Below are 72,089 nucleotides of genomic sequence, written 5' to 3' on the forward strand. Positions count from 1 at the left end.
TCGTTAACTCATGTGATAAATCAATATTGCTATTGAATTATTTAATATTATAACATTTTGTTTAAATTTTTTTTCTTTTTTGACTTTTTATCGATTGTTGTAATCACTTTGTAACAAGGAGCATTATATAAGTCCTTAAAGTCGTATTCTGTATATTTTTTATAAAATATATTTTTTTATTTCAGACATGACATAAACAAATCGAAAGAAGAATAATTAGAAATTTAAGAAACATGGCTGCTGTCGACGGTGTCATCGGGAGTGAGAGCTTTGTAACAAAATCGGACCGAAACTTTAGTGACGGGTCTAAAAATATCGATAATAATAAAAACTATTGCGACGAATGCAATAATAGTGACAATAGTGTTGATCTTAACATGAATAAAACGCATAAAATGTCCGATGTCCAGGAGTTTTATAATGGAAAAAATATTTTAATTACCGGAGCTACAGGTAAGATTTACCTAATTATTATTATAATATAACATATAATCTTTATTTACTTCAAACACTTACAGTCCACTTGCTAGTTACGTTGTAACTTAACAAGTACATTGATATTACTTGTACTAAAATTAAATTATATTGACACTATTAACTGTTACTTTTATTAAAAACGACCATTATTTTTTATTCTCCTGACTGTTATGCTATTTCTCGCAAATGCCAGTTGCAAAACATCAGTCCATAGAGAGACATCCCAAATATGTTGCCAACCCCACTTCTAACCTGACTGGAGCTCCGACTACGTAACTTAACGTAGAAACACAGTACTACTTCCTTCCTGAGCCCTCTTAAAGGCTTCCTATTCTTCTTTCGCAGCTGGTGTCTTCAGCACTCGGCTTATTGGTCACGTTTTAAAGGCCAGTAGTGCTAACAGTAACATACTTTTCGAAAAACTAAAACACAGAATTACTTGTAAACAATATTACTTAGCTGAAATTTTCTGTAAGGTTAAGGTGCTTCTTCAGTCGTACTTCTCCAGACTTTGGGCAGGATATATCCTGCTGTGCCCTACTTTTATGGAAAAAAAAACCTTTTGTGTGAAAAGTTTTGTGGGCACGAGCCTATGGAAGTCTTTTATCTTATTTTGAAGATAAAACAATAGTTTATTTACTGATACTTTTCCGAACCTGCTTCTATAAGTCGTCTTTTAAAAGTCTCACTCACTTGATGTACTGTTTATTTTTATCACATTATCATCATCACTTCCGCCTATCGCATTCCACTACTGGACATAGGCCTCCCCAAGTTCACGCCAGACGTCCCGGTTTTCCGCAATCCTCATCCAGCCCACACCGGCAATCTTACGTAGATCGTCGGTCCAACGGGCCGCAGGACGTCCCACGCTGCGTTGCCAAGACGCGTTTTCCACTCCAGGACTTTAAAATTGTGTTTGCTACTATGATTGCTAATTGCGAGTTAAAAGTTGTGTGTTACCTCATAACTTTTCACTGGATGCACAGATATTGATGATTTATTTTTGCATTCAAAAGCTCAGGATCTGAGATCTGTAGTTTTTGAGTTATCCTTAGTTAGACGTATTGTTTGTATTATTTTTTTTTTATTAGAGAACAAGCAATAATTTGTGCTCTGTTATGATCTTTGTTTTATTAGTTTTCTGTTGGCCATTCAACTGTATGTTACTGTCTTCACCACCACTTTTGTGAGTCATCATTACAGCCTATACAGTCCACTGCTGGACATAGGCCTCCACAAGTTTACGCTAAAAATAACGTGAACTCATGTGTTTTGCCCATAGTCACCACGCTGGGCAGGCGGGTTGGTGACCGCAGGGCTGGCTTTGTCGCACCGAAGACGCTGTTGCCCGTCTTCGGCCTGTGTATTTCAAAGCCAGCAGTTGGATGGTTATCCCGCCACCGGTCGGCTTTTTAAGTTCCAAGGTGGTAGCGGAACTGTGTTATCCCTTAGTCGCCTCTTACGACACCCACGGGAAGAGAGGGGGTGGCTATATTCTTCAGTACCGTAGCCACACAGTATAGTTTGTGAGTCACTATAGTATATATTAGTCTTACCATTTTACGATATAGCCTATCATTCTTCGAGAATTTTAAACATATTTTTTTAACAACAATAACATTACATAATATATTTTATAACATTTTAATACATACACCTATAGTGTATGTATATGTATAATTAAAAGAGTAACTGCGGGGTTTCTTGTCTTTTCTTCTTTACATCATTTTTATGAAATGTATGTTTGTGCCCTAACTTCCGCACTTTTCTGTTTGTTATTGTCAGGATGAGGTTTGAATACAAGAAAAATATATATATATTGAAGAAAATATATGGCGGTACGTATTTCGTTAATTTATTAAAAACAAATATAAATATTATTTGTAAAATGACGATCCAAAAATGCTTTTGAAGCCTACACGAATAAAGTTGTTCTTGATTTCGTAGATTATGTGCTTATTATATAAATTAATAATTATCATTGAATTTATTCCCATGGATGATATTTTTGTTTTTATTAATTTAAGACAATTCGACCGTGAGAAAAATATTTTAAAAGTAAACTGTTTTACTATGTGAACATTGTAATTTATATTTTCTATATATATATATATATATATATATATATATATTAATAAGTCAAGTAAAACCTTCGTACCTCTTTTAACAATATTGCGCGGAGAGTGGAGTTTGTAATTTCGTACACTTATAGTTTATATAGTGAAGGAGTGCAAAATGCTAATATTTGATTAAAAGCATAAAAAATATTAAAGCATATTATACTCTTTTGTTAATTGTCAAAGTCTGTAGTCGATTTGAAAAATTTAAAAAAAGGTTCTTTATTTTCATAATTTTTTGGTTTTCTTTCATTTAAATTTATCATCATTATGGTCGAATTTCGACCACTGGGCGCCTACTAGTTATTGTTATTCTTTAATAAAGTGTCGGTGGAGATATCGAAGATCTTATCATTATTTCAACCGTTAGGCATATTTGCTAAATAGGTATGCATCATTGGCTAGCTAACTTAACGTTGTCGGTTTTATGTATCGGTGTGCGCGCGCATCGTAAACATTTACTCTCATCATTATTCCCTAACGCGCCTAAAGAATTATAACTTTAAAAATGATCTGAATTTTTCTTGGTTTTATTTTAGTATCATAAATATTTATTATACACACACCGGCATATTTAGCGGAACATAAAATAAAGGTTTGATATCAGTATCATATAAGGTTGCTGGCTGGTTTATACGTCATTTAATTTAAAAAGAAATATTTTCAAATTAAGAAAACATCCGAACATCACAATTTATGCAATTGTTTTAATTTTATTCAAATTCACCTTATCTGGAGTGAACTTCGAGTATTTCATCCTTCTGAGTTTGATTTAAAATTTCATTGAAATACTGTTTTTTGTTAGTTTTTTTTAAACGCGTATCTCTTTGAAGTTGAGGACTGAATTATGCCTGACTTAGCCCCAACGGAGATTGCCAGGGCACTCGAAATGCGAAGAAATGGTCAAACCTACAGATTGATTATCCAAAGATCTTCGTCGACCAGTTTCAACGATCCATCGCAGTATCCAACGGTTCAGGGAGACCGGTACTTATGTGAGAGCAGGACAAGGCAGAAAAAGACGCACTTCGAGTAGGGATGATCGTTTCATTCGAATTCGTGTACGTAGGACCCCCCGTTTGACAGCCATCCAAGCCCGACATGAGTTAGAAGCAGTGCTGGGTGTAACCGTAAGTGAGCGTACGGTACCAAGAAGGTTCGAAGAAGCTGGTTTGGGTTCGTTTGTGCCCAAGGCTCTAAGGCCCGAGGTAAATCATCGTAAAAACAGGTTAACTTTTGCTCAGGAACATCGACTTTGGAAGGCGGACCAATGGAGTAAGGTATTGTTGAGTGATGAGTGCAGAATTCTCTTAAACCAAATTGACGGCAGGCAAAGAATATACAGACGCAAAGGAGAACGATACATTCAGACAAATTTTGAAACTACAGTTGCATACGGTGGTGGATCAATAATGGTTTGGGCGGGTATTTGTTTGGGAGCTCGCACAGACTTGGTAGTGACAGACTTGGTATTGACAGAGGGAGTCTGACTGCAGACCGCTATATCAGAGAAGTTTTGGAAGAAAATGTCGTACCGTTTGCCCCATATATCGGCGACGATTTCGTTTCTATGCAGGATAATGCTCGGCCGCATACCGCTCGGGTAACTCAAGCTTATCTTAATGATATGAATATCATTGTTATGGAGTAACCGGCGAGATCTACAGATGTGAACCCAATATAGCACGTTTGGGACTTGCTGAAAAGAAAAGTTAAGTCCAGAATTCCAGCTCCTGCCAACGTAGGTGAACTACGAATCGCCGTAGTTGAGGAATGGCGGAGAATATCCCAGGAGACCATCGATAACATCATTCTCAGTGTGCCTAGACGGGTAGAAACTTTAATAAGAGCACGTGGAGGAAATATGCGACATTGATCACCATTTTTCTAATTTAATTAATTGTTATTTTAATATTAATTTTAACTTTTCCCGGTTACATGAAAAGTTCAAAAATGTACCATTTTTCACAAATAGCCTTTACTCGCAAAATCTGTTCTTAATGTGATCTCATTTTAAGAAAAACAAATGAAACTTTAAATAACAAAAGAAGTGTAGTAAGTAGATTTTAAAATAAAACCATATTTTTTTAATTATGGACCCTTTTTTGTGTTCCGCTAAATATGCCGGTGTGTCTACTTTAAATTTAATATTATAAACTCAATGAGGACTAAAGCTACTACTACTTAGATTTAGAATAGAAACAAAAAATATAAATAAAAACGATGTATATTGAAACTATATATAATGTGGTATGTTCAACGCACACAAAAATAGATGTATATAGTATATGTACTACTAAAATTCTAAAAATAGAAAATAATGATGGAGGTTATTGGTATAACAATAAATTATATTTTTTTTAAGTTATTCTTATTCAATGCCATTGTTGGTAAAATTTTTTATTGTTCTACGATTATTATGTGAATTGGTATACTCTTGTCTAAGTACCGCATTAAAATGTACGTGATTCTCTTAAAATTAACTGTTCCATCTATAAAAAAATCATCTAAAAAAATCCTTAATGTATTACTAAGCCAAATACGCTAGTCGCCAACTTTTTAAAAAGATTTTTCATGCTTTGTAGAAGGTTCTACGGAATGATTATTTGAAAAAATTGGGCATAGTCTTCTTTCTCATCTTAGGAAGAAGGATCGGAGCTTACATCCACCACGTTGTTCCACTGGGGTTTGGCGAATATATTCCTTACTTTGAGTAACGATCAGGATCTCTTCCTCCAGGAGTTACTCTATCACGCCTAAACAACTCAACCTCTGAGACTTAGGGAAAGGACATAGGCTACCTTTTATCGCTGCGAAAAGTCTTAATGGGGGGCATTCTAACAATCAGATGGTCAAAAGTAATTCATCTAAACCAGAAATCATGCCTAGACATAAAATATATCAGCCTAATAGATAAGACTGGTAGAAACAAAAAGTACACTACTATCATCGGTGTTATGTCAATTTTTGAGAGAACCTCCGGTCGACGTCATGCTAGTGCAAGAGACATTGCTCAAACCTTGAGCGCCTAACGTGCCGAATTACAATTATGTTAAATTGTTATTATTATAGACTTCGGTGACTCTACCGTTTCTAAAAACGGTAGAGTCACCGAAGTCTATAGGTTTATAACATTTTAGTATTTCTTTTTTTTTGAAGTAACTTGGATGAAACCGGATGTACATCGAGTTATTTTATAATCAAAGTTATTTTGTTATCGAACACGTAAATTTTTATAAAAAATCGTTTTTGCAACACTTATACTAGCAATTAGCTTCGTATTTTATGGAGATATTGCAATAACTTCTTAGATGAGGGCAAAATTTATATGTAATTAACTTGAAAGACTTAATTGATATCTATGTAGCCAGTATGTATTCACTTTATGTAACAAAGTATCCGTAATAAAACCTTACAAATTGTATAAAATCTTTCTCTTCAGAAGTTAGAATCACACATTAAAAATTATATCTATTCTATACACTAACTTATATCTCCCATTTAACTTCCGTTCGCCTCACCCGATCACACTTTTCGTAACGGTCTCGTCACGCATTCAACAGCTTACTCTTCAAGTTAAGCGTCGGTAAAGAAGTTTTACTTCAACAATAATTGTGTTTGCTCGCAAACGAAGAAAAACCAACTCCAATTACAACTATAGTCAAGCTAAATGGGATCACAATACAAGCTTTCGATTAAAACAAGAATCATCAAAATCGGTATACCCATTGAAAACTTATGCGGTGTAATACAACGTAGATCGACGAAAAAATATTCAAACATACACGCATTATTAGATATAATTTGAAAAGTTCTTGTTCGATATCAATTAAATTAAAATGGGACCACATGACGCGCACCACAGTTCGATTAAAAAAATGACATCGAAATCAGACCACCCAGTAAAAAGTTCTGAGTTAGCAAACATAAAAAATACAGTCGAATTGTGAACCTCGTTCTTTTTTGGAAGTCGGTTAACAACATAAAATATACAAGAGTGATTTGTCGTTGAACTAACGTGACATCTGTAAAACGATTATTACTTTTGCTGCGTCTCGCGATAGTCATCCGCGAGAATTCCAATTTCGTGAGAATGTCGGGACAAAAAGTATCCTTGCATGTTTTGACGTGAGTAACTTAACTGAGGTAGGGCACAGCAGGAATTTCTTGCTCAAAATCTGGAGCAGCCCGACTGGGGTACCTCGTAAGTACCTCGATATTACAGAAGATCACAGCTAAATAATATTGTTTTCAAGCAGTATTGTGTTCTTGTTGGTGAGTAAGGTGACCAGAGCTCCTAGGGGGGATTGGGGATTGGGTCGGCAACGCGCTTGCGATGCTTCTGGTGTTGCTGGCGTCTATAAGCTACGGTGATCTCTTACCATCAGGTGGGTCGTACGCTTGTTTGCCGACCTAGTGATATATAAAAAAAAAGAACGCCTAATAAATCGATGAACACAATTTACTATATTTTCATAACTTTTCACTATGTTTTTATAACTCTCTTTAACTCTTGTTACGTTTAATCAAGCACCCCACACTTTTTACTCTGAATTGAATTATTCTCTTACTAACTTAAATTTTATTTAATTTTTTTATTCGCTTGGACCGAATATAAAATCATCATATCGAAAATTTCGATCTAGCGAGTACATCGTTCCATAGCTTAATTGGTTAAAGCACCGACACGGTAAGTCGGAGATGCAGGTTCGATCCCCGCTGGGACGGTCGTTTTTCTATATGATATTAAAAAATTGTTTAGAATTTCCTAATGTGTGAGTAACACAAAAATAAATCGTAAGAATTAAATTTTATTTTATGTATTTTCCATTATTAATATAAACAATAAAAGAATAACTATTCCGCGTGGAGGGAAGCCACGAACATACGCCACGCGAAGCGGGCGAGACACTGCTAGTAAGGAATAAACAAGGTAAAAATGCGACTGATCTGAAAATGTATCTGCCCCCGTTGTTCTCTGCCAAGTGCCCGAGCGAAAGAGTGAGTCCGAAACTGCAAGCATGCGCAGATCGTGCACCAGCTTTATCTCTCTTACCTACAGAGGATCCACGAAAGAATTTATTAAACCTGGCAGTCCTAATAAGGATAATATTGGGAAACTGTTATTGTATTATTGCATTGTCATCGGTCCTTAATCATCATTATTACAGCCTATACAGTCCACTTCTGGACATAGGCCTCCACAAGTTTACGCTAAAAATAACGTGAACTCATGTGTTTTGCCCATAGTCACCACGCTGGGCAGGCGGGTTGGTGACCGCAGTACTGGCTTTGTCACACCGAAGACGCTGCTGCCCGTCTTCGGCCTGTGTATTTTAAAGCCAGCAGTTAGATAGTTATCCCGCCACCGGTCGGCTTTTTAAGTTCCAAGGTAGTAGTGGAACTGTGTTATCCCTTAGTCGCCTCTTACGACACCCACGGGAAGAGAGGGGGTGGCTATATTCTTTAGTACCGTAGCCACACAGTACACGGTCCTTAATACGTGTGAAAATTTTTAAACTAATCAAACTTCTGGAAGTTTGTGAATATAATGCTCAACGATTCAATTACATACATACATACATACATACATACGTACATACGTACGTACATACACACATCCACACATACACTCATACATACAACTCAAGCTAATAAAAACGTGGTAAAAATAGTAATAATACACCGCGGAACAAGAACAAAGCCAGAGCTGCCGTCCTAGTCCTAATAAAAAAATCTATTTAGAATTTAAGTGGCTACAAAATTCTACAATGAATATAACTATTTTATTTGTTTTGAAACTGTTTGTATTTAAAACCTGTTCATACACATTTTTGTATGTAAAATGCCTTTTTTTACTTTTCTTTTTTTCTCTTGCAGTGTTGATTATCTTGGTTAATAATGAGATGTTATTATTGTCATGGATATACTAGATGTTGTCGCGATTTCATTCGCATTTTTTAATTATTATATTAATAACATCATATGCATATGATGGCATATGCAACAATGACGCTCCGGTATATGCAAGACTAGTCCCATGTGAAGTTTGTTGTCAAGTAATGTCTGCATTACCTTATTCGAAGGGATTTTCTCTGTTGATATATATTAACTGCTGACATCTCCGATGAGTATAACTTCGTTCGCACTCGACAGCCTTGCCGCCATTACTACGCCATAAGGGCTTCATCCACTGTTAAACGGTTGCAATTTGTACCCTCAATGAATCTATTTACCAGAATGTTACAAATAATACGCACCCTAGACCTAGTCATTTCGCCAAAGCCATGAGCTAGTTTTTCTTTTAAGTAATTGGCAGTGTCGACAGTGGTTGTGGCTATTATTTCAACATCCTCATCGAAAGTCTCAACGATGAAGATTATCTTCCCGCAACCCCGAACCCCATTACTCCATGTAAATTTTTGTAGTTGCAAGCCCACCAAGGCAGCATTAATGACGCTTGAGATGAATTTGGCTTTCTCAAGTATCCGGTCATCCAGAATTACCCTTGTGCACTTGCAACCAAAGAATAATTGACATTTTAGTAGGTTAAACGTATTTTTATTTGTTTTAGGGTTTCTCGGTAAGATTCTCGTGGATAAACTCCTTAGATGCTGTCCTGGCGTGGAGAATATATATATCCTGATCAGGCAGAAGCGAGGAAAGGACATCTATACGAGAATTGAAGAAATGTTTGAAGATCCGGTAAGTTTCTCGTATTAACTAACCTGATTCATACATATAGGTACCTCATAACTTTTTACTTAGTGTACTTAGTGATGATGATTTTTTTGTTTATTCGAAACCTGGCTCTTGCCGTTAGGCCTTGTCGTAGGTCTTGTCGTTGAGCGAGATCTGACGAGTGCTTTTTGGTTTATTTTTAATCACGCGTATTTAATTGACTGCGCCTATGTTGCTGATGTTCTTGTTTTACTAGTCGATGTAAAAAAAAAAAATCTTTTTGAGAATTAACACAATTATTTGAATATAGAGGGGTATATTTGAATATAGTGACAACCGCTTTAGCTATTCTACTCAGTATTAGAATATAAAAATGACAAAGAACTGGAATTTACAATAACTAAAACGAATATTGATAATTTTAAAAGTGTAACTATTATGTTTCTTCCGATTATTCTAAAAAAAAAAAAACTTCATTTTGCTAGCATAACGTAAAAATAACAATTATTTATTCATTTATTTACTCTTTATTGTACACCACAATATGCGAATACAAAATAATAATAATACAGACAATATAACAATGTGTAGTACAAGAGACATAAGACCGCCTTATGGCAAGTTAGCCGAAATAATAGGATTGAGTATTATTTATTTGAAGATCGGGTAGGTATAGTTATATTATAATAAACTTACATACAAATATCTACACTTTAATACTTACAAGCTTAGTTATGTTATTGTATAATAACAATTCACATGTACTAAATAACTTATTTAGTACGTTTGAATTTAACTTCATAGACGAGTATGATTTTTTTATAAAATAATTATCTATCATTAAAATAAATAAAAAATAAAATAAACAATTTTTTAGATTTTGAAACGTAAATAAGTTTAATAATTGTTTTTTTATTTATTTATTAAAAGACTAGTTGCCCGGGAAGACTTAGTTTTGTCAATAGTTAATAGTAAAAATTGTTTTTTTTTTTTGGTATTAAAACCTTCCGTAGATCTTAAGGGACATACAAATAAATAAACTACCCGAATTTGTCGAGCCATTCTCGAGTTATGCGCTTACCAACATTCATTTTTATTTATATAGATCAACTAGCGACCCACCCCGGCTTCGACGGTTGCTAAAACTATCAGTGTTCCTCTACTATATTATTCATGTATGATACATATAAACCTTCCTCTGGAATCACTCTATTTACTAAAGAAAACCGCATCAAAATCCGTTGCATAGATTTAAAGTTCTAAGCATACATATGGACAGACAGACAGCGGGAAGCGACTTTGTTTTATACAATGTAATGATACGTAATATTTAATGGTTTGCATCAAGCATCTTAAAGTTTAGCTTGTTCATTATTTGAATGATATTAGGTTGTCAATCGATTCATTCGAATAAGTACGGTAAATTGTGACATGAAGTGAACACTTGAATTAAAATTATGACATTAAATTATCGTTTATTGTGACTACAAACGATCTCAAGAACTGCTTTGTATTATTACATTTAATATTATTCATAATAGAAATAGTTTTTATAAATAACATAATTATTGTGTGAAGTGTTCAAATCAAATCAAATCAAAAATAGCTTTATTCAAATAGGCTCCAAGAGCACTTTCGAATCGTCATTTTACAAATTAAAACTTTAGAAATTAATTATTATTTTTGTAAAAGTGAAGCTACCACCAATTCGGAATGTAGATTCTACAAAGAAGAATCGGCAAGAAACTCCGCAGTTACTCTTTTGAAAATAATATATAAACTGTGTTTTAGAACAAAATTAGAAACATGTTGCATGAAATACAGCGTCACTAAGTCCACACATCTTTATCAACTATGTAATCCTGTACCGAGTAATAAGCTTTATCCATTAATTTTTTTTTAATAAAAACTTTAAATTTATGTTGAGACAATTCCAAAATCGTTTGTGGTATTTTATTATAATACATGCGAATACCATGACCCAGAAAGGAAACGTTTACTTTGCGCAGTCGAAAACTTGGAGTTACAATTTTGTTATTCCGTCTCGTGTTTACAATGCGATTATTACTATTTATTTCAAAACAATGAATATTTTAGTGGATATACATAATATTGTTATAAATATACTGCGACGCAATCGTTAATATGTCCACCTTTTGAAAAACATCCCGTAGGGAGACTCGAGCTCCAAGATCGTAAATGCCGCGAATAGCCCTTTTTTAACCGACTTCCAAAAAAGGAGGAGGTTCTCAATTCGACTGTATTTTTTTTTTATGTATGTTACATTAGAACTTTTGACTGGGTGGAGCGATTTCGACAAATTTTCTTTTAATCGAAAGGTGGTGTGTGCCAATTGGTCCCATTTAAATTTATTTGAGATCTAACAACTACTTTTCGAGCTATATCTAATAATGCGTTCTTACTTGACGCTTTTTTCGTCGACCTACGTTGTATTATACCACATAACTTTCTACTGGATGTACCGATTTTGATAATTCTTTTTTTGTTGGAAAGGAGATATCCCAAGTTTAGTACCATGGGACTAGCCCGTCGGCGCAGTTTGTAGTGACCCTGCTTTCTGCTCCGAGGGTTGTGGGTTCGATTCCCACCACGAGTCTGGGTGTAATATAAATATTTATTTATATATTTATATATGTATTATTTATAAGTATGTTTATCGAAAAAAAAAAATATGTAGCTATATACCAGTCGGCTGTTACCTATAACACAAGCATTAAGTTGCTTACTTTAGCAACAGACGACCGTGTGTGTATTGTGTAGATATTTATTTATTTATTATTATTTATGATAAGGAAACCAGGATCTGATGATGGGATCTCAGAGAAATCGAGGGAAACTCTTGAAAATCCGCAATAACTTTTTACTGGGTGTACCGATTTTAATAATTTTTAATTTAATCGAAAGCTGATGTTTGTCATGTGGTCACATATAAATTTTATTGAGATCTGATAACTACTTTTTGAGTAATCTTTGATAACACGTAGTTACTTGAATTTTTTTTTGTCGATCTACGTTGTATTACTCGTCGATGTAATGGAAGTCGGTTTCTTTTCCTTTGCGAGCAAACACAATTATTGCAAGATAAATATAGTCTCAATATCTGCAACATTACCCCAACAGTAATAGGCCGTAAGACATAACACTATGCAAATAGCTAAAATATATTAGGCGTGCAGTTGCAACGTCGGTTAACTAACCGACGAACCGAACTATGACAACTGTCATACTTTTCTAACTGCGAATGCCGCGGAGCTGACTCTACCATTCAAGGATGACAAAGATGACAAATAATAAAATATAAATAAATAAATGTTGTATAGGGAATACACAAAGTCCTCTTTAAATTGACCCCCCTTGAGCTATCCCTAATAATACGCATTTCATTGACCATTTTTTCGACTACCTGTATATTACTTGTATATATTACTAATCTATGTTAATTGAGATCGGTTTTTTTTTCGTTTGCGAGCAAACAATTTTGTAGTGTTAATCTTTCTCAATAACGGTCTAAGTTACTGACGCAAGTAATTTTTTGTCATCACATACATATATATTGTATTCAGATATATAGAGTGTTTGTTTGTAATATTACGAAGAACCACTTTTACCAAATGCATATGGATGTGTACACGGTACATATACTATAATTGTGTTTGCTCGCAAACGAAAAAAAAATCAACTTCAATTACATAGACAAGTAACACAACGTAGGTAGACGAAAAAAAAAGTCAAGTAAATAAGCGTTATCAAAGATTACTCAAAAAGTTGTAATCAGATTTCGATGGAATTTAAATGTGACTACGTGATAAGCATCGGCTTTCGATTAAATTAAAAATCATCAAAATCGGTACACCCAGTAAAAAGTTATGCGTTATAATACAACGTAGGTCGACGAAAAAATAGTCAAGTAAAAACGCATTATTAGATATAACTCAAAAAGTAAATAATAAATTTAAATGGGACCAAATGACACGCACCACTTTTCGATAGATTTTTTTTTATCCAAATCGGTCCACCCAGTCAATAGTTCTGAAATAACATACATAAAAAAATAAATCGAATTGAGAAAGTCCTCCTTTTTTGGACGTCGGTTAAAAATAACATTTTTTATAATTATTGTCTGTCTGTCTGTTGTTTGTTTGACCGATTTTGACGAAACTTTCACTGGCAGATATCTGATGTACCTAATAAAGAGTAACTTAGGCTACTTTTATCTTAGAAATATAGTCATTTGTAGCTCTGCGAACTAAACAATATATTTTTTTTTTAATTCAACGTGGAAGATGTCGCGGGCACAGCTAGTATATAATAATAATTTGTTCTGAGAAGGAAAATCCATTATGATAACTATTAGCCTCTCAAATGAAAAGAAATTCTAGGAAAATGATATATTTAAATAACTTATGTTATTTTATCAAAAGAAATACAGAACATAGTACAATAATATTGTTTTATATTTTATAAACAAATGAGTGTACTTCTATTTATTCTAAATATTATTTACTTTGATATTATATTGCGCCGAGTTACCGTCAATATGTGCACTTATATTTTTCATAAGTAAATATGTATATTATTACATTGTAACTTCCTCATTTATCAATAGAATTTGTTTAAAACTTTATTCTATATATTATCCGACAACTACCTTGACGCATTTGCATTGACCCTGCTTTCTGCTTAAAGAATTGTGGGTACAATTTCCGCCACGAATATAACTCAATATAGATTTATCAAAAGATATTTATCTATATGAGTCGGTTGCTCATCTAAAACACAACTACTAGGCTACCTACCTCAGGAGTCAATTCCTGAGGTAGGTAAGTTCGTGTGTGATGTGATAATTTTTTTTTTCGAAATTATAATATTTATTTATTTATTTATTTATTTCAATCATAACTTCCAACAATCATTACAGGTACTACCCAATTCGATAGTGAAGCACACATAAATTAATTTATATAATAAATAACATATAACGCTATCCTTGTTAATTCATTCAGTCATCATCATCATCATTACAGCCTATACAGTCCACTGCTGGACATAGGCCTCCACAAGTTCACGCCAAAAATAACGTGAACTCATGTGTTTTGCCCATAGTCACCACGCTGGGCAGGCGGGTTGGTGACCGCAGTACGGGCTTTGTCGCACCGAAGACGCTGCTGCCCGTCTTCGGCCTGTGTATTTCAAAGCCAGCAGTTGGATGGTTATCCCGCCATCGGTCGGCTTCTTAAGTTCCAAGGTGGTTGTGGAACCTTGTTATCCCTTAGTCGCCTCTTACGACACCCACGGGAAGAGAGAGGGTGGCTAAATTCTTTAGTGCCGTAGCCACACAGCAATTCATTCAGTGTACACGTAAAAATATCCGTCTCCTCTGCTACAAGGCTGAGAGTGCGAAGCGCCCGCGTCAGAGGCGCCTCGTTCAATAAATTAGTGCGACCACGAGGTACAGCCAGCAGGTGAGGCCGACGTCGTCGCCGCACATACCTGTCCGGCACACACAAACACAGTAAACGTAATATGTCGGCGTGATGTACCTTACCCCTAATTAACCTAAATAAATATAACACAAGTGCGAGCTCCCGCCTGACTCGTAGCTCGTTGTATCCCACCATGCCCAACACAAACAAAGTTGGATACATAAGAGGATAAAAAGGATATACCCCATATAGTCTAAAATATAAAAACCTAATAAATTTGTTTTGTATCCGCTCCAACATGAGACTACATTTGGTCTCATGCGGGGCCCAGATGACTGCGCTGCATTCCAATTAGCTTCTCACTAAAGCGTTATATAAAGCGATAATCGCTGCTATATTTGTAAAATTACGAACAGTTTGTAAAAGGAACCCTAAGTTTCTGTAAGCCTTTTTTCGCGCCAAAAATGGAGTGAACTCATGTGTTTTGCACATAGTCACCACGCTGGGCAGGCGGGTTGGTGACCGCAGGGCTGTCTTTGTCGCACCGAAGACGCTGCTGCCCGTCTTCGGCCTGTGTATTTCAATCCCAGCAGTTAGATGGTTATCCCGCCATCGGTCGGCTTTTTAAGTTCCAAGGCGGTAGTGGAACTGTGTTATCCCTTAGTCGCCTCTTACGAAACCCACGGGAAGAGAGCGAGTGACTATATTCTTTAATGCCGTAACCACGCAGCAAAAGAAGAAGAAGAGGTAGACGTCCATTAATTAAATCGTTAAAATAAAATAATAATTAAAAAAAGGATATATATAACATAGTATCACGATTCAGCCTGTAAGATCCCACGGTTGTGCAAAGGCCTGTCTCCATGTAGGAGAAGGATCGGATTATAAAGTTTATTGTTGTTGTCACTATTTAATGAAATAAATAATATTCAAATCTTTAATATTAAAATATTATTCTATTCTTAATATTAAAATTATTAATTACTCTTTCCTCTGCCTCGAGGTCACAAAAGAAATAGCTTTTCAGTGATGTGACTGCCCTTTGTGCTTTATCTTGCAATGTCAAGTTGTTGTTCTAATTATTTTTATTTGATGACCAAATACCTGTAATTATTGCTTATTGTGATTTTTCTCTGAGATGTTTTTCTTATACTACAACGGCTGCATAGCTATTTCATATATCTATTAAATAATGTACATAAACAAAATATACAAAGTAGATACATTTTAATGAATTATTATACATTTCCTAGCTGACCCAACGGAAATTGTCCTTTCCTATAAACTGTCACACGTGATGTTTGAACAATAGTTAAATTTTCTGAAATTTTCATTTTTTTTGAGTTTAAAAACTGTAAGATCTTTCGAGAAAACATTTAAATACTGACAAAAATGGCCGGTTAAGTTGTTTGCAAGTTTATTAGCAAAACATTTAGCGATTAATTTTTATTTATATAAAAGATGAAGATTCTGGTCTGATCGGGAGTCCCCGAAACCAGCCGAGGCTGTCCGCTGACAGCTTGGGCTGATGGTTGGACATGGCATAGTGGCTAGCCAACTGTACCGCCTTTTCAATTTGTGCTGGCGAAATGGGCAAGTACCGGGAGACTGGTGCAAAGCCGTAATCGTCCCATTGTACTGCGGAATTACCGCAGTATAAGCCTCCTCAGCGTCGTCGGTAAATTGTATGCAAAAGTGAGAAGTTGAGAGGTTTGTGAATGAAACAGACGATAAAGTATGGGATGTACAAGTGGGATTTAGGAAGGGAATGGGATGTGCGGATCAGGTCTTTTCTTTGCGGTGCATAGCCGAAAAGTGTTTGGCCAAAAACAAAAAAGTCTATTGTGCGTTCGTGGATTTAGAAAAGGCCTATGATAGAGTGATGAGAAATGAATTGTGGTCAGCATTGTCCGTGAATGGTGTGAGCAGTGTCCGAATACGAGCACTGCAATTTCTTTATAGGGATTCTTGTGCTTGTGTGAGGATAAATGGGGCATACACAGAATGGTTTAATATCGAAAAAGGTGTTAGACAGGGATGTGTAGCGTCACCGTGGCTGTTTAATCTATTCATGGACAATTGTTTGACAGATTTAAAAGAGAATGAAAATGGGTTGAGAATGAATGAGTTACTCGTCAAATATCTTCTCTATGCTGATGATCAATTATTACTTGCGTCTTTGCCCGAGGAGTTGCAGGAGATGGTAACTGATATGAGTGGAGCTTTTGTAAGAAAGGGAATGAAGATGAATGTAAAGAAAACGAAATTAATGGTGTTTGAAAGAGATGAGGCAGTGACAGACTGCAATATCGTGATTGGAGATGAACAAATTGAACAGGTGAATGAGTTTGTGTATCTGGGTTCAAAGTTGTAGTCTGAAAGAAGATGTAGTGACAAAAATTGAGAAAGGCATGCTTAGATGGTTTGGTCATGTCGAGAGAATGAGTGAAAAACGATTGACGAAAAAAGTGTATAAGGCGAGTGTGGATGGAAGGGTTGGAAGGGGTAGACCTAGGGAGACGTTCCGAGACCAAATAAGGGATGTCTTGAAAAAAGGCCAGGTCAAGAGTACCCTAAACCGAAGAGCATGTATGAAGGGAATAATGAAAGTGGACGAAGCGAAAGAAGTATGTAAGGAACGTAGCAAGTGGAAAGAAGTGGTATCTGTCTACCCCTACGGGAAAAAGGCGTGATTATATATGTATGTATGTATGTATGAAGATTCCTTTTCATACACGGGGTGCAATATAGCTGGGTTTGAAAACATTCGGACGGCCCTTTGATTTTGCAGTTATTTATCTTTATTTCATTCCGTGTCCTGGAACGATACACAGATTAAATAAATATACATTCAAGACTAACTAATTCTTCGTTTAGATAATATATTGTATAAGATTTAATACTTTTTAAATAATAATTATCAAATTTTTTTTACATTTTAAAAATTTGTGTAAGAAAAAAACGTTACAAAAACCTGCATAGGTGAATGAATTGACATTTGGTTGGTTTACGTATGGTACCTCCTTTCGTTGAAAGCAATATTAATTTGACTGGTTAAGTACGTCCCTGCTTATCAACAATATTAAACTATCGTTTTTCTCCTGCTTTACAGATTTATATACTAACTTGTTCTTCTTTAAAATAGATTTAATGTGTCACATTTCGCTTCAGTAAAATGACTATTTTAAGTCGTTAAAATGACGCAACTGACGTTGTGTAATCATTGTGTAATTATATTGTGGGATTGTAATAAATTCTTGTATTTTTATTTGATATAATAAAAGATTATTAATATTTTATACTAACTTTTTATTTATGTTGGTAGTTAAATGACAAAAATACAGTTATAAAATGAATTTGTGTAAATTATTATTTTTTAGACGTGACATGTCAATTTATTTTTGTAATAATTGTGTTTGCTTGCAAACGGAAAAAAACCGATTTCAGTTACATACCAAACGAGTATAGTAGGAAAAATACCATTAGGCGGAGGCTTTGTAAAGCTGCACTGAGCTAGTGGTGATAGAAAATGAAACTTTAAGTGCAGAAAAATACGTCGCGAATCGTGAATTTGTGACATATTGTCTATTTTGTGACGCCGCGTTAGCGCAACGGTTACAGCCATGGATTGTACCTGTTGCGCTGGCAGTTGCGGGTTCGATCCCCGCTTATGACAAACGTTTATATTAGCCATACAGGTGTTTGCCGTGGTCTGGGCGTTTGTGCAGTCCTTGTACGTCAGCGATATCCGCCTCAATCATGCTACGTGAAATATTCCGCAGCATCGAATCAAAAACTTAGTAGAAAGTATACCAAACCGCATAATGGCTGTATTACGAGCTCGTGGAGGCAACACAAAGTACTATAATTGTGTTTGCTGTAGGTAGACGAAAAAAATGTCAAGTAAATACGCATTATCAAAGATTACTCCAAAATTTGTAATCCGATCTTGATAAAATTTAAATGTGACCACATGATAGCATCGGGTTTCGATTAAATTATAAATCATCAAAATCGGTACACCCAGTAAAAAGGTATGTAGATTTTCGAAGGTTTCCCTCGATTTCTCTAGAATCCCATCATCAGATCCGGTTTTCTTATCATGGTACCGCACCGGGGATATTTTCTTTCCAACAAAAAAAGAACTATCAAAATCGGTTCATAAACGACGAAGTTATCCCCGAACATACATGTATATACGGCCGAATTGAATAACCTCGTCCTTTTTTGAAGTCGGTTAAAAATATACAAATACAAATGAGATCAAATTTAAATTGGACCACATCACAATCTCCAGCTTTCAAATAGGAAAAGAAAAATTATCAGGTGTCATGGGACACCAGGTAGGAACGAAGCTCCTTCGGATAGTATAGAAGCAACACAATTTGAAAAAAAATGTTGAAGATTATACATATTTTCTAGTTGATTTTTTTTAATTTTGTTGATTGGTTTTTCATTAAGTACATAAAAGTATTTAGGAAATTTAGTATTTTAGAGAATAACAAATACCGTAAAATAAAATATATCAAACAAAATAATAATAATAATAATAATAATTCAAACTATTAAGTGAAATAAAAAACATAATTATGGCTTTATTTATTTTTGCCGACAGTATAAAATTACATAAATAATTTAAAAAAAGTTTATTAGTAATATTTTAGTTTTACAAACGTCATATTATACAGTCGTGTGACTGATATTACGTCGCTTCCGTTATATATTTTTCTTACGGTTTTAGTATCAATTTTTTTCAGTTCGCTCGCCCAGCCAAATGTCAAGCCTGCCGTAAGGAACTTCGTTCCAATAATCGAAATGGTACAATAAGTAAAAAGTTATGAAGTAACACACGAAAAATATAGTCGAATTAAGAACCTTCCCCGTTTTTTATTCTGTTAATTATATTCCGTGCTTCTTCTTGAGTCTAAGATAATAGTGGTAAATAATCCTTTCCAGGTTTTTGACCGCCTAAAAGAAGAAGTACCAAAGTTTAGACACAAAATCGTCGCTATACCGGGGGACTGTGGAGCGGCCGGTCTGGGGCTTACGATCACTGATAGACAGACAATCATCGAAAAGGTATTTTTTATTAAACTAACTGTAGCCTGTGGTTTCATTCGCGTTAATTTGAGAATATAAACGTACTATAATTGTGTTGCTAGCAAACGAAAAAACCAACTTCAATTAAATCGACAAGTAATACGACGTAAGTAGACGAAAAAAATTAATAAACGTATTAGTCGTCACTACGATTTTCGAGGGTTCCTCTCGATTTCTCTGGGATTCCATCATCGGATACTGGTTTCCTTATCATGGTACCACCCTTGGGACATCTCCTTTCCAAACAAAAAAAAAAAAAGAATTTTATCAAAATTGGTTCATAAACGACGAAGTTATCTCCGAACATAGATGGAAATATACATATATATGGTCGAATTGAGTAACCTGCTCCTTTTTTGAAATCGGTTAAAAATATTCTATAGCCTATAGCCATTCTCGTTAAATGGACTATCAAACACATAAATAAATTATCAATTCGAACCAGTTGTTACTGAGATCACCACGTTAAAATAAATAATCAAATTTATTCGCCTTATAATATATTAGTACAGTCGACACTCAGTGATGAAGTTGCATTTTATTATTGAAATAATTTTAAAATCGGTTCAATGGTTTTTTAAGTTTATCCATTACAAACAAACAAAAAATTTTTTTTTTTTCTTTATAACTAGTCTGGCCATAAATACTGTTACATAAAAACTTTTCTTTTTTTTCAACTTTTTAATTAATTTGAAATTGGAACAGGTATATTATTTTAAACACTTATTTTGATTTTGCGCCATTTCACTTATTTTAATAATATTACATTACTTCATTTAAAAAAAATGCATTTTCATTTGTAACAGAACTTATGGCTGGACTAGGTATTTATTAGATTAATTCGACGCATATTTTGCAGAGGTAACAAAGTTGATGGGCGTGCTAGAAACTAGTAAATTACTTTTTAAAATAAAAACTTATCATTAAAAATTCTCTTGAAAGAAAATTCTTTACTTTGTTATTATTGATTGTACATAATCAATATTTTTATATCTCTTGACGTGTTTTATATACCTTATGTAATGAATCAATTAAACTAATTTTAATGCACTTACAAAGAATGGTAAGAAAACTAATATGTTACTATCATAAGGCATTAATTAATATGAAAATAATAAATGTATTATATGTGACTTAATTGTACCAAAGAGTTTGGATATTTATAAATAGATTACCCAGTTCCTATATTAAGATAATTGTGTTTGCAGGCAAACGAAGAAAAACCGACTTCAATTATATCGACAAGTAATACAACGTAGGTAGACGAAAAAATAGTCAAGTAAATACGCACTATCAAAGATTACTCCAAAGGTTTTAATCAGATCTCAGATCTAACCCAGCACTACTTCTAACTCATGTCGGGCTTGGACGGTTCCTACGTACACGAAACTGAATGAAACGATCATCCCTACTCGAAGTGCGTCTTTTTCTGCTATCCCTAGTTTGGTACTATGATAAGAAAACCAGGATCTGATGATGGGATCCCAGAGAAATCGAGGGAAACTCTCAAAAATCTGCATTTTTACTGGGTGTACCGATTTTGATGATTTTTAATTTAATCGAAAGCCGATGTTTATCATGTGGTCACATTTAAATTTCATCGAGATCTGATTAAAACCTTTGGAGTAATCTTTGATAGTGCATATTTACTTGACTATTTTTTCGTCTACCTACGTTGTATTACTTGTCGATATAATTGAAGTCGGTTTTTCTTCGTTTGCCTGCAAACACAATTATATATAAGTTGGGGTCCAACTTATAATAATATCCAGCCGTTGATTTTCAATTAGACCTATTTTATTTAAAAACCCCAATAAAGAGACCTGTATAAGTGAAATATTTATCTCAATAGATTATAATTTGTATAAATGACGACCTAATTTATTGGTTTAAAGAAGTTTATTTCTCATAAGAACAATACACACACACACATCAACATATCGCAGTCCACGGCTGGACATAGGCTTCCACAAGTTCGCTCCAAAAATGGCGTGAACTCATGTGTTTTGCCGTTGGTTGGTGACCGCAGGGCTAGCTTTGTCGCACCGAAGACGCTGCTGCCCGTCTTCAGCCTGTGTATTTCAAAAGCAGCAGTTGGATGGCTATCCCGCCATCGGGCGGCTTTTTAAGTTCCAAGGTGGTAGTGGAACTGTGTTATTCCTTAGTCGCCTCTTACGACACCCACGGGAAGAGAAGGGGTGGCTATATTCTTACTGCCGTAACCACACAGCACACAACTACACTGTTATAAAATTATACTTTTTGCTCCGATGATTGGCTATTATTATTTTATCAACGATTTTATGACGTATTACGTAAAACATGAATTTTGAGCTTTTTTTTTGAAAATTGGTGCACTATCGCACTATTTTATTACTATAGATAATTTATAATTGATCTATTTTTTGTTGTTTGAGAAATGTTTTTACCCGACTGCCAAGGAAGGGTTATGTTTTTCGCGCGTATCTTGTATGTATGTATGTTTGTATGTAATATTCTTTACTACCTCATATTTCCAGAACCACTGAACGGATTTACATAATTGAGGTATCGTTAGGTTTGTCTTAGCTGCCCAAGTGTTCTTAGATAGATGACATAAAAAAAAAAACAAACATGGCGGCTGCGCGAAGCCATTGTAGTTAATGAAAAAAAAATTTTTTTTTCGAATACTACAATATGGGTATCAAATTGAAGGGCACAATACAAAGATTTTAAAAAGGTATATCATGATTATTATTTTTATTTTAACCATTTCTAGAGTTTGCAACTTGAATTTTCTGTTGTGTTCGAGTTTACTGAATCTGTTATCCGATCCGATTCAGCTTGTCTGTTCTGTTGGGCATAGACCACTTTCTCCACGAAGCAGAAATATTGGACCTTAATTCAACCACGCTGCTCCACTGCGGGTGGGCGGATATGTTCCCTATTGTGAGTAACGATCGCTATCAGGTATTAATCGATAACAACCGGGACCGACGGCTTAACGTGCTCTCCGAGGCACGGTGGAAAAAGAAAAAAGAAATATTTGTACAAATACAAATATACATCCCGAGCGGGAAACGAACCCTCAAACCGTAAGTCCGTAACCGGAGGACTCCCCGCGCGCCCGCGGAACCAACTAGACGCAAGTACTGTATCCTCTGATTCTAAATTCATAAAAAGTGGTTTTAATTAAAAGTACAGTCAAAAAGTTATAAAACTAAAATACTAAAACAAGTGCCGGAGCCGTGGTGTAAAAATCTTAGTTAATTCACACGTATTTAAAGTAAGTGAGACGGCGTATTTGAATTTGAATTTTTAACTAACGGTCGAATTCTAGTGAACAGTGCCGTGTATAATACTCGTATTGCTTGTGTATCAGTGACTCATTGAATTAATATTAACTAAATATTAATCCGGCCTTAGAACTTGGAACACTTCAATAAATTCATCACTAACGATCGTACTCGATTGGTGCAATCCGAGTTCGATCCCCACAGTGATTTTATAAATTTTTGATAGCTTATTATTATTATTATTTTTTTTCTTTCTTTTTTTTTTTGAACTGAGTAATAATCGGAATTGACATGAATCCTTTGAACAGCAACATAACAAACCGCCAAAAGAAGACTGCAGTCTCGGCGGCATCCAGTCAACAAAGAAGTCCAATTACTTTAGACAGCACCGGATATAATGATCTACTGGATGAAATAAAAAGCTATATGAGGGGACCGTTGGATAGCCAAACGGAGAATATATGACAGGGAATTGCTGAAATTAAAAACGCCATCGAAAGCCAAAACCTGCGCTTAGATCAACTGGAGGCACGGATTTCTTTATTGGAAACAAAGCCAGAGAACATACAGTCCCCAAGCACGATCGCCTCGTACATCGAGAGCACAGTCGCAGAGCTACAGGCTAAGATTGCTGATAGAGACCAAGCACTCTTATCCAACGACGTCGAAGTAGCAGGCTGCTCAGAAGAAGTGGACGAGAATTGCACTCGGCTTGTCGTCACTCTTTCGAAGAGGTTGGGTGTAGATCTCCACGAGAAGGACATAGTGTTTGCGGGACGCGTGGGTTCCATGCGGAAGGCGGACACAGACGGCGCTCCGGGGCTTCCTCGACCACTAGTGGTGCGCCTAACTCGCCGCGCACCGAGAGACGCCTTGCTACAAGCCGCGCGCAAACGAGGCGTCAATACAGACGATCTTAAGCTCCCCGGACCCACTAGACCCCTATACATAAACGAACGGCTTACTAGACATAACCGGCTCTTGTTTTTGAAAGTTAAAGCTTTGGCTCGTGACGCAAAGCTGAAATACGTGTGGATACGAGACGCAAAGATATTTGTGCGACAGGGGCAAGGGAAACCCAGATACCGGATACACACGGAATCTGACTTTGCAATTTTTTTTTGAAATCCACATATTTAATTTTAATTTTTGATTTAATTTTTAGATTTAATTTAATTTTAATTTTTAATTTAGTTTTTTTTTCTTCTTAAATCTATTCTTTTATTTTGCTGGTCTAATACATATTTTATATTTTGTTAACTTGTTTATGACCTTGTATTATAGCAGGAAAAATTTATTGTTTCATAGTTTTTATTTTTAAAAGCATTTGCTTTTGTTTTTTTTTTAATTAATTAGTTCGTAATTTCACTAGTTACCCTTGCACAAATTCACACAAAACACGTCTTATTTGTTTTCATTTAGTTATTGTTATATCATTACATATTTCCTACTGATTTAATTTAATTTTATATATTTTTTATTATTATTATTTTTTTATTTTAGTTGTTAACTATACCAAAAAGAAATCGGAAAGGAAAAACTTGAGATTCGGTCTACTAAATGCAAGATCTCTAAATACTGGCAAGGATGAACTGTTAGTTTCTATTCTTAAATACTCCCCTGATATTTTGGCAATAAATAAAACATGGATCAAAACAGGAGAAGAGAAGCTCGCACCTGCAATCCCAAATTACAGATTTTTACACAGGGCCAGACAAGGTTAAAGAGGGGGTGGAGTAGGCTTTTATATAAGGCAAGACATTAAAACAAGATCAATACAACACCCACCATGCTCACTTGAACAAATGTAGTTAGAAGTTAAACTTCCTGGAATAAATATTGCACTTTGCACAGCCTACAGACCTGAGAGTGTTGGTGTGCTGGAGGCCCTGGATGCCTTAGATGCATCCTTAAATATATCAGCGCATTGTGACTTTACTTGCATTTTAGGAGATTTTATTACTGATATCTAATGCAAAGACTCTCCAAAAGTTAAAGACAGTCTCGAGCAACTGGTTCAAGAACCTACCAGAGTTACTGATTCTTCACAGACAATCCTCGACCTTGTTATAACTGACTGTTCGTCAAAATGTAAAGATATTAAAGTGATACATAATAACTGCTTAAGTGACCATGCACTTGTCTTAGTTGATTTGAACGTTAAAAAGCCCAAAATTATCAAACAAGTAAAATATCAAAGAGCTTTAAATAATATAGTTACTAATGCATTTAACGAAGACCTGAACAGTATACCATGGGAGTACATCAGTACTTTACGTGACGTAGATGAAATGGTTTATAATTTTAATAGATACTTGATCACCGTATTTGACATTCATGCTCCAATGGGTAAATTAATTATTAGAGATAAACCTAAACCGTGGATAACAGATACAATAAAGCTTATGATGAGTTTGCGAGACGAAGCCCTAATGAAATCACGTAAAGATAAGAATAATACAATATTGAAAGATTACTATCGCGACCTTAAAAATTATGTTGCAGCATCTATAGAGAGAGAGAAAAAGGCATATTTTAACTTTTTTATAAATAACAATATAAATAAACCTGCTCTTCTGTGGAAAAATTTAAAAAATACGGCTCAGCTCAGTAACAAATATATGAATATCATTCCCGACCATTTAAATGACCCAGATAAAATTAATGATCACTTCCTAACGTTGCCAGCTAATACATATTCAGATCAGATTAAAAATTCAATTAACTCAAATATTGTACAAAATGATATGTTACGTTTGAAGCCAGTAAATGAAATAGATGTGAGAAAAATTATCTAAAACAAAAGCATCAGAACTAGACAGCTTAAATATAGATATGATTAAAATGACTCTAGACATGACAATACCAGTTATCACTAAAATAGTTAATAAGTCTATTGAAACTAATAAATTTCCATCGTGTTGGAAGGAGGCTCTGGTGAGACCAATACCTAAGAAGAACAGTATCACTGGACTAAAAGATCTTCGTCCTATATCAATATTACCGGTGTTATCTAAAGTCTTGGAAAAAGTTGTCCTAAACCAAGTACTGCAATTTGTAGAAAATAAAAAAATAATTCCCAGACTCCAATCTGGTTTTCGGAGAGGCTATGGCACAGAATCTGCCCTTCTACACGTGACAGATGACCTTAGTGAAGCATCGGCTGAGCAGCATTATGGTTCTTTTAGACTACTCCCGAGCATTTGACTGTTTACAACCGGAACTTCTTCTAGCCAAATTAAAATATTACGGTTTTTCAAAAGATACATGCGAATGGTTTGAGTCATTTCTTACACACAAGCAACAGAGAGTAGTTACAGAAAACAGAAATGGTGAACTAAAGTTCTCAACCCTTAGAACACTGGAAAAGGGCGTACCACAGGGCTCTTTGCTAAGTCCATTGTTGTTTAAAATATTTACTGCAGATTTACATAAACACATTAAACACTGTAAATATCACCTATACGTAGATGATACACAGCTATACTACTCATTTGATAGTAAAGATACCCAAGAAGCAACGAACAAAATTAACGAAGATCTTGATAATATCTATAATTGGTCGCGAAATAACTCGCTTTTTCTTAACCCAGGCAAATCACAAATGTTAGTCTTGGGTACAAAATCACAAATTAAAAATGTGTTGGATAGCAAATTAGAAATTAAAATTGATAATGTTGTGCTCGAACAGGTAACTTGGGTTAGGGGTTATTTAAGCGAAAAATTGCGTGTACTTCTTTGTGAGTTGTTAGTACTCTCCCGGTTTAATTATTGTAGCTCTGTCTATGGGCCACGATTGATGGCGACCCCAGAGAGGGCAATACAGAGGGTACAAAACGCCTGCATACGGTTCTGTTATGATACTGGCAGGAGAGAACATATTACCCCGTATCTAAATAGCAAAAGCATGTTAAATATGAATGGGAGAAGAGAACTTAATCGTGCTTGTGTTATTCGAATAAGGTGATATGGAATAAAAAACCCGAATATCTGTTCGAAAAGCTGATGTGGGTTAAGGATTTTGCACTGCATAGCTTACGCAGAGGCGCGCAACTTCGTTTAAAAATACCAAAACACAAGACATCAAGGTACAGGGGATGCTTCAAATTCTCTGCAGCCAAAATTTGGAATGACTTACCACCCCCATTGAGATGTCAAATGAGTACTGAAACGTTTAAGACAAAGTATCGAAAAGCTTTTCTCAATCGACAAATTGCTGCGGAGAATCTGAGTCATGCCCATTGGAAACTGCTTGATCTGAGAATTTTTTTTTTCCAAAAATGATTTTTACATATTCAAGCACACATACACAAACATACACATACACACGCATATACAAATGCATGCTCACGCAAGGGTAACTTTTTACATGTTATAATATTATTGTTTATATTACAATCATTTTTGGTCAATGTCCTGCTTTGGATACATTTACAAAGTTGTACGGAAACCGGGGAGCACACCGCTTATTCCCACCCAGTATCACAGGGAGAAGGGAGTGGCTGAAAAACAGCGCTGCATGGGACTTTAGTCCTGTGTCAACTGAAGCTGAGCCACTTCCTATTGCCTATTCATATTTTATATTTTGTCAAATTTTAATACGTTTTAATGTATGTTATGTTTTCATGTTTCTTTTATGTATGTTTACTTAACGTGTTATTTTAACTTGTATATGTGTGGCAATAAATCATTTTATTATTATTATTATTATTATTTAAGTGTTTAAGGCAATTTTTCGTATCACTACACCAGAGCAATTGTTGAATATTTTAAGAGAATTTATTAAGAATTATTTTTAATCAAATGCACGTATTATACGAGTATATGTAAATTTGCCTACTACTAAGTTGACTTTTTAGTCAGAATTAAATATACAATTTACACCTCATATTTACAGGTACACGTGATATTCCACTCCGCAGCCACGGTGAAGTTCGATGAACACCTGAAAATAGCCTTAATAATCAACGTGCAAGCACCCTTATATTTGTTGCAGATGGCAAAAGACATGAAGGGCTTGAAGGTAATAAACATGCACACTTCTCCACTTATAAATTATCAGATTTATAGGAAAACAATCCCACCAATAGATGACAAAGATGGCGACTGCCAAATCAGAAAATTATATGAACTATTCGGAAGACGGTGGCTCTATCTTTATGCTCTTCCGGTACTTCGATAAATAATAATCACAGTAATAAAAATACAATCTTATAAAATTATTAGAAGCAAAAATTTAAATGACAACAGTATTTGTTGTGTAACTACCCTGCAAAACATATAACAAAGATAGCGACTGACTAATCGTAAATGAATGTCAGAACTACAAATTTTTATCTACAAATGTTTTTTTGAGCTCAGTGAATCAGTGCTCAGTGAGTCATGCACACACAAAGCATATACAAAACGCGCACAAACAAACACACGCAGACACACACCTATAAGCCATGCATTGTATCGGGAAGATTTTAACGTCCATTCCTAACAATTTTGATAGTAGGGTGTGTCTGAAAAAAGGTGATCAGAAGGTTCAGAACCGAAGAAGTTCTCATCTCAATTCTAATTAAATGTATAGGTTTTAGTGGCAGAGAAGCTATATGAGACTTATGATATTTGATATTTGAATAGATTAGATACTGGAATGTTCCATGGTATATTCGCTCGTCCAACTTTAAGTGAGAATTCTAATCTATATATTATTCAGACTCATAAGCCTCATTTGATTATATAGTTAGGATTAGGTCAGGGGTCACCAATTAATCACGTGACGATTTTCAGCGACTTTTTAACCCCCTTGGTGATGTTTGGTGAGGTTTCGGGCTACCCCCTTCCCACAAACCTAAAAATTACGTGAATTTTTTTGCAAAAAACCGAAATTTTCAGAATATTATCTTTGAATACAGGTATAATTTGATTAAATTTTGAAAACTTAAGCACGTAGTACAAATTTATACACAGACGTCAAGGTTGCAGGGTGTTTCTTAGTATTTTTTTTTGGTTTAGAACAATAAACATGCGTAATATCTCAATACACCCCCCCATTCCATGTGTAGTTTTTCCTAACCACTCCCCCCTGACCTCAAATTATTAATGGACGACCCCTTACGATGTGATTGGCATGTATTTGCTTATAAATGCCTAAATAAAATAAAGAAATAATAAAATAAAAAATCCTAGGCTTTCATGCACATATCGACGTTGTACTCCAACGCACATCTGACACGCATCGAAGAGAAATTCTACCCATGCGAGATGGACTGCGAAAAACTACAGCAGGTGATCGACAAACTGACAGACGAAGAGATCAAAGAAATGCTTCCTACGTAAGTCTAAAAGACTTAGTGATGTTTTAAAGTAACTACAAAGGGAAATAATGTCAATTAGCTTTAAGAGATTAATATCGGTTTTATCATTACCACAAATGTGTTGATGTGATGAGTAAGTAGAAGCTGTGAGAAACATGGTGATGATATTTACCAGGAGTTTTTTATTTCTCTTTATAGGTTTTCCTACTGATATTATATGAACACGTCATAGCCAATAGAGCATCTCAGTATGTGGTCGTTAACTTCTTTGATATAAGACTAAAAGATTTTGGTACATACTGGGATGTTTACGGACTGCTTCAGTTTATTTCGACTCGGTATGGCATCTGTAGGAAAAGTGCTGACTATCTTTACTACTAACTAGTATGTTCAATTTTCATTCTTTGAGGCAATACTGAATGAAGAAATCATATACTGCTATTATTTTAAAACTCTATGTTCTTAATGAAATTGACAGTCAAGCATTAGTAAGTAAATTAACAATTATTTTATGATTTCTTATGCAGCATTTTGTGCAAACGGCCTAATACCTACACATTTAGCAAGGCTTTGGCGGAGAAAGAACTTAGACAGAATGCAGGAAACGTGCCATTAGCAATAATTAGACCTGCCATCGGTAAGTAATTATATGTGAACATATTACTATTGACGTGGTGCGTGTGCCACGCGGGCGTCTAAGTAACGGCAGTTACAGGTTCGACTTTTGCTAGGGATAGATACATATTTGTATTTGCTCTGTGGTTACGGTAGTAAAGAATGTAGCTACCTCCTCTCTTACCGTGGGTGTCGTAAGAGGCGACTAAGGGATAATACAGTTTCACTACCACCTTTGAACTTAGAACGCCGACCGATGGCGGGATAACCATTCAACTGCTGGCTTTAAAATACACAGGCTGAAGACGGGCAGTAGCGTTTTCGGTGCGACAAAGCCAGCCAGGTCACCGACCCATTCAAGAGTTCACGCCATTTCTGGCACGAACTTGGGGATGCCTATGTCCAGTAGTGGACTGTGATAAACTGAACTGGTTTTTATAAATATTTACTTCCGATCTGCATCTCTAGCCTTTTGGGTTTCCCCCCGTGCCTCGCAGAGCGCGTTAAGCTGTCTGCCCCTTTTGTTATCATAAACACCTTATAACAATCGTTACTCATAATGAGAATATATCTGCCAGCCTGCAGTGGAACAGCGTGGTGGATTTAGCTCTGGCTCTTGGAGACCCTCCTACATGAAGATATATTTATGTCCAGGAGTGACTAAAACAATTAGTATACGTATTTATACCTACAAGTACATAATCGTACTTATGGCCCTAGTTTGTGACATCTGCGGATATTTAGCATATCCCTAATATTGTTTAATTCTATGCGTTCTCAATTGAACCCTTGTTGTGGGAACCTAATATGAGTTTTTGTTTTATATCACAATAAAGGTTTACAACTTAACTGAGTGATAGCAATAGTATGTAGTAGGTAAAATAATGTAGTTTCGTTTAATGGCTATCGCTTGTATCCACACAGTGTGCAGATGTAATATTTATATCTATTGCCAAATCCAGATCCAGAAAAATTTGTTTTTAACTTTATACGTTTTTTTATAGTGTCATCAACAGCAAAAGAGCCTATAAAATGCTGGGTGGACAACATGTACGGACCCATTGGAATTACAGTTGCAACCGGTTAGTAGTTATATGAATAAATAAGTTATATGAACTGGACTATTCTTGAAATACTTTATGCTTCATATTATTTTTTTTAAATATTATCTACAATATCATAACTTACGTGACTTCCTAGAAATATTTATATACCAAGAACTGTTTCTGTTTTTTTTTCCCAAAGTTATATAGTGACAACAGAACCTTAAAGGAGTTAATACTTATAATTTTAATTAATTATTGTCGAATTCCGACCAGTAGGCGACCACTAGTTAAAATTATTAGTGGATTTACAAGAAAAAGATGGATATACCGTAGGCCGTCATGGTTATTGGATGTTGGTCTGATGGGAACTATGGGATCTCATTGATTGATGGCCATGTGTCCAAAGACGTAACCATAGTTTGATTAATGTATATTGAGCTAGAGCACAGCACATCAGTAAACATATAGGGCCTTCATCGTGCTTGTGATGTTGTGATGCAGATTGCGCTTATACACTACGACAAAAGCTTAAAATCAGGGAAACTACAGGCTTATTGTGCAAAATAGTAATATAAAAAAGTTTTAAACGGTAGAACACTTTTTGTATTTACGAGTATATGTAGATTGAACGGTGCAAAGCTATTTTTCAGATAATTAAATTTTTATATTTTTTGAGCCACACATTTTTATTTCTTTTACATTTTTGACAGAGTGAAAGGTTTCATAATTATTTGTGTTTTCAGTAACAGGGATGCTACGAACGACGGAGTGTGATGCGTCTGTAACCGCTGAAATTGTACCCGTTGACATAGTGGTCAATTGCCTGATGGTAGCCGCTTATGATGTCCATAAGGAATACACGAATGGGTAATGTTTAATTATCACTGAATGAGTTAAAAACACTTAAGCATCCTTCACAGTTATACTGGCGTTGTCTTTGAATAATAATTGATCTAGTTCGAAAAGCCTTAGTGTAATGTATTTTATTTAATCTTCAACCTTCATCGATCTTCCACTAAAAAAATAGTTAAAATCGGTTAGGTGCGTTAAGGCGATCAGCGTATTATAGAGGTAGGGCTAATATAATGTATTTAAAGAATTATCTTGCTTGCAATTTTGGAGCCCGACTGGGTACCTCAGTACCTCAACCGTACAGAAGATCACAGTTAAATAATGCTATTTTCAATTAGTGTTGTGTTCCTGTGTTAGTAAGTAGAGATCAACTGGGGAGGGTTGGGTTGAGACACACATGTGCTTTCGATACTCTTGATGGTAATCGCGACCCTGGCTATATCAGTGTAGCACGAATTCCGATAACCATCAGGTGGACCATATGCTACTACGCCACCCGTGCTGCAAAAAGTTAAGCAAACAATCAAATATATAAAAAAAATATATATAAAAATATATTCTATAATAATATAGATATTATTTCCAGCACGTTATCAGAACCACCGATTTTCAACTACGTCAGTTCAGTGGAGAATAGAATAACATGGGGCGAGTTTATGCACCTCGCTTTGGGGGACGTCGATAAACATCCTTTTTCAGATGCTGTTTGGTGAGATTTTTCATACTTACTAATTTTACTTAGGGCACAGACTTAGGGAAAGGACACAGGCTACCTTTTATCGCTGCGAAAAGTCTTAATGGGGGGATAATTCTAACAATCAAATGGTCAAATATATAACTATATATATATATTTGTTGTGTTTGTATTGAAAATTAAAATTACTATGATTTTTATGGGAAGAGCGTTTGAAAAAGTGCCAAAATATGTTGAACTAAAAATGACCTACAATAAATATGATAATGTAGGATTGCCAAAAGAACCATATTGTTAGTGATCATGAAAGTCTAGAGGCTTAGATCGATTATAGAGTTTTAATATATTTTCAGGTATATGTATTTAACACTGACGAAATCGGCGTTTCTGAACTATGTATATAGATTTTTCTTACATTTGCTACCTGCTGCAACGGTTGACGGATTAGCTATATGCATTGGAAAAAAACCAAAGTATGTACAAATGTTAACAGGTAACTCTTAACCAATGTTTTTTATCCATGTTACACACATATAAATTTAAAACCTATGTTTGAAGAGGTCTATGTCCAGCAGTGAACTGCGATAGGCTGAAGTGATGATGATGAGTGATGATTTACGCCAGCATTTTTGGTTGCTAGAACTAAACGATGTTATTCTTTTACTAGAGCTGTGCATGTAGTTAATATTAGATTATATTTTCAGAATGTTAAAAAAATACAGGAAGATACACAAATTCACATCAATACTGAAACACTTCTCCACGACAGAAATAAAGATCTGCAATCGGCGGACTAGAGAACTGTGGGACAAGACATCTGATCTGGACAAACAGGTAAATAAAATTTATTTTCATCTAATATATAAAATTCTCGTGTCGCGGTGTTTGTAGTTAAACTCCTCTAAAACGGATTGACCGATTCTCATGAAATTTTGTGTGCATATCGGGTAGGTCTGAGAATTGGCCAACATCTATTTTTCATACCCCTAAGTTATAGAGGGGAGGGTTAAGAGGGTTAATAAAATATTATGAAATTTTGTGTGCATATCGGGTAGGTCTGAGAATCGGCCAACATCTATTTTTCATTTCCCTAAGTTATAAGGGGGGGGTGATTGAGAAGGTTAATAAAATATATGGCAAAACAACGTTTGCGGGGTCAGCTAGTTTTCTATAATATATAGCCTAATAATTTTAATACAGCGAAACTAACTTTTCCTAACAAAGGATGATTGCAACGGCGTATATTATTGGAAATTTAGCTGTACCTAAACTACATCAAAGAGGACAGTATAACAAGATATTCTAGTACTTTATTACAAGGAGCTCCTTTGCAAAATACTAACTGTACAATCCTGAATTCAGTGATATTCTGAAACTCAAATAGGATTTTTCCTACCTACTAACAAATAGATAACTATACAATAGATAAACAATAGAGATACTATGCTACTAATGAAAAAATGTGATGAAATTGACATAAAATAGAGATGATTTTCTTGAACTTAACTCAAGATTATATAAAGATAAATGCGAGAAATTTTGAAACTTCACTGAAATAGATATAAGTGTATAATGAAATTAGCCTGAGACTGTCCTGTAACGAGAAGAAAAACTGGCATAAAATGGACTAACGGCTGTACAAAAATGAAGCATATGATGGACTTTAGCATAATCTGAGATGTTAGACAAGCATAAAACAATCTTGAGACGGTATTGAGATAAACATGACAACAGTAAGACAGGCTCCATATAACTAGTACTTACACACACAAAGTAGGAATACTGATATAAGACAAACTTGAAACTGTATTGAGACTGATATTCTGAGATATTCTGAGATAGACGTTAGGTTTTTTTGGAGTACCTAATTAAGGAAATTAATTTACTGAATTATGTAAGACTCTAATGACAGTTAAATTAGACTATCATAGGAAAATAAGGAGCTACGACTCTAGCAGGAACACTTCAAGGAAATTTTCCGTGTTCTCGATGACCCTAACAACCGAGACTCCTCGGTATTTAATTGGCCCAACATAATCTCCAACCGACAACTTTGTGAGCGCTGTAGTGAAAGCCCGATCGACCAGCAGATCAAACGCCGGAAATGGAGCTGGATAGGCCACAATCTCCGAGGGTTTCTAACCATATAAGCCCTAGAGTGGAACCTCCAAGGAATGTGTAAACGTGGCCGTCCAAAACAAACCAGGCGGAAAACAATCATTGACGAAGCTAAGGCCATCGGAATACCTGGAGTAAGCTCAAGCAAGACGCTCAGGACTACTCGGGTTGGAGATGCACTGTGGACGCCTTCTGCCCCAACTAGGGGACACAGGAACCTAATACTAATACTGTTATAGGAAAAACTGAGGACAGAACAAGTATTTTTTAGCAAATTGTATCGTAAAATAAGGCCAACAAAAAATGTCTGATGTAATGATAAAGGATTAAAAATTTTATGTTTTTAGATTTTCCCATTCAGTATGAGTGACGTCGATTGGAAGGACTACTTTTACGACTACCTCCCGGGTATCCGCCGCTACCTCTGCAAGGAAAGCGATGACACGATACCGCAAGCGAAGATTAAATGGGAAAGGTAATGGTTTTTTTATGTTTACGTTATAGTTCCATACTTGGTAGTAGTTTCTATTTTGTAACAAAACTGCTATTCTTAAGTCTAGTTCCTTAATTAAAAAGGAATGATTTTTTTTTTTGATACAGAAACGGATGTAAAACCAAAATATATAATAAATGAATATTAGGTCCTTGCATATGAAATTGGCGTTTGACTGGCCACTTTGATCTCAAATAGCCACTTCGGTTAAGAATTCTAAATTCAAATTTATACTGTTATTTACTCATGTATTTGCTTTTCGAAAATTGGAATTCATTTGTTTTTATCTCTTTTGTTTTTCATCTTTGCGTCACTCAGTTTACAAAATGGAAAACTTAAAATATCGTGTTATTTACGATTACGAGTTCTACCGTGACACTAATGCTGCAAAAACAGCTAGGAGGGTGAATTATGTGTACGGCTGTGGTGTCGTAAAAGAAAACATAGTGCGTTTTTAGTTCCAACGTTTTCAAGACCCGTGGACAGCCGGATACCAAAGTTGATGATATTGATGAATGAAGAATTGAAGGTTATTGTGGAAGTGGATCCATTAAAAACCATATCCTAGTTAGCTGCAGGCTGCGTTGTTAGTGATAAAATTGTTTTAATCCACTTGAAGCAAATTGGGAAGGTAAAAAAAGCTTGAAAGCCTCATGACTTGACTGGAGCAAACCGACTTACGTGCTTAGACTGCTGCGTTACATTACTCCACTACAATAACAATAATGAAGGAATTTTAAATCTAATCATTGCATGTGATGAAAAGTAGATCACGAACGATAATCGGAAGCACGTATCGCAATGGCTGAACCATCTTGGCAGGCAGAATTTGGCTCGCTAGAAGCCAGCCAAATCCTGCCTCAAGCGAAAATTGACTCAAAAACAGTTACTTGTGAGCGTTTGGTGGACTAGTGCCGGTGCTGTTTATTACAGCTTTCTTAATTCTGGCCAAAAAATTACGGCAGATGTTCATTGTTCTCATCTGCAAACCATGATTTAACAGCTAGCTGCTAAATAATCGAAGCTAGTCAATCGCTCTAGGCCACTACTGCTTCAGGACAACGCTAGACCACACTGCCTCTGAGGACACTGCACCACAGACGGCTACCAAATTAGAGGAGCTTCAGTTGGAATGTCTGATGCATCTTAGGCATCCACCGTAACCCCCGGACCTTCGACTAACAGATACCCATTTTTTTTTCGAAATTTGGATAACTTCTTGCAAGGGAAATAAATCAACTCCGATGAGGCAATCCACACCGCCTCCAAACATTTTATTGATTCCCGTCCGAATGGTTGTTTTTTCATTATATAAATGAACTACCTATAAAATGGTAAAAGAGCATAGATAGCAATGGTAAATACTTTTATGAATTAAATATATTACCTATATATAAAAAAAATCGACTTAATGTTCCGACCATACAAATCGCCAATTTCATAATTATGTAAGAACCTAATATAATGAATTAAACTTTGGTTTGACAGTCAAATTTTTTAATCTATCGCTTTTATAACGTACCAAATAACAATAGAAATTCTGAATTGCTTTAGACAAAATGGCGAGTTCACACCGGCTATTATTTTTGTTGAGTAAAAGAGAAAAAATGTCGGACGCTAAATCCTTTTCCTCCATACATTTTCGTTTCAAATAAAATCTTTATTTATTATATATTATGGTTGGTCAATCGTATATAGTTATTCAAATATACAAAAGTTTATCATATATTTTTTTTTATTTTTTTTTTCGGACTCGAAGGTCCTCCCGTGACCATGGTTTTTGTAAAGTATCCGAAACGTCGGGCATCTAAAAAACTTAATAAGCCGTGGTAAAATCCGAAAAAGTTGTTAAATTATAATGAGTGAAATTCGCGTAAACATTAGAAAATTATATTTTTGTTTCAGATTGTACTATCTCCACCAGATAGTTCGAATCGGTTTCATAGTTTTCGTGATCTACGCTCTCTGGTCTATATTTACACGAATTTTCTAGAAATGTTAAAAAATAATTGTCGACTGTTAGCAACCTGGGTGTAGCGCAATTTTTTTCATGTGGGCATTTATTTTACAATTTTAAATATAAAACGGGTATTTAACGTAAAATAAATTTAAACCCGATGTTTTTTAGAGCACCAATAAATAAATAAAATTTATTTTTCCTGTAGTACTTAAATATTTATTGTTTTTGAAGTAAAACTTATTTAGGCGCACGAGGGTAAAATTTTTACGGATGAAATGCAATAATAATAATAATATTACCGTCACGAAGATGTGCAACGTTTTTGTTGAACAACAGAGCCATCTAGTATGTACTATAGAAACTATAACTATAAAGGTTGTTACATTAATATTAATAGTATTACATTGCAAACTAACTAGATGGCGCTGGAACAGAAATCTAAAGTTTCAGATTTGTATAAATATAACGAGACTTAAAAATTTGTTTGCCAAAGAAGTTTCACTTTTGACACGACGTGTAGTTTGTACGCACGCACTTTTTTTTATTTAGAATCGATTGGTTTCTAATTGAAATGTACCTGCAAAAGCGGGAAAACAAAATGAATCACCAAGTTGATACATAACTACGTAATATGGCTTGACATTTGGCTGGGCGACCGAACTGAAAAAAATGTGATACTAAAACCGTAAGAAAAATATATAACGGAAGTGACGTAATATCAGTCACACGACTGTATAATATGATGTTTGTAAAACTAAAATATTACTAGTTAAGTAGTTTGTTTTTAAATTATTTATGTAATTTTATACCGTCGACAAAAATAAATAAAGAGATGTTTTTTTATTTCACTTAATAGTTTAAATTATTATTATTTTCTTTGATTTATTTTATTTTACGGTATTTGTCATTTTCTAAAATACTAAATTTCCTAAATACTTTTATGTACTTAATTAAAAACCAATCAATAAAATAAAAATAAAAAATCAAGAACTAGAAAATATATATAAAATTCAACATTTATTTTTTCAAATTATGTTGCTTCTATACTATCCGAAGGAACTTCGTTTCTACCTGGTGTCCCATGACATTTGAATTTGAACGGTTCAATAACAAAACAAATCGTTTTTAACCATAAAAAAGGATTCTCAATTCGGTTGTGTATTTTTTTGCGATACAAATTTATCGTCTTAAGTAATTCATACTTTATTTCAAATATTCAACGTAAAATTGAGCAGTATACGATTTTGGAAGTAAACTTTTGTATCTATTATCAGGATTGATACAGTCGTATTAAAATAATTAAGATGAAATTGTACAGATCTAGACTTTATATAATATTTTGCTCAATTCTACTTCTTTATTTCGCAGAATATTTTTAGTTTTACTACAGTTGAATCAAAATCAAAAATTTCCTTATGCGGAGTTTCGGATCTTTTGAATGTTCATTTTACAAATTGTAATCACGTAATGAGAAGCTGAGGGCATACTATTGCTAGACCAAGACACGGGACTTTGCAAATACATAATTATATTCAATTTCAAACTGGTTTCAGAAGTTTTATTTGTATCTTCGTTACCAAAAAGATAGACATATAGCTTAGGTTAGTGTAGAAAAATAAGATAATATCCACATTATAGTGGATAATGTTTAAGTATTCTGAAATTTTTAACTCGGCAGTCAGACTCGCTACAATGACACCTAGAATCGACGCCATGTTTGTATTGCTATGACGTTAATAGACTTTAGGTGTCATCACTGGCCAGTATACATGATTTTTATGTAGGAATACATTGTTAAAGAAATAAGTATTTAATATTTTTTATTTTATTCTGTAAAATATTTAGGTGGAAGGGGGGTATTTAAATATTAACCTTTCATTATATAGTTTTAATTGTACAGGTTTAATGAAGTTCGTGTTAAAAACATTATGTCCTTACCGTAGACTTATGTAAAAAAGGGGGATTTTAAAAAACGTTTATTTCTCTAAAAATAAAGTGAATTAAAATAAGTCTTCTTTATTTTTTACCTATTTACCTCAAAATAAGTAGGGAAAAGGGGAATAACATCTTAGAAAAAAAATAAACTAAAGATTTTATTAAACACCTTTATTGCAACAAAAATCACTATAAAACATTGGGGTTTTGCAAAGAATACATAAATTACGATTATTTCATAGATCAAACATTATTTCTATACAAAATTGCGAATTACGCTATAAAATAATAAAATATACAAATGCAAACGTCTACTATCATGTACAAAATAAAGTATTTTGGATATGTATATGGAAGAGTTAAGTCCGTACCTGCTATTCTCAATACAAGTATATGTATGCATATCCATACTGAGTCTTAACTAAAATTATTGCGATTTTCAATAAGATATTTTAATTATAAAGATGCTTAGCACTTGGTATACCGGTAACTCAACTCTTTCATATTAGAAGCTTTAAAATGTTCCACAGCTGCCTTGGTTGTTCTATTTCATCATTTATACATAGATATTACATGACACTAAATTATAAAATAATATTAAATATACCATCAAACATGTAAGTTCATTTTACAACAAAATTATCTTTTTGTTTTCTAAATTAATCTTAATAATTACAATAATTTCACAAATCAAACTGGATGGAATAAATACAGTCTAATTGAAATAAATCACATGAATTTGAAAAGAAATTGTCACCAAATTTGTTATCTTACTTAAAATATTACTACATAGTATAAAACAAAGTCGCTACCCGCTGTCTGTATGATCTTTACAATTACGCAACGGATTTTGATGCGGTTTTCTATAATAAATAGAGTGATTCCAGAGGTATGTTTATATGTATAATAGATGCATAATATAGTAGAAGAACACTGATAGTTTTAGAAGTTTCTAATGTGGTCTAAATAAACACATTTTTTTTGCGCATATATTATATTTATTTTATATTTAGTATTACCATTGCACTCGTGCGAAGCCAGGGCGGGTCGCTAGTTTATTATATAAACTTATAATATAAAAATTACAAGACCGGAACTTTTAAGTCAACGGGGTTATATGGTAAGGGTTGGATGTAGATTTTAGGTAATAAAATTTGTATGTATATTTAAGTAGCTTAAAATATATATAAAAAGCTTGGTGTAGCGTCAGTTCGTTTGTCACTAGGAGATTCATAAAGCAGTCGAAGCTATCACAAACTATTAGAGCGAATTGACAGAACAATATTTTTTTTGTGTTGACAGAAATACTTCCTAACACACTGACCAGGACTACTTGATGTAACAATTATTTGTTATCGAGTCACTGTGATTTACAAGTTTGGTAAATCAACCCATTGTCTTAAAATGTCTTACTATTCAAATAGTACACTATATCTGTCAAAATCAAGAGAGTTTTAATGATTGACAACTGATATACCATATTCAAATGCAATACTAGAATTTTATGACAGTAACTCGTAATGACACCTTAAATCAAGACCATTATTTTTATCTTAATAATACAGAAAAAGTTAACATTTTTTGACATTGCATTCATTCGAATTACTGGTTATCTAAAATGTATAAAAAGCTTGGATAATCGATATAGAATTGAATAAACAATATATATTTGAATATAAATCCAAGTTGTCAATTACTTATTCATGACATATCTGGTCAGCATGTTAATCTACGTTTCCATACATTTTATTTCTTTTCTTCTTCCGATGTTTGTCTGTCCAGACAATTTAAAAAAGTAAAAAAAAAGCATTTTTAATTTTAATTATACAATAAAGACTTATTCGTACGTGTGCATGTTCATTGATAAAAGTTGTGTGTCTTAGAAAATTGATGTTTCTAGCAAAATATCTGTGTATAATTACCATTAAAATTTATTTTATTATTGTCTAATGTATTGTATATTGTAATATTTAGAAGTTTGATAATTGACTTTGTTTTAACTTTTTATTAATAAAGACAAGTCTCAAATCGACACCAGCAATTTATACTAAGCTAACTCATAAAAGAGAACTTTACATTAGAGCAGGGGTTCCCAAACTTATTTTGTTTACAGCCCACAAAGAGAATAAATTATTTTATAGTGCCCCCTTTGAGCAATCTTTTAATGAATATTAGTTGATGTTCACAAGTTGTAGTCGAGAGTCCTAATAGATTAAATGATAAATCGCCCCCCAAGCCTCTACACAACGGCACCATTTTTTTTTTCTGGTCTCCCCATTAGTACTGCAGCGCCCACAAGGGGGCGTTATCGCCCACTTTGGGAAACACTGCAATAGAGACTTATAATAGGTAAAAACGTGATACCTTTTATATTAAGAAACTTATTTGCAATTTGGTATCTTTAATAGTTAATTTATTCATTGCAATTTTACAATTTTTTTATTAGATATAAAAACACATTTTATCAAGTTCGCATTAAAAAACCAACTTATCGAGAATTCGAGTTGGCGTAGTATAAGTTCGGTATCGGTATCTATCGGTATTTCAAACAGAGTTAAGACCAATGATTGATATTTAATATGAATATACTTTTAAAGGCTTCGTCTGGACAGACAATATCTTCTATGTATATGTAGTACAAAAATATACAAATAACACTCATTACTAATATTATTTAATTGATATCGACCTCTCTATACTATTTTCTATTTCAAAATTCTATTTTATTTAAAACTGACCGACATTTTGTATTTCATTACACTTTTAACGCTCATTCGTATAAAAAATCTTTAATATCGTTATTCTAACAGTGACAATGACACCCTTTGACGTCATATTTCCTTTGTATTTCGACTGTCCCTAAGTACAGTATCGAAACTAAAAAAATTCTATTTTTTTATTGCATGAAAAAACTGTGCTGTGTGGCTACGGCACTAAAGAAATTAGCCACCCCCTCTCTTCCCGTGGGTGTCGTAAGAGGCGACTAAGGGATAACAAGGTTCCACAACCACCTTGGAACTTAAGAAGCCGACCAATGGCGGAATAGCCATCCAACTGCTGGCTTTGGAATACACAGGCCGAAGACGGGCAGCAGCGTCTTTGGTGCGACAAAGCCAGTACTGCGGTCATCAACCCGCCTGCCCAGCGTGGTGACTATGGGCAAAACACATGAGTTCACGTTATTTTTGACGTAAACTTGTGGAGGCCTATGTCGAGCAGTGGACTGTATAGGCTGTAATGATGTAATGATGAAAAAACTACTTTTTATGTATATTTTCAAAGAAAAAAAGAGAAAATGCTATAAAATACACAAAAAAATCACATTTTTCATGAGTTTATACTCATTATCGATACTTAACAAATCATTCAGCGTAAAAAATGTAAAGTGCCTTTTTTCAATTTCGATATTATACGTAGGGACAGTCGATTTCTCATAGGAAAGTCAGTCTATATGAAAGAAGTCATCATTAGTCTGAATGTTGTATTATATGTTAGAATATATATCTAGATTTATAAAAGTTACATCTAAACTAGAAGTCATTTGTACGTAGTTACAATTAAGATAATCTTTGTTTTTAAGTATATCGCTATGGAAATCTTATAAGAAATAAGATTTAAAAAAAATCATTATTTTTGTTCTCAAATTAAAATAAATAATATGTAAAATGAAGACAGTAGAGCAAAATTGTAAGTAAAAATGGCTGCTATCAAAACAAAAACCGTTTTAATAATTCAAATTTGAAATATTTTTTAAAATATTTTCTTATACGTAGTATGGGATCCGGCTGCAAAATCAGTACATTGATCACGTAAGTGATCAAACTTAAATTTTAATATACATTTGTTGAAAACGCTATTTTATCAAAGATAAAGCGAAAGAGAGTTAGCACGCAACGCCATTCGTTAGACAAGGCTGGGGAATCCCAGCTGTGCGAAACTTTAAAGCTATTGCGCCAGCGTCGCGATGGGGTTCTCATCAGGGCAGTTAAGATATTCTTATATTCTGATCATGTTTTGGTGCTCATTATGCACAACGTTCACTTGTCGTGCATATAATGCAGTAAACACGTACTAAGTACGCATATTCTGCTTTTCACTGTCAATTTTTTTTCACTTTATAAATAATTTCTCTAGCTTGACCGTCGATGCCTTTCTTATTTTTTTTTTTCTATTCGCACATGTAATGTATATACGTCACTGGAATTTTGTGTCCATTTATATACAAAATAAATATATGTTGATGAACGCAGACTTCACTTAAAATTTGTAAAAAAAGAAATGTTTAACACTTTTCAATTTAAGGTAGCCAGTATGTATGTATATATATATATATATATATATATATATATATATATATATAAAACTAAAATCAACGATTTTTTCTTGCGAAAATTAATAAATATTGTTTTAATTAAAAGTATATTTAGACATTTTGCGACTGGCAACCTGCTATCAATGCATTCATAGATGTATGTAAAATTTTGAGTTTGATTACCTACACGACGAATATACTTATTTCGCAGCCGGATCTTAGACTGTTACTTAAAGTTTCAGTACATTAGTTATATTATAATAGCATTTCATTATAAATGTTATAAAAAAGTCGTATGGTTATCGTTCTAGTAAGAATTTTTAAGACAAAATACAAAAAAAAAAAATTGTCAAGCTAAGAGATGAGATTCACAAGCATTAATATATTATTATAGAAATTATAATTAAAATAGTTATAATAACTAATATACATAGAAACTAAATAAATGGAATAAGTTTTTTTTTAAATGATTAATTAGAAATTTATAAAATGTCATCAATAACATGGTTTTTTTTAGTGAAAATAATCGAGGATGTAATGTTAATTTATATTGCTTTTAAATCGATATTTATAACTGCATGTATAATATCAAAATGGCACAAAAATATTTTATACTCAATTATTACAATTTTATAATCTAAAATATTTATATATATAAACTTTCTTCTAAATAAAACGATATGAATTTAGTTACAGGCCAGTTTTACAAAATTTAAAAAAAAAATATATATATATATATTATAAAAATCACTTGTCAAAAATTTTTCACAACCAATTATTAGCTTTTTAGAAAAAAATTGTTTATTATTCAAATACTTAAATTAGAAGATATGTATGTTATCATTGTAATAATTAGTACTGATGATGAGCGCGATCGTGATGCTAAGTTACCGTAGATTTCTGGATCAAGCCTTAAGCCCCGGTAGTTAATGTCTGGTATTGGCGACTCTGCAACGAACAAGGATATAATATAAACAATATATACATATACAAAAAATACTTATTAATATAATAATTGTTTTTGCTCGCAAACGAAAAAAAAAACCGACTTCAATTACATCGACAAGTAATACAACGTAGATCGACGAAAAAATAGTCAAGCAACAACAATATTATCAAAACACGCAACAACAACACGTTATCAAACAACGCATTATCAAAGATTACTCAAAAAGTAGTTATCAGATCTCGATGAAATTTAAATGTGACCACATGATAAACTTCAGCTTTCGATTAAATTAAAAATCATTAAAATCGGTAAACCTAATAAAAAGTTATTGCGGATTTTCAAGAAGTTCCCTCGATTTCTCTGGGATCCCATCATCAGATCCTGGTTCCCCTATCATGGTACTAAACTAGGAATATCTTCTTTCCAACAAAAAAAGAATTATCAAAATCGGTACACCTAGTAAAAAGTTATTGCGGATTTTCAAGAGTTTCCCTCGATTTCTCTAGGATCCCATCATCAGATCCTGGTTTCCTTATCATGGTACTAAACTAGGAATATTTCCTTTCCAACAAAAAAAGAATTATCAAAATCCGTACATCTAGTAGAAAGTTATGCGGTATAATACAACGTAGGTCGACGAAAAAAGCGTCAAGTAAAAACGCATTACTAGATATAGCTCGAAAAGTAGTTGTTAGATCTCAAATAAATTTAAATGGGACCAATTGGCACACACCACCTTTCGATTAAAAGAAAATTTGTCGAAATCGCTCCACCGAGTCAAAAGTTCTGATGTAACACATACATAAAAAAAAAAAAATACAGTCGAATTGAGAACCTCCTCCTTTTTTGGAAGTCGGTTAAAAAATAAATAAATAGAAGATCACAGCTAAATAACACTGTTTCCAAGCAGTGTTGTGTTCCTGTTGGTGAGTAAGCTGTAGTTCCTGGGGGAGATATTGGGGGTAGGGTCGGCAACGCGCTTGTCATACTTCCGGTATAGCAGGCGTCTACAACGGTAATCGCTTATCATCAGGTGAGCCGTACACTTGTTTGCCGACCTTGTAAAAAAAAAACGCTTAACACAATCAATCTAGTATGCCTCTAGTAGGACGTAGTCACACAACACAAATGCTCTAACGACAAACACCTGCATGGCTTATTGAAATTCGTCACGACCGAACCTGTTGGAACTTATAATTCACTTCAGCCTGTAATATCCCACTACTGGGCATAGGCCTCTTTCCCCATGTAGGAGAAGGATCAGAGCTTAATCCACCACGCTGCTCCAATACGGGTTGGCGGATATATTCCCTATTATGAGTAACGATTGCTATCAGGTGTACGTGATAACAACCGGGACCGAGGGCTTAACGTGCTCTCCAAGGCACGGTGGGGAGACCCACAAGGACTGCACAAACACCCTCAGACCACGGCAAACACCTGTGTGGCCAATACAAATGTTTGTCATGTGCGGGGATCGAACCCGCAACCGCCAGCGCAACAGGTACAATCCTTCAATCCAGGAACTTATAATTGCTATCAATATATTGAAAAAATTATATGCACCAATTGACAAAATACTTCTTATATTACACACTTATATATATATATATATATATTTACAAACAATAGTAATTTAAAACTGCAATAATAATGAACACGTGCAAAAATAAATAATTAAGTCATTGATTTATATAGAAGAAATTATTTAAAACACTAATATTACTGGAAAAAACAAATTAAAATCATCATTATTAATAAGCCATGCTACCTGCGAAACTGCTAATAGAATACGGTACCACTTTACCAGATGGTCGTCATTTATATGCCATAGCATAATATCAAATAAACATAAAAAACAGGACATTTTTACATCCATACAAATAAATAAAATTCGTGTCTATTTGTAATTTTAAAATAACCGCTTTTTACTTAGGGCATAATATGGATGTATACACGGTACATATACAAAAAAACATTTTTTTTTCATCTCTGGGAACTGAACAAACATTTTTTGTTAAATTCCACGTGGACGTGGATTCGCGGGTACGGATAGTTATTAAATAAATTTGACAACACTATTAAACAAAAAAACTAAACGAGTCTTCTTTAGACCACACGACTGAACTAAAACTTCTTCAGCTCCATCTAACTTATATCTCCCTCTCAACTTCCGTTCGCCTCGCCCGATCACACTTCTCCTAACGCTCACCTCACGCATTCATTAGCTTATACCCCAAGTCAAATGTGCGTAAAGAATTTTTACTTCAAAAAAAAAACACAAGTACATAAAAACATATATAACACAAATACATACCTCATCCAAAACACATACAAAGCTAGCACGGTCACCATAACTTCGGAGGCGTTTACACTAGCTGAGCTCGAATATCTTGTCTGGCCACAAGCGGGCGGACACACGGGTATTATCATTTCTATAGGACAAAACAATTATCATGCGGAGAAAATATCAATTTTAAGCTTAAGCTTAGACATACAAATGCAGATACACTGAAACTGACCTCAAATTTTTTTATGATAATGAAAAATAGGAATATTACTTGAATATTACTAGAATAATAATTACTCGCAAACTAAAAAAATTGTCAAGTAAATACGCGTTATCAAAGATTACTCAAAAAGTCATTAGATATCGATCAAATTTAAATGGGATCACGTGACAAGTATCGGCTTACGATTTAAACAAGAACCATCAAAATCGGTACACCCAGTAAAACGTTATACGGTATAATACAACGTAGGTCGACGAAAAAATTGTCAAGTAAATACGAATTATTAGATATAACTCGAAAAGCACTTGTCAGATCTCTATTAAAGTTAAATGGAACTACATGATCATCGAAATCGGTCCACCTGGTAAAAAGTTCTAAGGTAACATACAAAAAAAAAAAATAATCAATCGAATTGAGAACTTCCTCCTTTTTTTGAAATTTGCCAAGCCCTTAAGTTAAAATTTTGAATAAAAAAATTTGAAGTCATTTTTATGAATACGCACATAATACGTTTTATGCCACGAAAAAAAAAATATCATTCGTTATTAAAAAATGTATGCATTATGCAAAAAATTTGGTGATCATTTTAATTTTGGGTTTGATTGAATTTTAGTATATTGATTTTGAGTGTTATTTTTATTGATTTTTGACTTGGTATAATTTGTTTGTTTGTCATTTGTAACACTTGTTGGAACTAACATAGATTAGGAAAAAATGTAACTAACAAAAATATGGACATATGTCTGAAATAAATTATTATTATTATTATTATTATTAAAAAAAAAACCCTTTAAGTATAGAAAAAAATCAAAAAAAATATACAAAATCAATCAGGATTCGAACCTGGACTAAATTAGGCAATGCATATGCAAGCTTACATGCATATTTATTCACATTTCCATGCAAGAAAAAAAAAAAAAAAAAAAAAAAAAACAAAAAAGAAATCGATTACAGTAGATTTTCGTTTTTGCTATTTGTACAATTGAAAGATAAATCAAAATATAAAAAGATTTCCTATTTTCTTTAACACATATTTCGTATACTATTAAAAAAGAAAAAATTGAATTGAACAGAGACATTACAGATAAATTAAACATTTTTAACTTAAATTCTTACAATACATAAATAAAAACATACCGAATAACTCCACGGTACCCTCGTCTGTACCGAGTTTATTTTGGGCCTTGCAAGTGAACAGGCCGTATTGACGTTTCTCTATAGTTATCACTCGGAGAGTCGTGTCTGTGAACTCATCTGCTGTTGCAAAGTGAGAGATTCTGTGGAGTTAAATTATAAAAAAAAATGGTTAATTTTTATTTATAAAACTAGCTTCCCGCCCCGCCGGCTTCGCACGGGTATTTAACAAAAATTTCCAATCCCTAATTTTTTTTTTAAATAACTTCTTTCGAAATCGCTTGTTTCGCTGTTCAAATCGAACTAACTCTGGCGGGCGACACCGGGCTCTTATATATTCAGAGAGCTAGGCTCTAGGATATTCGAGAAAGTTTGAGAATCTTTTCTTTCTCACACCTTCTAGAATGTTCTAGACATTATCGTCCGCCGTAACAATAGGCTCTGCAGCTGTAGTAAGTAGTAAAGGCGCGAAAGGAGAATGATACGATTCCATACATTCTTGGGCCAAAATGTAATAAAATGAAAATGGTATCAATTAATGCATTTAGGCTTATTGATCCTTCGCTGCAAATTATCTATATTTTGGCTATCTGAGAGTGGAGTTATTAGACTTTTTGTAAAAGTGAGGTTATGTTACAATGTCTATAAAAAAACCGATCACTAAGTTATTGTAGCATTAATGTTTGTTATATTTAGTGAAGACTGTTTGAAAACTCACTACAAATATTGATATACACTTGAAACCATTAATAAATATCAGGAATGGACTAAGAATGCATCGGAAAACAGTAAACATGAAACGAGTGACGGACACAGTATTACTGTTAGTCAGCTGTCAAAGCTGTCATTAAAAATATGATTTATTTTAAATCGATACGAAATCGATAATCATTTTCGTTTATGATATATTAATTGATATTTTCGATATTAATGTAACTTTATTTAAATGCACTTTATTGTTTACAGCTTTAATTGTGCATCTAAATATCTTGAGTTAATTAAATGGTGCAAACATTTTCTTTTTGAATTCTGTAATCGATTATAGTTGAATCGATACCCAAATAATTTGATGAAAACTATCTTTCTCAATTTTCTCCGCTTCTAGATTCAGACTTGAGCTGATATTTTATATTTTAAAATAAAAAAATATGACCAATTTTTTAAACAATATCTCTACTCATTACATTTTGGCCCAAAAGTCCCATTCTCCTTTAAAAACTTAAATTAAGACAGTACAATTTAAAAATGCTAGGATTATTTTCAAGTGTAACGTAATCTATAATACCTACAGAACCCCCCATTTTAAGGAACCCAGGTAGGAGTTGAACGTCCTATATATACAATATCAGACAAATATAAATTAATTTGTAGTATTTTGTATTTTATATAATAAATAATTTACCTATAATGCTGATTATTAGATAACTGTACTTCGTCCTTAAGCCAAGATATCGCCGGAGGTGGGTATGCTTCTACGTGACATTCCAAATCCATATCATATTGTAAAGCCTGAAAATATTATATAAAAAAAAGATATATCGCAAACGAAAATGTTAACATTATCATTATGCTCGGTAGCTGCAAACTAGCTAAAGAACGGTTAAAAAAAAATTGATTTATAAATGATACTAAGACATATTTATAGCATATCGAAGATGAATGTATACAGATATAATTTTTTATTATTTTTTATGTATACAAGTAGGTCAACAATCAATCTGTAGACGTCTATAGGCTACGTTAACCGCTTATTATAAGGGCTGCACATCGTTTGCCGACCTAGCCATATTAAAAAAAATGTACATAATATAAAAATATATAACTTAAATGAGTTGATATAATCACCTGTCCCAATCTAGGCCTAGGCACAGTAACAACGGGTGCAAATTCCACTTCCAAGTTGATATTTCTCCGAGCTCCTTTGCCCACTCCGTTTTCAGCAACACAGTAGTACGTACCACGATCTTCTTTATGTACCGATGCTATTTTCAGGATGTTGCCACTGGAAAATTAGATTTAGAAATAATATATTACATTAAGAAAATTTCAAGCAGGAAATTATATGAGTTACACAGCTAAATAACACTGAGTGGTTAGTAAGGTCCAAGGGAGAGTCAGGGGTAGGTTCTAGTGTTGCAAGTGTCCATAGCCTATAAATGATTATCATCAGGTGAGTCTTATACTATTTTGCTAACCTTAAAGTATTACAATTACGATTCAGCCTTAACATCCCATTACTGGGCATAGGCAACTTTCTCCATATAGGAAGGATTGGAGCTTAATCCACCACGGCGGCTGTTAAAATATACAAAAAATTAGTCTTTACCGATAGATGGAGCCACCAGTCGGTAAGATGGCGTTGTTCTCGCGACGCCATGAGATCTTTGGTGAGGGAAAACCGCCCGCATAACATTCCATTTGAGCACCTGAAACAATGGTATTATTTTTATTTTATTTTTATAAATGATATTCATACTAAGGTAAACGCTATAAATATACAAATAAGAAGCCGACCCGACAGACGCCCCCTGTCTTGTCAAACGCAAGAAGGTGTCATCACACGCGGAAAGTTTAGACAGACAGACAGACAGACAGACAGACAGACGGACGGACGGACGGACGGACGGACGGACGGACGGACGGACGGACGGACGGACGGACGGACGGACGGACGGACGGACGGACGGACGGACGGACGGACGGACGGACGGACGGACGGACGGACGGACGGACGGACGGACGGACGGACGGACGGACGGACGGACGGACGGACGGACGGAGGGACAGACAGACAGATAGAGGGACTGACAGACAGACGGAGGGACAGACAGACGGAGGGACAGACAGACAGACAGACGGAGGGACAGACAGACAGACAGACAGACGGAGGGACAGACAGACGGAGGGACAGACAGACAGACAGACAGAGGGAGGGACAGACAGACCGACGGAGGGACAGACGGACAGAAAAAAAACTGTCAGCGTCGGGCCACGTCCTAGTTTCACTAGGGAGTCACAGGACTGTCGATCTGTAGTAATAAAGAAAAATCGCCTGTGGTATTATTATAATGCATGCATGATTAACAAAAGGCATGGGCATTTTAAGCCCGTGGATCAAATTTTTAAATTAAAAAAAAGACAGACACAAAAATTATAATCTAAAGCCACCACAATATATACTTGAGGGGTCGGGTTGGAGTTGCTAAAAACTTCAAGAGATTAACCCGGCAGGACACTTAGTTTAAAGCAACAAAAATTAAAATTATTGTGTTTGCAGACAAACGAAAAAAAACCGACTTCAATTACATTGACAAGTAATACAACGTAGATCGACGAAAAAATTGTCAAGTAAATACGCGTTATCAAAGATTACTCAAAAAGTAGTTATCAGATCTCGATAAAATTTATACGTAACCACATGATGAACATCAGCTTTACATTAAATTAAAAATTATCAAAATCGGTACACCTAGTAAAAAGTTATTGCGGATTTTCAAGAGTTTCCCTCGATTTCTCTAGGATCCCATCATCAGATCCTGGTTTCCTTATCATGGTACTAAGCTTGGGATATCTCCTTTCTAACAAAAAAAGAATTATCAAAATCCGTACATCCAGTAGAAAGTTATGCGGTATAATACAACGTAGGTCGACGAAAAAAGCGTCAAGTAAAAACGCATTATTAGATATAGCTCGAAAAGTAGTTATTAGATCTCAAATAAATTTAAATGGGACCAATTGGCACACACCACCTTTCGATTAAAAGAAAATTTGTCGAAATCGCTCCACCGAGTCAAAAGTTCTGATGTAACATACATTAAAAAAAAAAAACAGTCGAATTGAGAACCTCCTCCTTTTTTGGAAGTCGGTTAAAAAAAGATAGTTTTTTTTATAAGTATAGAAAAACAAATGTATAATCTTACTTTCTCCTTCACTGGCCACAATGGACCGTGTGGAGTTGTCAGATATGATAGGGGGTCTTCTAACTTGGAGTTCAACTTCAGCCGTTATCTTATTGTTTACTGACATTATAACTTGACACTGGTACCAACCCGCGTCGGTTTCTTGAATGTCTTTGATCTAAAAAAGTAGAAAAAATAAATATTAAATTGACTAGACCGTTGCAGCTTGCATCGAATCTGCTTTCTTTTTCGTGGACAGTGGATTCGATTCCCAACCCTGCTCTTGGTTGTAAGATATATTTATTTATTTTATTTATTCAGAAAAACTTACAGCTATACATAACAAATTAGAAATCCAAATAAAAAGTAAAAGCCATTTAGAAGTTTTTACAATTAACAAATAAAGAGTGCTATATTATTTAACAGTTTGAGAGTTAAACAAAATCAAACTAAGGATGGTTCGAGAATTTAGCTGAATCATTAAAATGCTTAGACATTATAAGCTATAGTAGCTTGTAGACGTCTGGAATGCTTGTGTTGCGTACCCTATCCCAAATCCTCCACAGGAGCTCCAGTCACCTTACTACAGGGATACAACACTTGATTAAAAACAGTATTATTTAGCTTTGATCTTCTGTAAGGTCAAGTCAGGTACTTCCGCAGTCGAGCTGCTCCAAATTATGAGCATGACGCTTCCACAAGTTCGCACCAAAAATGGTGTGAACTCATGTGTGTTGCCCATAGTCACCACGCTGGGCAGGCGGGTTGGTGACCGCAGGGCTGGTTTTGTCGCACCAATTGTATTTCAAAGCCAGCTGTTGGATGGTCCTGTTTGTGTTAGTTTTACACAAAAAAAGTAATTTTATGAAATTTCTACTTACAGTTAGAGTATAAGTAGCAGATGCGTCGTCATAACGTAGGGAGAATCTCGAGTCGCGAATGATTAAACCAGAGTTGGAAGACAAAGGCAGAGATTCTGTAGACTTATAACGATCATACTTAATCTGAAATAACGAGAAAATATTATTTGCTATTACATACTTTATTGTTACCGGTTTTTAACCGACTTTAAAAAAGGAGGAGGGTACTCAATTCGGCCGTATATATATCTCTTATATATATTTTTATGTATGTTCGGAGATAACTTCGTCTTTTACGAACCGATTTTGATAATAATTCTTTTTTTTGTTGGAAAGGTGATATCCCAAGTGTGGTACCATGATAAGGAAACCAGGACCTGATGATGGAAATCCCAGAGAAATCGAGGAAAACCCTCGAAAATTTTAGTGACGACTAGTACGTTTGTTAATTTTTTTCGTCTACTTACGTTGTAATACTTGTCGATGTAATAGAAGTCGGTTTTTTTCGTTTGCGAGCAAACACAATTAACCTTTTTGAACGGTTGCTGATACAGTTTATCTTGAATATATGTTTTGATAGGAATTTTTTAAAACGACTAAGGTCGGCAAACATTTACGGCCCATTATCAATCGAGATGACATTGCTGAGATGCTGTTATAGCGTTGAGGCTCGTTTTGTCTGCTGCACATTATTTTGATAATGTTAGTCATTTAGTTTTTGTTTTTATTTTATGTAAGTGGCAAACAACGGTCCACCTGATGGTTAGCGGTTACCGTAGCCTATAGACGCCTGCAAAATCAGAAGTATCGCAAGCTCATTGTGACCCCCCCCGACCCCCACAAATCTCTCTTCCTTACTGTTATTGTTATTTAGCTGTATAGTAAAAAAATATATCAAAATCGGTTCAGTATTTTCAATGTATAATGATGTTAAACGAAAAAATCTACTTCAATTTGTTAAGGTAACACACGAAACAAAGTTAAAGTGAAACATACATACATATAATCACGCCTCTTTCCCGTAGGGGTAGGCAGAGACCTCTTCTTTCCACTTGCTACGATCATTGAAAGATGTATTTTCTCAAGAAACACAAAATCGAAGATATAAAATATTTATATTTAAGTACCTTAGCACGTATACTCAATAAAACTATTATGTCTGACATTCATAAAATCGATGCGGGTTTATTTACAATGGAATCAATCTATAATATCATTTCCTTATCAATGGACCCATTGACCACTGGACCATTTAATTCGGAGGTTATTGACACGTCGATGTCGTTATTATTAAATAGCTTTCAATGACTTTTTAACCGACTTCCAAAAAAGGAGGAGGTTCTCAATTCGACTGTATTTTTTTTTTTTTTTTTTTTTTTTTTTTTTATGTATGTTACATCAGAACTTTTGCCCGTGTGGACCGATTTCGACAAATTTTGTTTTAATCGAAAGGTGGTGTGTGCCAATTGGTCCCATTTAAATTTATTTGAGATCTAACAACTACTTTTCGAGCTATATCTAATAATGTGTTTTTACTTGACGCTTTTTTCGTCGACCTACGTTGTATTATACCGCATAACTTTCTACTGGATGTACCGATTTTGATAATTCTTTTTTTGTTAGAAAGGGGATATCCCTAGTTTGGTACCATGATAAGGAAACCAGGATCTGATGATGGGATCCCAGAGAAATCGAGAGAAACTCTTGAAAATCCGCAATAACTTTTTACTGGGTGTATCGATTTTGATAATTTTTACATTAATCGAAAGCTGATGTTTATCATGTGGTCACATATAAATTTTATCGAGATCTGATAACTACTTTTTGATTAATCTTTGATAACGCGTATTTACTTGACATTATTTTCGTCACCTTACGTTGTAGGTATTATACCTCATAACTTTTTACTGGGTGCACCGATTTTGACGTTTCTTATATAAATTAAAAGCTACTATTCGTCACGTGGTCCCATTCAAATTTAATTGAGATTTGATTCGTAATTTGTGAGTTATATCTAATATTGCGTATTTACTTGACGGTTTTTTCGTCACCCTACGTTGTATTATACGTTATATCTTTTTACTGGGTGCACTGATTTTGATCTTTTTTGTATAAATCAAAAGCTAATACTTGTCATGTCGTCCGTTTTAAATATGATTGAGATATAATGAGCAATTTTTGAGTAATCTTTGATGACACGTATTTACATGACGATGTTAAGACGACTGTGGTCATGTTCAATACTTTGCCACAACGCCATCTATCAAAATGTTATGAAATTACTTCGTTCACTATCGATCAAATTACAATATTCCACTAGAGTAGAGAGTAGCAGTTTATTCGTTATAAATATATTTGAGCTTTTAATTTTTGAGTTATCGCTAATACTGGGTATTTACTTGGCTATTTTACGTCGACCAACGTTATATTAACCTCATTACAATTTTACTGGGTGGACCGATATCGATGATTCTTTTTTTAATCGATAGGTGGTGCTTGTCATGTGGTCCCATTTAAATATAATTGAGATTTGACTCGAAATTTTTGAGCTATATCTGATATGGCGTATTTACTTGACTGTTTTTGGAGTTTTCTCCTTAAGAATCGATTTTCATTTAAGGCCCCGGAATGAAAAAATTGAACAGTAAAATCTACTCAACGAATGACCTTGTTAGAGATGGCGTTCAGACGTTTTCTAATAACGCAATTAGGTTCCGATAGATGGCGTTATTGCATTCATTTATTTACAATTTGATATAGTAATAATATATTTCTTAGACTAGTAAGCCTTTTTGTGCCTATTTAGACAGTTGATCTGAAGGGGTAAACTCCAGTCGTGCATCGGAGCTGTGTGAAAACATGAACATTACATATTTTTAATAAAAAAGACATAAACCGTAATTCAATATAAATCCGCTTCAACTAAAAAACCCGCCGTAATAAGCGATGTCAGCGCTTCGCGCGAATCGACGACGGGCCTTTTATGAAATTTCTGCCTACAATCGCTAACAAAATGTTAGAAATAACAGTAGAACATTATATAATTCTACAATTTTATAATGTCGCGTTATATGGAATACGAACAAAGTATTACTATTTTTTCGTCGATCTACGTTGTATTACTCTTCGATGTAATTGAAGTCGGTTTTTTTTTCGTTTGCGAGCAAACACAATTATGTAAGTTATATTCGTTGACCTTATCAAGGGTTCGGGTTCAAGGTATAATTTAAAAAGTTATATCCTATCAATGAATGTTGGAGTGGATTATTAATTGCGTTTTAATTTATGTTGACAGTTTTGTGTTACTATTAAATATTTATATGGGAATGGGTACGAAAATATTTACTATGACTTTCCATCCCCAGACTTCTCCAATCTATACTAATATTATAAAGCTGAAGAATCTGTCTGTTTGAAAGCGCTAATCTTACAACTAGTTCGAATGGAGAAGTTCTTTGTGTTGGAATGTACGTTTAACTTTAAATTAACGCGGGTCAAATGTGAATAGAGCACAGCTAATGTATGAAATGAAATGTTTGTGACTTTTCCCCCCATTGTTTTTATTTACTTATTTATTCATTACTTTATTTTACAATATGAAAGATAGGAATAACACGATAAATAAAATTGATGGAAATTTTAATTGGCTTTTACTGATGGTGGCAATAGGGTACCAACTATGTTTACGATAACTTGATGACTTAAATACTAGAAACTTAAATAATTGTGTTTGCTAGCAAACGAAAAAAAACCGACTTCAATTACATCGACGAGTAATACAACGTAGATCGACGAAAAAATAGTCAAGTAACTACGCGTTATCAAAGATTACTCAAAAAGTAGTTATCAGATCTCAATAAAATTTATATATGACCACATGACAAACATCAGCTTTCGATTAAATTAAAAATTATTAAAATCGGTACACCCAGTAAAAAGTTATTGCGGATTTTCAAGAGTTTCCCTCGATTTCTCTAGGATCCCATCATCAGATCCTGGTTTCCTTATTATGGTACTAAACTAGGAATATCTCCTTTCCAACAAAAAAAGAATTATCAAAATCGGTACATCCAGTAGAAAGTTATGCGGTATAATACAACGTAGATCGACGAAAAAAGCGTCAAGTAAAAACGCATTATTAGATATAACTCGAAAAGTAGTTGTTAGATCTCAAATAAATTTAAATGGGACCAATTGGCACACACCACCTTTCGATTAAAAAAAATTTTGTCGAAATCGGTCCACACGGTCAAAAGTTCTGATGTAACATGCATTAAAAAAAAATACAGTCGAATTGAGAACCTCCTCCTTTTTTGGAAGTCGGTTAAAAATTAAATCATTACAACTGCCTCAATTTCCCTTCAATTGTTATTGTCAATAAAGCAATTGGAAAGTTTGGAACTAATCGTGTGTTTTAAATTGATTTTATACAAAAATGAAGACGTTTTCAACTTTTCAATTGTTTTGGAAAACTTATTCGCTTTTGAAGTTTATTTTCTTAAAAATTTATAATATATGTATCTTTGTGCTAGTACGTATAGTGTGACAACCAAAAGACCATCGTGATCATTTTCTGATGTATAATAAAAATTATAACTATGGTATAAAATGTTTTTTACATAATTAATTTGTTAAAAATTTCAAGTATGTTATATAACAACAGTCAATAAATTTAAAATAAAATAAAAAAAATCAATTTAATGAAACAATTTTTTTAAATTGAGTTAGTTTTTTCAGTTTACGAATGAATCTAATATTTACGATATGAATAAAAAAGCATTTAATGACATCGACACCGACAAACATATTAATTAACAAATAACAAGACAAACAGATTGAAATGCCTATTTGTATTGATAGTGTGAGAAAAGAAAATTAAATTATCCATTTGTTTACAGAAATTATCATTATACTATTTTACAGTCATTTTCGTAATATGTTTATTTTATTTATATTTTATTATGAAAGTATCAAATGCGTTTTATCCGCTATAACAACAGGCGCTTGGCGCGTGTGAGCGAAAGAGACGGCTGCGCAGAATTTGGCGTGGACCTTACCTCTAAGAGCGCTAGCGCTCGACTGATTTACCGGGCTTGATGCGTGGCAATATATACTATCTTTTTATTATTTAATATAAAATGTATTAAAAATAATTACATCTTTTAATTATTTTTTTTGTATTCCTTAATGATGTAAGTTTACTTTGATGAAGATAGTTCGTTAAAATTTCTTAGTTTTCTAAGAGAAATATCGCTTTTAAAATTGTACTTATTTGGAAAATATTCGTAACTTTAAATTTTTTTTATCGTTTAATAGAGATACAAATGGAATAAAAATCTATGATAGTGGACAACAAAATTATATTCCACATATTATGATATTTTTTTAAAATGGTTTCAACGTAGAGGTTATTGAAAAGTAGGACTTTAAAGTATACATTGCGACCGTTTACCCAGGGAGGAGGCTGATGAAAAGGTTAATAATTTTATACACATAATATAAATCAAAATTCTGATCTGACTATGGACTACAACAAAGGTTGCTCTATTATATTTCAAGAATATAAATTACATTATTGCATCCAACACTGAGATTAACGACGTCAAAATATTACAATTTCGCGGATTGTTACCGATTTTTGTGAAATGGCTCTTAAATAGCTCCTTCGCTAAATTGGAGGCCCCGACAATTTAGCTAAGACATTGTTATCCTACAACACTTTCTGATTAAATGAGAGTATCAATTTTTATTACGTGAGCTTAAGAAGTAAATTTTTTTAGTAAATAATTATTAAGCAAGATTATTTTATTTTTATTTTATGTCATTTATAATCTTCTTTGTAAAATATTTTTTTTGTGTTTTAATATTATGAGTGATATTATATGTAGTTTATAAGTTTTTCCCGCCACTTACCCACACAACCGGGTAGTCCTGTGCATAGTGCACGGAGCAGTCCAGGTCGACCTGGCCTCCGATATCTCTTATCTGTTCTTGAGTCATATGAGAGATGGTTGGAGTCCTCTGGCAATTGACTGCGAATAAAAAAGTATACATATACATTAATTTTACACTTTAACAAAGATAATTGATAGATATTTGTATTTTTATAAATATTTTGACGCCTCCTACTCATCGGGTCTATTTCACTAGTTGTGGAAAATTTATCTTAGAGATAAGTAACTTATAGACTTTAAAGGCAAGAGGCAAAATAAGATATTAGAACCTGATTCTCTCCAATTAAAAAATACAACTTTTAGATTGTCATTTGGAAAGAACCATAAAGTTAGGACTTAGTATTTAGTAGAACTTAGTACAAAATTACAAAAAGTATTTATACGTGAGTTGATTTGAAATTGAACAAAAATCCGACCGAAAATCGTGTTGACGTTGTTTCAAAATTAAAGCCGTCATATATACAATTTTAATAATTAATTAGTTTAGAAAAACAAGAGCATTAATAATTTTTTCAGTTGTTGATGGCGGTAGAGCAAGCAATTATCTATAAAATGATATATAACTTATGTGGAGTAATTGTGAGATTTTTTTTTATAAAAAGGAGGCAAATATCTTAACCTATTATATATATGATAAAGTATTTCAATTGAAGAATAAGTAGTATGATATAAAAAACTTCCAAAGACACATAAACTAGGTTCCGACTTTTTTTTACTGGGTATATATATATATATATGTATCTGTGGGTCGTCTCAACAGTCCTTAACCTTTTGACCGCCACGCCTCAAACGTGACCAAAACAAAACCATTCCCGTGCCCTGTACGCCAAGGCATAAAATAAACAAAAATACCTACGAAAAAAATAGTGCTGCCAAGAGTCGTTATCGAGTACCACACAGTGACTTGTTTTTGTTGGTTTTTATGCAATAAATGACTACTTATATAATCTAGGAATATATTTTGACGCACAATAATATTCGTACATTATTAAATATTAAAACTATCGCCAATAATTCAGCAATATATTTCAATATTTTTAAAATATAATAATAATAATTAGATAAATAACATTAAACTAAAAAACCTTAAGTATATATATGTACATAATATAATAATTAAAAAATATTATTAAAAGGAGTCCCTTTAGGCAAGGTTCCGAAGATACTGGCAGCGTTCCCCCTTTGAATAGCTAGACTAATTCTTTGTCCGAAGTAGCTGCCAGCTCTTCGGTCTCCTGTGACGTCGAATAACCTTTTCGATATTTCCTTAAAAAGTGTTATAGCACTAGGACCCCACGGACCAAGGGTCTCGACACCGAATGGGACAAAATCATATTCGGAGCCTAGACCCCTGTATTTGTCTGCTTTTGTTTTTTCCGCCGCTTCACAAGCCGCACCAGCTCTGTTGTTGGTTCCATGTAGATGGGAAGGGGCCAGCGTGTCTGAACAGGTTGCATCCCATACCAGCACCCGGCCCATCTTCCATGGAATCAAACTCATACCGTCCGGTCTCTTGCCATCGTCTCTTGCAATACCAGTCGGCTCAAGTAGACTTGGCACGTTGACTAGGAAGGAAATCTAAATCTAAGGAATCTAGGAAGGTTTATTTTTTAATATTTTTCTTGTGTTATCTTGCACTCGTTATATATACTTACAACAACATAAATAAAAAACAAACATTACAAAAATAATCGTAGTAAAGCACAACACTTTTCTATCGCCATGACGTCATTGTCACGACTGGACGACTACGGCGCAGCTGACCTACGGTTATGAAACTCTCTTTAGAGACGTCCTGTGTCGCACGCAAGGAAGCCGCAGGCTATATATCGATTTCGAATCAAATCGATATATACATGAAAAGTAATTTAGAAAAAAATTAACCGAATTCAAATTTGTAATTTTTTAACCGACTTCAAAAAAGGAGGAGGTTACTCAATTCGACCGATTCGATATATATTTTATATTTTTTTTTATTTATGTTCGGGGATAACTTTGTCGTTTATGAAACGATTTTGAGAATTCTTTTTTTGTTGGAAAGGAGATAACCCCGGTATAATACCATGCTAAGGAAACCAGGATTTTATAATGAGATCTCGAAAATCTGCAAAACTTTTACCGGGTGCACCGATTTTGATGATTTTTAATTTAATCGAAAGCCGATGTTTATCATGTAGTCACATTTAAATTTCATCCAAACCCGATTACAACTTTTTGATTGATCTTTGATAATGCGTATTTACTTGACTATTTTTTCGTCTACCTACGTTGTATTACTTGTCGATATAATTGAAGTTAGTTTATTTCGTTTGCCTGCAAACACAATTATTATCTTATTAGATAATAGTTTATTATTTAAGGTTCATTAGAACAGTATTCCACTGTGCCCCGTTCCATAGCCATAAGGCCAACGTTTTAAACGAGTTTTATAAAAACTTAGGTTATTTTTTGAACTTTCCACACAATTGTCTCAAATGATTAAAATTAATGAAAAAAAAATATCATTTACCTATTCTTTAAACTTTTTTACTAAAAAGAAAGTACTTTGAAAAGAAATCTCAACTTTTGAACAAGAATAATTGTGTTTGCTCGAATACAACGTAGATCGACGAAAAAATAGTCAAGTAACTACGCGTTATCAAAGATTACTCAAAAAGTAGATATCAGATCTCAATGAAATTTATATGTGACCACATGATAAACATCAGCTTTCGATAAAATTTAAAATTATCAAAATCGGTACACCCAGTAAAAAGTTATTACGGATTTTCAAGAGTCCCTACGCGCTGTAATTGGTCGAAGCGTTACCACACGAATTAGTTTAGAATTCAAATTTTTATCGACACTGTTCTATAGTGCCCCGTGTTCCATTGTTCCCCAACTCAGTAGTTGATCCGATGCAGCAAATTAATATAATCGGTGCGGTCGATGCCAGCCTTAGTTTAAAAGAAATATTTACATGCGTTAAATATTTTTTTGCTTAGGTAGCAAATAGTACTAAAACAGTACTGAGTAAGTAGCAATATTTCACGACACACGACACGACATGGGTCTTAGAAAAAAAGCTTTTATGAGAGTGGGGGTTAGAGATGATATTGAAGCTGTCAGATGATTTTGAGAATGAGAAAGAAAATCGTAATTTCGCTCTTAACCTTAGATAAAAAAAATGAAAAATATATATTTTTTTTATTGTATATTATTAAAATCATCGACGCCTTCCAAAATGCGACGACGTTCTAAGGTATCGCTCGTCTTGCACTTCACTAGTTTTCTCGCTATTCGCTTATGACGTCATCAGCGTGTCGTCTATACTTGACAACGGCGTGTAGAGAACGCATTAATGACTACGCGCTAGAGATGCGCCAGATTTGAGATATCAGATTTATTATGGCGATTTGATTGATTTTAGTTGATTTGATTTTTTATTCATTTGTTATTTATGTGTTAGCTGATGATAGTTTTATGTTTTTTACCTTCTGTTTTATTCAAATATTAAATTATTTATAGAAAATATAACACGTTTGAGTTGAATTTTGAATAGCTAATTGCAAAAATGACTTGTAATTATGATTTTTTTAAAGTGCATTAAAGAATATATAAATCATCTATACCATTTTGACTAGCCCGTTGGCGCAGTTTGTAGTGACTACAGGTCAGCGGTGCTTTCTGCTCCGGAGGTTATGGGTTTGATTCCCACCGAGTCTGGGTATAATATATATTTATTTATATGTATCCTTATCAAAAAAAAATATAGCTATACCAGTCAGCTGTTACCTATAACACGAGCATTAAATTGCTTACTTTAGGAACAGATGACCGTGTGTGTATGTTGTAAATATTTAATTATTTATTTATACCTCTTGCGTCACATCCCTAGCGGTCAACTATAGACGACTTCGGCGTTCTGGACATATCATTTACGTGGAATAAGAATGAATGTTTTTATTTCAATGTTTCTCAGTACGCGTAGCTCTAAAAGACTTGTTTTTTATACTCAAATGTTGCAGGGATATTCTATTTTCAGAAATGTTGAATTAAAATACTAGAAATATTTATTTAATATTTTTGTGGTCCGGGTTTTTTGTCACCTATAGACGTCGCTGGCGCACAGGACTCGCGAGCCCTTGTCAAGTATAGGTGACTACGGCGGTCAAAAGGTTAATGTACAATAAAGGATATTTGTACATGTAGCAACAAGATTTTTCAGTTTTATTATAACTATGCTAAAAATACTAAATAATAAACATATTTTAACTAGCTTCCTTTACTGAGCAGTGTATTACAAGTACTTTTTGTTACCGAGACAATGGAAAATTAGGTATATGAGCCACAAGATCACAAGCAACTCTTAAATTTTTGCAATTTTCATTATTTGTCTGGTTTTAGAATTAGCAAAATTAATCAATGAAAAGAACAAGCTAAGAAGTAGTGAACAAAAGTGATACCTCCTGGTATGTTTAAATAACTATAAAACTAAAAATTAATACCATAAACTCATAACTTCGGACATTTAATTTGGAATACAACAAGAATATTATCATCGACATTAAAACATTACAATAATATTATTGTTATAAAAAAGCTATAAAAACAAGATAAGTTTATTATTAGTAGTTTATGCAACTGTCATATAATGAAGGGTATTAAAACACGAGTGTGAGTTTATGAAACGAGCGCAGCGAGTTTCATAATAGTAACGAGTGTTTTAATACCCGTGTTATATGCAGTTGCATACACTACTTTATCTTCACTAATGCAATTAATCAAACAACAAGAGTAAAAGCTGACAATAGTTTATTTATAATAATTGTTCAAATTTTGGATGGTACATTTCTGAAAGTTAATGTTAATTATTGATCCAGCAGCTGTAGCGGTCGCGGGGCAAGCAGTAGAGCTCGTAGACGGAGTCGGAATATTTATAATTACTTCATTCGTCTTGTTTTCTATACTGTTCAAGATCGTATTTGAGATTTCAATTTTATTCATTAAAGACTCATCAATGTAGCTTTTAGCCACAGTAGAAGACTTCCACCCTCCGTGTCGTTTCAGTGCGGTCAAATCACCACCGCTATCTATGAGAAGGGTCGCCGAGGTGCGCCGGAAGCAATGCCCCGTGTACAACGCTGGGTTAGGCAGATTCAGAAAACTTGCGATAGTTTTTCCCAGAGCACCAAATTTATTAATACCAGTTCTTTGATCGACGCACTTACCCGATCTATAGCTCAAGAAAAAGGCAGGGTTTCGACAGGGGGTTGGTCGAAGTTCCATGTATTTTTTACATACGGCATAGCAGTTGCCCGTCACAACAAAAGAACGATCTATTTTCGTTTTTGTTTTCGAAACTTTCACCATGATTGTACTGACATCTATGTTAGAGACTTCATCGAACTGGATGTTGTATAGCTCTTGCCTTCGGCATGCCCCCATTATGCCGAAGATTAGTGCAACCTGTAACAATAAACGATATAATAAGCTTGAGGTACATAGCCAAGGCAAAAACTATGATTTATGAAGTAGTAAAGTGTAGGTACCTACTACCAAATTTATACACAAAGCGCTTAAACGGAGTGTCTAGATAACTTGCGTGTGTAGTACGTAAGTACTAGGTAGATTAAATAACAGAACTAAAATACACTTACCTTTTCAAAAAGATACAAAATATCTGGTGAATCTTCCAGGAACATCTTTATTTGACCTGATGTAAACGTCAAGGACTTTTTTTCCTTGTGTCCTTCTGAACTGCGTTTCAGGAACGCTATGACTTTTGAATACTTCGTGATATCAATATTGTTGTAGATACTTAGTGTGGACTTGAGCATAGAATATTTAGCCCACATAGAAGATGGCTTGAATTTGTCGGAGAGGTCTTTGAGATACGCAAGAATGACATTTTCAGAAAATGATGTAGTTTTCTTTTCGATCTTCCATGCCAAAAAGTTATTATATTCTTTTTCATATAATTTTTTAGATTTTTCTGGCAAAAGATTGTGAGTTAATTTTGTTGCCAATTCTAGAATATCCGGAGGCGTACAAATATCATCGTCGCTATCCATTTTTAACTTTTAATTTATTAAATTAAATTCACGCGTACGTGTATTGTCACAGACAGTCACAGTGATTTTGCCGCCATTAAAATCTAACCAATGAGAGCGCAGCTGCGCGCATGCGCGCGATGTTATAATGAGATTTTACGATATTATATCATCATGTGAAATAGCTTAAATTGAGTGTTTTGTTGTCTGCGCTATAACAGTAGTAATTATAAGTCAAGTATTGGAAACATAAGTAGAATGTTACAACATTAGTGTAGATAAACTTATTTATGATTATTTATATATAGACTAGCGACCCGCCCTGGCTTCGCATGGGTGCAATGCTGATACTAAATATACTACAGAATGTCTTTATTTATAGTGTGAAGCTAGCTTATGACATGGTTATTAACATAATAACAACAACATTCAAATATGCGTCGTTAGATTACACGTTGTTACAGAATGCGTTGAAGAAATAAAGGTTCACTGTTCGTTCCCCGTAGGTGATAGCGTGATAATATGTAGTCTACATGTTGTCCCGACTTCTTAATAATATTTGTGCCAAATTTGAAGTAAATCCATGCAGTACTTTTTGAGTTTATTCCGGTTTATACCATTTTATTATATTTATAAATAATTTTTAATATAATTAATATTTTTTATGTTATCATTATTTATGTTGAAAACAACAATTTTAACATAATGATTCAAAGAACACTCGTCAATTCAACTGAGTTTAATTGCAATAATTGAACAAAGCTTGTTTAATTAATGTACTAACTGCTGAACTAATTATTATTTAGTAAAAGAACAATTATTTTTTTATTATCACCTGATTCATATTTTACAAAAAAAAAAAAAAAAAAAAATACACAAAAAATACCAAATAATATTTATATTTTTCTATTACTAGTAGAATCAATAATATCACCATTAAGTAAAAATTAAATCTAGATCAATACTTATTAAGCATTTTTATTTGAGTTCATAGTAAGCTCTATTTTAATCACGGTTTTCAAAGTATAAATGCCTATAATAATTACTATTTTTGCTGTACCTATTTTTTTTTTGTCATAAAATTAGGTTGGCGAACAAGCGTACAGCTCACCTGATGGTAGGCGGTTACCATTAGCTTATAGACACCTACAATACCAAAAGGATCGCAAGCATGTTGACAAAACCTAATCCCCAGGATTTCTGGTCACCTTACTCACCACTGCTTGAAAGGAGTATTATTTAGCTTTCATCTTAGGAGTACATAGTAGAGTTAAGAATTGTGAAGGATGAGGATTTTATCACATCTTAGTAGAACATGAAGTCTTTACTAAGGCGTGAGATTATTACAGTCATTACTTTACAGTTTATAGTTATGAATTTTTTTTAACATGTTTTACTGAGTTTTAGGTTAAAAAGTAGGCGGTGTCTTAGACCTCAGTAATGTTACATTTTAGTAAATCCATACGTAGTATCCAGTATTGGCATGATTTGCCAGCAAGAAACAGACATACATTAAAATAAAAAAACCACAATTTTTGGCTCATGTCAATTTTGCATGACCTTTTTAGTGCATAGTATAAAAAATTATATTATATTTTTATTCTTAATATGTTAAGATCGTACACGCTAATATTGCGACTGTTTTATAATTTTCCTGTGGACTACTGGAAGAGATTCCATCATGGGATAAGTAGTGCCTTTGTACTAGCATTGTTTATAAGAGCTATGTCCTATGGCTATCGTAGAGTACATAAATTGTTAAATAAATAATAATATGGAAGGTGTAATCATGTTAAACAACCAAACTATGGTGACGCTGAGAGTGTGGCCATACAGCACTTTTAATTGTAGCGTGATATAGGTATGAAAGTATATTTGCATTTACTGTACTGACACTAATAGCAAGTGTCACTATATGCTTTGATTTTAGAGTTAATTGGTTCCATCATTCCATTATATTTTTTTACTAGCTGACCCCGCAAACGTTTTTTTGCCATATATGTTATTAGCCCCCTTAATTCTCGCCCCCATATAACTTAGCTGTATGAAAAATAAATGTTGGCCTATGAAACATTTAACTATTTTATTTGTTAAAATTTTAAATAAATGCTGTAGAAAAGTTCATTCTTAGTTTTAATTTCAATCTTAAATTTATGTTCCGAATAATAAAATATAATCATAACTTTTACATAGAAACAAATCTAGCAGGTCAGTTCACATAAATATAATTATGCTAATATGAACATACCGGTTTAGATATTATCACATAATCGTTTAAATAGCTTGACGAATTGCAGAAACAAATTAGGGGTGTTTTAAATAAAAGCTATCACGTTACTGTATGACAAAATTCACCCTCTTTCCGTCTGTCGGCAATGATGCGTGAAAACGGATCGATATATTTGATTCCCGCCGGTTTTACTTTAATTGGAGATATAATTACTAGTTTTACTAATACTTCCAAAATAAAAGAGTATTTGTTACTCAGAAGAAGTAATTCTCTATATATATATTTTTTTTGCTTATGATGCAAATATGCTTAGGCCTAATTTTATACTGACACGTGTTGTACATTTAACCAAAACGATTTTATTTTGAAAAACATGCTAAATAGGGTGTGTCGGTAAACGTTTATATGTCGTCACAAGTAGTAAACACCAACAATTGAAATATTTAAATCTTAGTGTTCTATTATATTATGAACTTGTTTTAACAATGTAATAAGGTCTACTTAATAAGATAGTATTTAAAATAATTTAATTTTAACTTACCAAAAGTCAAAATGCAGAGTATAATAGTAAAATATTTGAATATAAAGCACGCCATTGTAAACAACGCTACAACACACCACACCTCACTAGACTTGGGTAACTCATGAGTGAGTGATACAAATGAAACATATCTTTTCAAGTGAGCTAGTCTCTCATCAGCTCACTTACGTTTCAAATATATCTCCAGCTCACTAGTCTTATGATTCATTTTCGAGAGACTGACGTACTGAGCGGGAGTAAACGAGACTGAGCTAGTGAGCCACTCGATCGGACGATGGCGTTTATCATGCGAAAGAGAGAGATAGTTAGTTATGGCTCTGTATCTTTTCGATTCATATTTCACAAGGTCATAGACTCAACCGTCTTGCTTTGAACAAGCGATAAAGTATTTTTTTACAACAACATAAGGTTGCATTTTGGTTGCTTTATAAAATTATTTCACTGAGCTAAATGAGCTGAAGAGCTAAATGAGTGATATTTGCATTTTGGTTACTTTATAAAATTATTTCACTGAGCTAAATGAGCTGAAGAGCTAAATGAGTGATATATATCCTAAGATCAAAATGATATATATCTCTCTTTTCTTTTCAGTGATATAAAGTTCGCATGGCTACACCTCACTACTTCACGGAAGAAACTTTCGTATTGTATATTCGTTAAACGTTCAATTGAATGAAGTGAAGTGTCTGTGTGTGCTTTTACGTTCCGTTTTAGGCATTAAAAATTATAGTCGAAAGAAATAAATTCAAGAATAAATAAAGCATGTAAAAATAACCATTCAAATAATTAAAAATGTTTCTTCATATATAATATCGTAAATATTTTTTTTATAATGTAAGTTAATAGAACATAAGAACAGTAACAATTACTTCTGTTGAATTTTCCTCGATGGCGCTGAAATAAAATCAAGAATAAATAAAACGTGAAAATTTTAAATAATTAAAAAATATATATTTATCATATATAATATTCAAAATGAATTTTTTAAATAATTAATTAATAATTTATAAAAATTATTCAGTTAGTCAGTTAAGCCTATTGCAGTCCACAGCTAGACATAAGGTTGCCACCTTTTTTTCAATTAAAGTACAGTAAAGTATTGATTATATTTGATGATTTAGACGACGCGTTGGCGTCATAGCACTGGCTGTTGCACTGGCGGTCGCGGGTACGATTCCTGCTCACGACAGACATTTGTATCGACCATATAGATGTTTGTCGTGGTCTGGGCGTTGTGCTTGTGTATTGTTTGTGTTTCCAGACCCCCAACACAGGAAAAATCCTACTGGGAGCCGTTGAGTGTGAAGCGTTTAATAATTAAGTTTATACATTGGGTATTGTAGGTAAGATAAAATAGTACATAGTATCAACATAAAGTACAATTTATTTTTTCTTTTTTATTAAATTTAAAAACATATTTTTTATTGATTTTTGCAGCTTGTATCAAATTAGTATTTCTACTTAAAAATTGCACGACATCTTTACAGTCTATATTAAATTAAAATAAATAAGTAACTCATTTTTTATCAAATTCAGAGACGCTTTGTTTCGTTCGTCTCGCCATTTGCTATTCATTCTGTATTCGGTCTGTGTATTTCAAAGCCAGCAGTTGAATGGTTATGCCGCGTCGGCTTTTTAAGTTCCAAGGTGGTAGTGAAACTGTGTTATCCCTTAGTCGCCTCTTACGACATCCACGGACGAGAGTAGCTATATTCTTTGCTGACGTAACACACAGATTTATATAAGTTTATTAAATTGTCATCACTCTTATTAAATACTTGCTGCCATTTTTTGCAGTTGATAGTTGGTTGCAGTTGATAGTTCTGCAAAACCCTTAGAAGTAGATACCTGATTATTAAGTTTGTTTAATAAAGCCATTTCTCCATAAAGATCAGAAAATTTTAAAATGAGTGTTTAGGTGATGTGGCGCTGGTGAGCAGCGACATCTACGACAGCTAAACTTTTTAAAATCCTAAAGAAATCAAAATAGAGTATTTTCGTTCTTTTTGTTCTTATAAAGTATACAGTACATTTACCTTGTGGCGACATCTATCGCGCAACATACTGATGTAGTTTGTGGTGCGTATAGTTTGTGAGGAACAACGTGATGTGAAGTTCTCGTCCGCCATTGCAAAGGGGCGTCCTCCGACTAGACGGAATTGTGTCTGGCGGGTAACGTCCCTACGGTTGTTGTCGGGTTCTTGTATAAATACTCAACCACTTTAAAAACTCTGATAGCGCAATGTAGCATACGTCAGTTTTTCTCTAATTATGTGGTTAGTATGTTGCGCGATAGATGTCGCCACATCAAAATAACGTACAATATTATAAAGTACGGGTGGCAACCCTAGCTGGACATGACCTCCACAAATTCGCTCCAGGATGGCTCGAGGCATCCCGGTTTTCTGCAATCCTCATCTAGACTACACCGGCAATCTTTATAAATTAATGTAGTTCAAATTTAAGTGATGCCGACCATCAGCTTAGAATGCAGTTTCTCTTGAGAGGAATCGGCTAGAAGTTTGATAGGTAGTTATTATATCAATCCTACATGTATGTACAAGGAGGAGGTTCTCAATTCGACTGTGTGTGTTTTTTTTTTTAATGATTGTTACGCGATTACTCGGCCAACATGACTAAATTTTAATGATTCTTTTCTTTCTTTTTTTAAAAGCTGGAGCTTGTCGTACGGTCCAATTTAATTTTGATCGAGATTTGACTAGTAGGTACTTTTTGATTGAGTACTTATTTATTTAATTTTTATTGCCATCAAAACTATACAATGTTATTATTTCTAACGGCATTTGCACTAAGCACAGCTTGTATCACAGATGCCAAATTTTTAAAATCTTTTATTTAAATTGCAACTCTATTTTAAGCATAAATCTTTAACCGATTGAGCTGAATTTGTTATACACATTTACATTGGATGACAATGCATACTAAGCTGTGTGACGTCATTCTAAATGCAACATGGTGGATTTCTTAAGATGGCGTGGCCGACTAGTTATTTTTGAATGCATTCCTGCATTACGTAGTATCAAATGAAAAAGTTGGTTAAGAGTTACTCGAAAAAGAAAGCGATGCCACACTAAATGCAATATGCCAGACTTACTTCTACAGATGGCTTACTAATTATTTTTAATGCACTAATAAAATAATGGGTATTAGAACAAAGGTTTTGCTGGGAATAACTCGAAAAATAAAATGTCGTAACTTTAATTCTAATTTAGCGGCTTCTAAAGGTGGCGGATTAAGTTTTTATGCTTTCCTACAATATAGATATGAAGTGAAAGGACTTGCTGAGAATACCAGATTGAGTTCACGTTGTTATCTTATTATTCGTTGACTAGCTAACTTCAGGGTGTCGGTTTTTTTATGACGGTATGCGTGCGCATCGTAATAATTTACTCCACACTGCGTTTGTCAAGACGCGGTCTCCACTCCAGGACCTGTCTGCTCCAATAGCCATCGGTACTGCGACACAGATGACCATCCTACTGCCACTTCAACTTGCTTTGCTACTTGCCACTTCAATTCTGTGGGCTATGTCGGTTACTTTCGTTCTCTCGCGGATAGTCTCATTCCTAATCCTATCTTTGAGAGAAAGCTCAAGCATAGCCGTTCCGTTGCACGTTGAGCGCGTCTCGGCTCCGTATGTTAATACAGTCAGGACGCATTGCTCGAAGACTTTTGTCTTCAAGCATTGCGGAATCTTCGAAGTGAAGACTCGACGAAGCCTGCCAAATTCCGCCCAGCCCAACCGAATCCTCCTATCAGCCTCCTTCTCGAAGTTGTTGCGGCCTAGTTGGAGAGTATAGTCCTCCCGACGTGTTGGCTTTGTATAAACTTGGACAAAACGAAAGTTATGTGTAACAACCAAGTCATACTGAGACCGGTATCGGTAGATGGTACTCTTTTCGAAGTTGTTCAGGATTATAATTGTTTACCTAGGCCAAAAGAAGTATAACATCAAAAATAAGCCTTTACTTAAATCCGCTACGAATTATAAAATTAACTAATCCTTTAAAACTCTTACTATCAACATTATTATCACGTCATTACATAAGTTATTTGATATCTCATATGATTATACTTGCTTAACGCTTATCGCAAAATTTACCTACGTAGATAAACATAAATTAAATAACTTGATGTGATTAAATTCATCTTTACTCTTGCTCTCTACGTAACATCATCGTAATTAAATCGTGGGACAAGCTTTTTACCGTAAAACGGGGAGTCCCATTTTACCATTTCTCCTTACACTCCAGACCCTATTCCCTCTATTTTACCGTAAAGTATGATTACAATGTTTAGGGAAAATTGTGCTAATGTCGTTATTTCAAAGAATCTTTTTATTAGATATACAATCGAGAGTGAGTAGAGGTATAAAAGGAAACTTAAAGGGCGCTGTCGCTTAGCTTCAGCCTGTGATATCCCACTGCTGGACATATGTGTGTTTTGCCCATAATCACCACGCTGGGCAGGCGGTTTAGTGACCGCAGGGCACACATGCATTCACGCCGTTTTGGCGTGAACTTGTGGAG

At 33.9% G+C, this 72,089-nt stretch overlaps 2 protein-coding genes across 2 annotated transcripts; one reads left to right on the forward strand and one right to left on the reverse strand.

Moving 5' to 3' along the window:
- The first annotated feature begins 233 nt into the window (after positions 1–233).
- LOC123668096 (fatty acyl-CoA reductase wat-like) lies at positions 234–37,213 on the forward strand. Its single transcript, XM_045601889.1, has 14 exons — positions 234–453; positions 9,172–9,302; positions 19,679–19,801; positions 27,995–28,120; positions 29,275–29,420; positions 29,930–30,039; positions 31,022–31,099; positions 31,807–31,930; positions 32,273–32,275; positions 32,502–32,624; positions 32,963–33,082; positions 33,314–33,443; positions 35,075–35,202; positions 37,126–37,213. Exons 1-14 carry the CDS (start codon positions 234–236, stop codon positions 37,211–37,213), a joined length of 1,650 nt encoding a protein of 549 aa, XP_045457845.1.
- A 6,903-nt stretch (positions 37,214–44,116) lies between these two features.
- Positions 44,117–68,192, reverse strand: LOC123668206 (lachesin). The gene is made up of 12 exons (XM_045601994.1): positions 68,156–68,192; positions 67,540–67,621; positions 58,702–58,814; positions 56,804–56,812; positions 52,804–52,905; positions 51,944–52,100; positions 50,350–50,449; positions 49,869–50,025; positions 49,426–49,532; positions 48,027–48,166; positions 46,694–46,811; positions 44,117–44,375 (listed from the first exon to the last, which is right to left on the reverse strand). Exons 2-12 carry the CDS (start codon positions 67,592–67,594, stop codon positions 44,354–44,356), a joined length of 1,080 nt encoding a protein of 359 aa, XP_045457950.1. The 5' UTR covers positions 67,595–67,621; positions 68,156–68,192; the 3' UTR covers positions 44,117–44,353.
- Positions 68,193–72,089: the final 3,897 nt, after the last annotated feature.

Source organism: Melitaea cinxia, chromosome 30, assembly GCF_905220565.1.
Source record: "Melitaea cinxia chromosome 30, ilMelCinx1.1, whole genome shotgun sequence".
In the NCBI taxonomy this organism is placed as follows: Eukaryota; Metazoa; Arthropoda; class Insecta; order Lepidoptera; family Nymphalidae; genus Melitaea; species Melitaea cinxia.

Coding starts and splice junctions, on each gene's coding strand:
- LOC123668096 (XM_045601889.1), top strand. CDS start 234: ATGGCTGCTGTCGACGGTGTCATCGGGAGTGAGAGCTTTGTAACAAAA. Junction 28,121..29,274: donor AAGACATGAAGGGCTTGAAG/GTAATAAACATG, acceptor AAAAAATCCTAG/GCTTTCATGCACATATCGAC. Junction 30,040..31,021: donor AATAATTAGACCTGCCATCG/GTAAGTAATTAT, acceptor GTTTTTTTATAG/TGTCATCAACAGCAAAAGAG.
- LOC123668206 (XM_045601994.1), bottom strand. CDS start 67,594: ATGGCGTGCTTTATATTCAAATATTTTACTATTATACTCTGCATTTTG. Junction 58,815..67,539: donor ACTCTGCATTTTGACTTTTG/GTAAGTTAAAAT, acceptor TTTTATTCGCAG/TCAATTGCCAGAGGACTCCA. Junction 50,450..51,943: donor TGTGGCCAGTGAAGGAGAAA/GTAAGATTATAC, acceptor CCATTGTTTCAG/GTGCTCAAATGGAATGTTAT.